This window comes from Solanum lycopersicum, chromosome 11 (assembly GCF_036512215.1).
Source record: "Solanum lycopersicum chromosome 11, SLM_r2.1".
Classification (NCBI taxonomy): domain Eukaryota; kingdom Viridiplantae; phylum Streptophyta; class Magnoliopsida; order Solanales; family Solanaceae; genus Solanum; species Solanum lycopersicum.
The window spans coordinates 10,697,934-10,770,022 of NC_090810.1; the positions used below are offsets into that span (position 1 = coordinate 10,697,934).

The following is a 72,089-nucleotide window of genomic DNA, read 5'->3' on the forward strand; positions in this document are numbered from 1 at the left end:
ACTACAAATTTGTAATGCCCATACCTCGTTCGAAAAGCAGTCTTTGGCACATCCGTTGCCCGTATTTTCAATTGATGATAACCGGATCTCAAGTCAATCTTAGAGAAGACACAAGCACCTTGTAACTGATCGAACAAGTCATCAATGCGGGGAAGAGGATACTTGTTCTTTATGGTTACCTTGTTTAGTTGTCTGTAGTCTATACACATTCGAAAACTCCCATCCTTCTTCCTTACAAACAAAACCGGAGCACCACAAGGAGATGCACTTGGTCTAATAAAGCCTTTGTTTAACAACTCTTGAAGTTGGGCTTTTAACTCTCTTAACTCCGCGGGAGCCATTCTATAAGGGGGTATCGAAATGGGGCGAGTACCCGGTTCAAGGTCAATACAAAAATCAATATCCCTATCTGGTGGCATACCAGGAAGATCTGCAGGGAACACATCCAGAAACTCACAAACCACCGAAACCGACTCAATCGAGGGTACTTGGGTAGTGTCATCCTTGAGATGTGCCAAGAAAGCTAAACACCCTTTACTAACCATTTTCTTAGCACGAAGAAAGGAGATGATACGCATCGGATCGGAAGTGTAGTCACCCTCCCACACTAACGGATCTGTCCCAGGCTTGGCTAACGTCACCGTTTTAGCATTACAATCCAAGATCGCAATTGCGGAGAAAGCCAAGTCATACCCAGAATTACATCAAAATCATCCATTTCTAAGATAACCAAATCTACATAAGTGTTGCTCCCCACAAAGTTCACCAAACAAGACCTATACACCTTTTCAACTACCACAGACTCACCCACCGGAGTAGAAACACGAATAGGCATATCAAGTAATTCACAATGTAAATTTAGACCATTAGCAAATGAGGAAGATACATAAGAAAATATGGATCCGGGATCAAACAATACATAGGCCATGCAATCACAAACCAGAAGATTACCTGTGATGACAACATCAGATGCCTCCACTTCAGACCGCCCAGGGAAAGCGTAACAATGGGCCCTTTCGTTTGTTTGTCCGTTGCCCCTACCATGTTGTGATGTAGTGGCTCCAGTTTGCCCATCACCCCGACCGTTTTGGTGACCACCATTACTTCGACCACCGCGTCCTCCAGAATGACGACCTCTTCCATAACCACCTCTACCTCTAACAGTTGGAGGTCTGTAACTCTGTTTTGGACAATACCTCTTAATGTGTCCGATCTCCCCACATCCATAACACTCTCTGGTTTCAAGCATAGGTCTCTCAGAGAAGTGTTGACCGGTCGGAGGTGGACCCCCAACTACAGTCTGTAGTGAAGACTGAATTGGTCGGACTGAGTAACTTCCCGAACCCTGTCCTCTAGTGTAAGCACCATTAAACTCACCTCCCTTTCGAAACCTTTTTGATGTCGATGTCGGGGTGAAGTCGTCTGGCTTCACTCCTTCCACTTCTATCACAAAGTCTACCACCTCTTGGAAGGATTTTGCCGTTGCCGCTATCTGTAAGGCCGAAATCCGCAATTCTGACCTCAACCCCTTCACAAACCGGCGAATTCGCTCTTGTGGACTGAAACACAGTTGGGTGGCATACCGGGATAATGCACGAAACTTAAACCTCATATGCATTGACCGACATCCTACCTTGCTCTAGGCTCAAGAACTCGTCCCTTTTCCTATCCCTCAAAGTTCGGGGGATATACTTATCCATAAACAAGCTAGAGAATGAGGCCCAAGTCATAGGTGGTGCCTCTGTTGGTTGACACTCAATATGTGACCGCAACCACATTTTGGCGTTCCCTTGAAACTGATAACTCACGAACTCAACACCAAACCGTTCTACTATACCCATCTTGTGTAGTAGCTCATGACAGTCAACCAGAAAATCGTAAGCATCCTCAGATTCCGCACCCTTGAAAACTGGAGGTTTCAATTTCAAGAACTTACTGAAAAGTTCATGCTGATCATTTGTCATTATAGGCCCAGTAGTCAGACGTGGAAACGTGCCTATTTCCAATGGAACATCCATGCGGGGAGCCATAGTAGCCACATGTTGTACCTCCGGAGCCTGAGGTGCTGGTGCAGAAAACACTGGGGGTGTCTGGCCCTGATCAGATAACCCGCTAAGATAAGCCAGAACCTGATTGATCATCTCTGGGGTAGGTTGGGGTGGCAATCCCTCATTCTGCACTTGTTCAGTTTCCCCATCCTCCCCTTCTCTTATTACTTCCTCAGTCGGTGGAGGAGTCACTGCCCTAGTATCAGATGGGCTAGGCGCTCGTCCTCTTCCCCTAGAGGACGTCCTCCCACGACCTCTACCACGGCCCCTTGCCGCTGTTCTTCCTCGAGCCACAGCCCCAGTGGCTAGCTCAGTTGTTTCTTGTCTGGCCGGTGTTGGTGTTGGCGTAGTCGTTGCTCTAGTTCTAACCATCTGCGAAAGAGAGTGAAGATGGTCAGATACCAATTCGTATCGCCTAGATACCAATTGGACTCAAGTAGTAGCACGAAAGAAAGAATGAGAGAGTGAAATTTTCCAGAAGTCTTATAGCCTCTCAAGGAAAAGTAAAGGCGTCCCCCTACCGTTCCTTAAGACTCTACTAGACTCGTTCTTGTGTGATGAGACCAACGAACCTAATGCTCTGATACCAAGTTTGTCACGACCCAAATCCGGGCCGCGACTGGCACCCACACTTACCCTCCTATGTGAGCGAACTAACCAATCTAAACCTTAACATTTCAAGGTAATATCAACATAAAGTAATGCGGAAGACTTAAACTCATTAATAAAATCAATAACTATTATTATTCCCAAAATCTGGAAGTCATCATCACAAGAACATCTATGATCAAACGACTAAACTAAGAGTATTCTAAAAGCTAAAAACATATAAGAAGCTAGTCCATGCCGGAAGTTCAAGGCATCAATACTTGAGGAAGAAGATCCAGTCCAAGCTAGAAGCATTAGCTCATCCTGAATTTCCGATGTAGTAAGACTGGCTTGAGTTACTGTTGAGTCGAAGATGACGGCACGTTTGCTGCACTCCACAAATAAACAAGAAGAAAAGAATAAAAGTAGGGGTCAGTACAAAACACGGGTACTGAGTAGATATCATCGGCCAACTCAAAATAAAAAACAGTATGTATTAAGCAATATCATAAAATCAACTAATATCCTTAGCACGCAGCATTTACAGTTACCATAACCCTTGGTTACAACACCAAGCACATCAATGAAGACTCACACCTCCTCATCATACTCATTTGGGAATTTAGTTCATTAGATTGGATATATTAACATATTTCAAGATTCATTATCTTTATTCCCCTCGTGTCGGTACGTGACACTCCGCTCCTCAATATACTATCCTGGTGTCGAAACGTGACACTCCGATCCTCATTCTATCTTGGTACCGGAACGTGGCACCCGATCCATATTCTATCCTGGTGTCGGAACGTGACACTCCGATCCTCATATACTATCCTGGTACCGGAACGTGGCACCCGATCCATATTCTATCCTGGTGTCGGAACGTGACACCCGATCCATATTCTATCCTGGTACCGGAACGTGGCACCCGATCCATATTCTATCCTGGTGTCGGAGCGTGACACTCGATCCATATTCTATCTTGGTACCAGAACGTGGCACCCGATCCTTATTCTATCCTGGTGTCGGAACGTGACACCCGATCCATATTCTATCCTGGTACCGGAACGTGGCACCCGATCCCCTAATCTCACCACTTTCGTTCATCAAGCCTTCTTTTATATCAAGGCATCATCATTAACAAAGTATATTAGGGTTTCTTTTCAAGATTTGAGATTCAATAGCTTCATCATGCATATTTATTCACAATTACATAATCACATCATTCATGCAAGCATACAATTAAGCATATAGAAGGTTTACAATACTAATAACACATATCATTCGCTATTAAGAGTTTACTACGAATAGTATGAAAACCATAACCTACCTCCACCGGAGAATTGAAATCAAGCAAGTTAATCCTCAAAGCTTGGTGCTTTCCTCTTCTCTCGATCGGTTCTCTCTCTTTGTTCTTTCTATTTTTCTTATTCAAACCCTCTTTCTTTTACCCTAATTAGTATATAATTAAGAATAAAAGATGGCAATAATACCCCACTAATTAACTTAAGGTTACCTCTTTTAACCCCCAAGAATTTGAGTTATTAATATAAACCCCCGAAATATATAATTATAGCAGGAATAGTCCAAACGCCCCTTTAAAACTTAACCAGAAATCCGACTCCAACTGGGATTACGCCAGTTGTGACGGGCCGTCGCGCCTGCGACGGTCCGTCCTGCTGTCCGTCGCATAGTTCAGAAACTTGATTTTTTGGGTGAATGGCCTGTGACGGTCCGTCCTGCCACTCCGTCACGAAGTTCAGAGAGTCGATTTTCAGTACCCAATTTCAGATTTTCTAAGTGTTTGGAAATGAGACCCTGCGACGGTCCGTCGTGCCCATGACGGTCCGTCGTTGGGTTCGTCGCCTCAGCCTGTTTTTCCAGAAATAAAATCTGCTGCTCAAAACGACTAAACAGGTCGTTACAGTTTACAATGAGATATTATTAATAAATATAGTCTAATAACCCCTAAAATGTGAGGATAAATTGATCAAATGTTGAGATGTACCATAACTGATTATATTACTCAATTATAACTTGACTATGCATACGTAATCGCATTCAATTAACTTGTATTTATGCGGGAGCATAACTCATATTTATTCTATATTCTTTACATTTATTTTCATCATAATGATTCGACTTATAATAATGAAAAAAATTCAGTATTTGTGAAAACAATCCAAATATAAACTTTTACAATCTTACTTACAAAAAAATATATAAATTTATAAATTATTTAAATCCTAAAAGTTTCAAAGAGTCTTTTTTAAAAAAAATACCTAAAATTGAAACTTAGCCTAGATTCAAATTCGTGACCTATATATTATTCGTTTAAGCTTTAACCATTCCCGCTGCAATAGCATTCATTCATAATTACGATGGAAATGTATTTAGTCTCTTTCATATCAGTTATTTAATGAATATCACGAAAAAATTTAAAATGAGACGTTATAAATAATAAATATAGTCCAATACCCCTAAGATGTGATAATAGATTGATCAAATGTTACATGTACCATAACTAATTGTATTACACAATTATCACTTGATCATGCATATAATCACCACATTCAATTGACTTATATTTGTGAAGGAGCATATCCTTTCCATTAATTTTCATTATAATGATTCGACTTGTACTAATGAAGAATCATCAATTCTTGTAAAAAGGTTTCAAATAAAAACTTTTGAAATTTTCTTTACAAAAACATAAAAAAGTTAAATTATCTAAAACGTCAAAACTACAAAGTTATTTTAAAACAAAGAACTAAATTGGGGTACTAATAGCCTAGCCTCGAACTCGTCACATATGGACCATTTGTTTAAGCTTTACCTTTTCGCACTGCAATAACATTCGTTTATAATCACGAACAACATATTATTTATTTATTTTTAATTATTTTAAAGGGCAACTTTCACATATAGCAAACAAAAATTTCATATTTGTATGCTATAGCAAAGTTTGCATAATTGCGCTTCATAGCAAACATAAAACTGTATAATTCGCTGGCCTAAATTGTATAATTCGCTATCCTATTTCACTGCAATTGTATAATGCACAATTGTATAATTCACTGCCTATTTCGCTGCAATATTTTTATAAAAATTGTTTTGTATACAATTGAATCGAATTAAAATGTATGTATATTGCATAATTATAAGTGTATATCAAGAAGATATTTGTTTTTCTCTTGCTTTATACAAAAACAGAAACACAATATATACACTTCTGTTGTATAAAGCTAGAGAAAATTGTATTTCACTACAATTGTATAATTCGCAATTGTATAATTCGTTGGCCTTTTTCTCTGCAATATTTGTATAAAATTTGCATTTGTCTACAATTGAATTGAATTAAAATGTTTGTAAATTGTATAATTAAGTGTATAACACGAAGATAAATATACAATTTTCTCTCACTTTATACAAAACAGAAACAAAATTATACACTTCTGTGTATAAAGCGAGAGAGGCGAGCAGAGGGAGAGTGGCGAGCGAGAATGGGAGAGTGGTGAGCGAGATTTCTGGGAGATAGACGCCTGACAAATTTTGGCTAACATTTGCTATGGAGCACAATTAAATCAAACCCTAGCTACTCCATTTATTTTAGGTTATTAGTTTGCTATTATATACAATTTTCCTTATTTTAAATTAATAGTAGGAAAAATTAGTAAACTAGTCAAAATAAATAACATATTTAGTAAAAATATCCTTACTTTATAAATATTAGCAATAATATCAAAAATGTCATTATTTTAAAAAAATTATGTTTCCCAATTTTCTTCCTATTTTATCTCTCTTTTTCAATTAATTCTATAAATCTTTTTTTAAAAAAAAAAATCACTCTCTCATGTTTATCTTTTCAAATTGTTAATTCTCTCTCCCATTTAATTATTTTTCTCTCTCATGGTTATGTTTTCTGATTTTCCTCCAACATTCAAGTTGCAAATATTTTTTTGCCATATATTTTGGTTGTTTTTTAATCCAAAATTGAATCAACAAGAATCCCTTTGATTAAGATATCTCTAATTTTTATCCTATTTTCAGATTTCTTTTCTAATTTTATTTTTGTTTAAATCTTAAAAAAATGTTGTTTGTATTTTTCAATTTCCGTTATGATTTACTCTCCAATGGCTGAATCCAAGAGGCTTACTAGAGGTATTCATCTTAATCAACCAATTTCTGGTGATTTTTCATCCTTTAATTTATTTATTACTTAACAAATAGTGTATAATGTATGATCCGCTGCTAAAATGAGGGAAGAAAGAGGGTAAGAACATTTACAAGACTCATTGGTGTGCAAAACTTTCCTCAAATTCAGAACGCAAATGTAGAATCTTTGTCTACTAGTGATGATCTTGTAAAAGACGACGAAGATCGGATAGTTGTCGAACAATTTTCTATTAGTTTCTTTTGTATTTATAGTTCTTTTTTAGAATTTTGTATGCTTTCTTAATTTGTATTCAAATCACTATGTATACTATCAATATTTGTATTTATTAAAAATTTCATGTTGCATGGTTTATGAATCTTGTATTTATCCCTAATTTGTATTCATCCAAATGTTTGTCAACTAGTTATGTATTTTAATTATAAGAAGAACAACTTTCTATTAGTTTATTTGTATTCGAATACAAATACAAATGATAGACATATTGGAATGAATACGACTTAGAAAAGGAAACAAGATTTTGAAAAGAAAAATAAATACGTAGTGAAAAATATATATGAATACAAATGTATTTCTTAAATAGCTACATTTTATTTGACATACATATTGGAACGAATACAAACTAATAAAGGTATGTCAACTGAATTTGACATTTTTTTCTAATTTGTATTTATTCTAAAGGTATGTCAACTAGTTATGTATTTTATTTGAGAATGAGTACACCAAATATTCAATTATTTCTTTTCAATTTTATATTTCATTCACTTTTTCATCATACTAATTTTTTTATTTTATATATTATTATACAAAATTCTAAATAAAAAATAGAATAAATAGAAATACAAATAAAATACATATTGAAATGAATACATACAGGATTTTTGAAGAAAAATATAACTATGTAGGGAAAAAATATATGAAAATACAAATATATTTCTTAAATGACTATATAGATAAATTCGGCATATCTATTGAATGAATACAAACTAATAAAAAACTATAATAAATATAAATAGAATATATTGTGGAATGAATATAATTTTAAAAAGGTAAAAATTCTGGAGAAAAAAAAACAAAATTTAAATTTTATTTGAAAATGTAACTGATGAGAAAATTAAGGATGCTTGCCTTTTTTTGAAATATTCCCCCCTTAATTTTCTCTTTTTTGTTATTAAATAATTATATTCTTTAAATAAAAATAAATAATAAAAACATAAATAAGATACATAACAAACTAAAATGACATTTTTACTAAATATTGAAATTATTGTTAATGAGTCCTCTTAAATGCTAAAATATTGACATTTTGAAAAATTTTCCCTTAATAGTATTAATTAGGTTGACAGGCCCAATACACAATATAGAGACGGATCGAAAAAAGGCCCAAACCAAAGGACCTACACAAAAAACAGCTCAATGCCAATATACATAAAATCCTAAATGAAATTAACATCACAAAATCATCTTAGCAAATTAATCCGTCGTTGTTTTTCCAAAAACAAAACCCATAAAAAACATTGTTAACATAATTATATATTGTTCGTTAGATAACAATTTCCTCTCATCCACATGCACTTAATAATAAACTACCGCTACGTCTATTAGTCAAATTTGTACATTCTTGCCAATTTGAATACACAGAAGATTGAAAATTTTGAATTTGATACATACACGTACTTGACAATAGAAATAAAGGGTTGTTGTGAATGATGAAAAAATTGATAAGGACCAAAAGTAATGTCCAAATATAGTTTACTCAATTTAGATTTGTTGTTGATTTATTATTCCAAATGACAATTACGAACGAAAAAAAAAAGCTTTTACAAATAAAGAACGTATAAAGACCACAAAATTGATACAAATAGAAAGAGTAAACTATAGAAATATAAAACATTAAATCACAATAGATTATAACTGTATAACATTAGATATAAATTTCTTGGGTAGTGTGAACTGAAAAGAATGAGTATAGGTTGAATATTCAGAAGTGGTTTCAATTTCAAAAAGTAGTGATTTTAATAGTATTCATAGTGGTTTTACTTTGGAGGGTACTTTGGGTAAAGGAAATAAATGAATTTACATAATCACCCTTAACTTTACAGCGAAATTAGAACTTTACCTGAAATTAACTGTTCATTCCAATTCGTGCCAAAAAGTTATCTTGCCAAATATATTTTCTGTTTAAAATAACAGATAGAAAATGCATTTATTTTCATATAGAAAAATTAGAAATAAAGCATCAAAATACAAATAAAAATCAAAGGTTTTGAAAAAAATGTACGAAAAAGCAGAAAGAATCGTAAGACCACATAATTGGAAGAGACTGGACCAGGTTGATAATAAACTCTTGCTTGAACTCGAATAACTTTACCAAATTTCTTGGTCACGTTGTATCATCCTTCTCACTTTCCATCTATTCTCCTCATGATTATTGTTACGATCCAAACTCACTGGCTCATGCAGACACTTTTTCTAACACCTAGATAGGTGAATCTTTATCACCCAATTTTAAATTGAAAATGTGGAAATAAACAACTTTGCAATATATTAACTCATTTAGTTATGAAAATCATTTGCCAAGCTTGATGAAATACACAATTTTGGAAAAGTACATGAATTCCTCCTTAGGAACTAGGTACAAGAGCTTCTAAAAAGTACAATTTATGAAAGAATAAGACACATCTCCCACCATAAGGAAAGAGAAGTAGAAACTGTCAGATATCATTATCGTCGTCACCTATGAAACGTCATTGCATTCTATAACCAGACTAAATCAAGTGACATAGCAAAAGTAGTATCAATACAAACAACATGTACTAGTTAATATCACTGGTCGACCTGAGCCAAACACATAATATCATGAAAAATTGCAAATAGTCAAAGAAACATGCAACTTGAATATAAAATTAGGGCCCTGATCCACCAATTTGCCACTCTCGCTACAGATATTGTTACCTTGAAACTCATATACTCTATGTCAAGTCACCTCACCTCCTTTCGCTGTCAACTCCACCATCTAGGTCATTTCAGCCTCATATCATATCATAACTTAATCCTTCTATCATATAGAGATTTCCTTAATATAATACCGCTACTAGCTCAACCAACCTACTATTCTCCCTCAAGTTCTCATGCATCACCTTGGCCATTGACCAATTTTAGTAGTTCACTTGCAAGCTTCTTATTAAACCATCTGAAGTCAAATCCCCCTTATGAGATATGTTTTAAATAGTGAACAGCCATAACCAGTCCCAATATTTAAGCTATGCACCATACCCCCGATCATCAACTTTACCGAGTAACTATAAATTATAATCACAAGTATAATATAGCCCGAACTTCAAGTCCTCATCCTAAATTGATATGCATAATAAACATGAGCAACCTCGATATAACAAGTCATACATGATCCATCATATCTTTCAAATAATATTAACCATAAAATACTCGACCATTAAAGACTTTGATCAAATTATGATCTTCAAATATTCTCAAGTTCCCAAAGACTCGAAAAACTTATGATAGAATATATGCCTTCACTTATCAGTCAATGTACCAGGTCCCTTGACACACTAACAAGTATGAACAGAAAGTAAATGCAGTTTAAGCAACACAACGATTTTACGTAGAAACCTCCTTGCTTAAGGGAGTAAAACCACGACCCGTCTCACAGGATTTTCAACCGTTTTCACTAATCTTCACAAGCAAAAGTGAAACCCGATTACAACATATGTGAGAAGAAGTTTTTAATGTCACGTTCAAGCAATAATTTCTATTGCTTGACAAGCCTAAGTAGAAGTAAGTCTACCCACTAAACTATCCCACCTAGACAACTTAGAATTCCAATACCACCCACTGATTCCTTTATAGATTCAGGAATAGTTTACAATGTAAGACCAAGAGAATATATTCTTAAACAACTACGCTAAATGCTCCAGAGATTTCAGTTGTTGTTTGAATAATTCTGCTGTTTGATTTTCGATAGCTTTTGCATGTGTTCTTGAAAATACTTTATCAAGTTGCAAAAACTAAGGAATAATTTTTAGGAAAGTGACTTTTATATGGACAAGTGACTTTCCTTAAACTCTCTGCCATTGGTTGGAGAGGTCTGACTTTCTGACGCCATTGGGAAATGTGCACCCACTTTCTGTACCTTCTCCAGCTGGCAGTCAACTGGCTAGTCACATTGGGAACCTGGTACCTTTACTAGGTCCCTGAATTTGCTTCATCTTCAAAACTCAAGTAAGAAACCTGGTACCTTTACAAGGTCCCTGAGTTTGTCAAATCATCAAAACTGCAAATAACAACTTATAATCAGATTCTGCTCAACTTTAGGCCCAAAAGCATTTTCAAAAGTTAAGATTCCACCAACTAAGCTAGTGTTTGGAGTAGATTTTTTTTTAAAAATTATCTTTAAATATTTATTTGATCATGAAATTTGCTCAGATTATTATCTTCAAATATTTTCAAGTTCCCAATGACTCAATCAATTTTTCAGTTTCTGGGACTTCCACTCACAAACTTCAGTTCTTTCCCAAGTAAAATACAAGTTCAAATATAACATTAAATTCAAAATTCATAACTTCTGAAAACATAAATTTTCAAATTTCAACTTGAAAATCTATGATTAAACAAGAGCTTAAAACAATTGTTTGCAAGAACCTCAATAATTTGGGGAATTGATGACTTTTTGTTTCTGATGAAGCAGCAAAGCACTCACCCTCCTTTTCGATCTCTCTCAACCGATTCCATCATTCAGAAACACACTTTACAATGGAATTTTTTTTTGGGTTTCCCACCCAGTGTTTGGAGTCTGTATTGGAGCTCCAACTAAATCTGGATCGTGCACTACAACACCCATTAGAGAGTGACTTTTTCTATTACCGAAACTCGAATCTGAGACCTCTGATTATGAGTGGAGCAACCCCACCACAATGGTATCTTCTTTGTGAATAGGTGTTGTGCAGCCTTTACTATAACCCCTCCCCGACCATGTCTTCTTGAAGTTGGAAGATTTTATGAAAGAATCAAATGTTTCTCTTGGATCATAGTTCATGGAGAATGCTTCACCAATATGTAGATCGATTATCATCAACAAATATTGTTGCTATGCAATAAGAAAAGGGGATAAGCTATAGTAATATTATCAAAATGATTTTTTTTTTTTTATAAATGCATAAAACTTCCAAAAAGTACAAACACTACAATATATGTCAACATAAAAGTTTCACACTACTTTTGTTCACCATATTTTCTCAAGTGCCCTACTAAATTTTCATCAGTTCTACACATCTATATACATCTGCCTTCCAATGGTTTCTGCCTTTGCGTTGGATTTTAACAAAATGTGAATGAAAAAAAGAGAAGAGAATGAAAAAGTGGGGAACCAATTTTGGAGGGAAAATAAAAAGTTATTTGCAAAATGCAAACGAAAAGTCATTTTTCCCATATTGATAGAAAAAGGAAATGTTGTTCTTATATTCGGGAACACTTCATTTACTTCTTAAAGGGTTAAAAAGAAGGTGTCCCCTCGTGGCATCGTTGTAGTTCATAATATTTTTGGACAAAATTTATTTCATGAATCTCATTAATTAAATTCTTTTTTACTAATGTAAGTTCTATTATAAATTAATTCAGCATGTTAGTTAATTAACATAATTAATTTAATTTAGCGAGATTTATTCAAATTCGCGTGTAACGGTAACGTTTTTCCTGAAGGGACATGTTCCTTCCAGAAAATCGTTATTTTACCCAAAAAGATACAACGGTCTTAAACGACATGTTTGAACAGACGCGTTTACACCATTATCGAATAGACGTGTCCTTTGCTGCAAGTGACTATGAATAAGAGATTATTTTCGTTTTTCAAAACACTGAAATTTTTTCCTCTATCCATATATTTTCTCTCATAAACAAAATTATCGATCGACTGAGTATGTGTGCTCTTTTTACTATTCTTACGTTCACTGAAGTTATTGAAGTTTGAGGTACCGCTACTTCTTTAACTGGTTAATTCGTTTTATCTTGGGAGAAATTAATCTGCAACCTCGGATACAGTGAGGGGATTAAATTTCTTAAAAAAACACAACAATTTCTATGGACTCGGATTAAAAGTTTTGTATCTATTTCATCTTATTTCTTTTTCTGTATTTTTTAACTAACCTCAATACAGTTGAAATAACCTTGTCATAAAGATATCAAGAATTTCCTTATCCTAACAGTAACTACTTGGCTAGATTTGATATCATTACTTTAATATTGAACAACTCCAAAAATGTCCCAAAGCTCCAAAGCCACCTTACTCCAAAAATAGGTGGTTGTTTCCTTTCATATCTTCTCCACACATGTACTCCAGTGCATAAGTTGAGGCCTCTTTTTCTCTTTTTGTAAAAAAAATCATAACAATGTGAAACAGGCCACAAGTATCTACAATGTTTAGGAATGTGCATCAACAAAAGTTGTTTATGAAAAGAATTCTTCAATGATTTTTGTACACAATTAACAGAAGAGCTTAAAAAAATTGAGTTAATAACGGAATTAAGTACCAGCAATGGTGCAAAGAAGCCAAGATGGACTGAAGCTTCTCCATTTGGTTTGATTTGAAGAAGCCACTGAAACAAGACTTCGGGGCTCATCACCTTTTTCCGCTGTCTTCACTTTTACTTTCATACCATCAGGCAAAATAGGGCCTACATAATCGAAAAAGAACTTCACATCAGAAAATTATTTGCATTTTAATCAATTAATGATGAGCACATACTATTGCGTTAAAAACTGAGGCTATGTTGCGATACAAATGTACAGTAAAATTAATGATCAACTTAAGGCATCTTATGAAAAAAGAACAGATCAGAAAAGAATAGAAGCAACACAAATAAAAGTATAGAAGCTCAGGAATATGTACGACTCAGGTCTCTCTATAAGAAGCAAAAGAAATGTATTGGGTCTTTCAAGATATGGGATACACCTTACCTGAACTTCGCATCTCAGATAAATTCTTTAGCCTGTTTTGAGTCTTGGCAGCCAGGTCCTACAACAGAAACAAACAACAAAATCATTCCTAGTTCTAATGTATAAGAAAATCTCCTTTTTATGAAAGCTCACTTTGAGAGCGTTAATAAGGTATGGTCTGTCCTCGGCAGTATAAAAAATACTTTTTATTTTAGAACCTATTATATGAAACACACAATGAGAAACAACTCTCATACAAATTTTCTGTTGTAAAACATTCAGAGGTAAGCACATGAAGGGTTAATTGGTTGAGGTTTATGACCCTTTAAGTACAACAGCTGAAGTATACAGTTTTACCTTACTGAGATAGCTGATAATGAAGTTGTCTCTGGTTATGCTCACCTTGGATTGCTGAAGAAGAAATCATATACAGACAGAAGCAAATCAAAAAATCTCCCCAAAAATAGAGACGAAGAATAAGGGAAAGAATAGTGAGAAAGGAGTCGGCAACAATACTTCAAGTAAAGAACACTGGCAATAGTTTACCTGCGAGCAAAGCAAGGTCAAAGGGTAAACAACAAAAGAGGAAAGGAAGGCGAAGAAAGGAGTAAAACAATTTTTATTGGTTGCTTAGCTTTGGGAGGTACAGAAACTCCATAAATCAAGTAGTTAAAAAAAAAAAAGAAAATAAGGAAAACAAACAGATAGAAATCACTAAAAGCTAGATCCAAAGAGCATAAATTCCCATCATCAACTACTAGACAGCTAATTCATAAAATTCAAATCTGAAGTGGATCAAAAATCCGACAATAAGGGGAAAATGGAAAGACTTAGCCGAAGAAGAGCAATTCAGATCAGACTAAGACAGCTTAAAAACATTATTTTTTGCCTGAACTGGAAGAGTAGCTAACCTGAATACCATATAAGGTATGAAGAAGCTAAACTAAAGGGGAAGTTAGTTATCAACATATCCAATCTAGCAAGAAGTTGATCTAAATGAAAATGAGCATTGATAATAGAGCTCATACATAGATGCATAAGAAAGACTTTATTTATCTTGTACAGGTAAAATATCACTAGTTTTGTATTCCTTTTAGGGTTATTGACACAAACTGACAGCTACTATTTTCAATGTCAGTGTCCCATCTAGGCATAATATTCACAAGACAAATGAATCCTCAATATCATATATAAAGAATGTGGTGCAAAGCTAAAAGTATATGAGTACAAAAAATTTATTCAAAAAATGTATAAAGATAATTCTGGTAATGATAGGATATAGTCAAGTAATGCATATGGATACACTTGCTTTCATTTGATTTTGAAACAACATTTAATGTGAAAGTGACCTTGGTGAAGTGATATTTCTATCTCTGAGAAAAGTATGCCAAAACCAAGTTGTTCAGCCAAAAATAATATTCAAGTTGATGTGCGAGCTTTAGTGCAGCTTCTGACTTAAGAAAATTTGTAATTTATAGATATATAAAATAGCTTTAGTGCAGCTTCTGGTAATCTATGTTTTTTCTAACAAAATAGAGAACCTCATAACCTGATTTAGTGCCAACAACAATTTTAAGTCTAAAGCATTCTAAATACTGTGTCCACTTCAGAGATATCTTAAAAGGTATTTTGTTTTCACATTTGCTCAGATTCATTCATGGGACCTGAAAATCTAAATTAATGAAAAAAATGAATGATGTGTCAGTTGTCACAGAGAGAACGCGTTGACAACAGAGAAAGGAATAAATGATGTATCATGGAGATAACTTGGTGATAAAACTGACATAAACTATCATATACACTGTCTTATAGGATTCTCAAAGAACATGAGCATACTATCTGACAGAATCTGAAAGTCTCCATCCAGCCTTTAGACACTAACATAAGATAAATGAACTTCCTCGCTAAAGGTAAACAATCCTTACCATCACATTTAGGTGACACCACAGAGTCTGTTGCTGCAAGAGTTCCAGCTGAATACTTCTTACAGAACAGAAGTCCATCAATAATACTCATTGAGACATATAAAGGGCACTCCACAGGTGATTCTCTGAAATGATGCCATTAAGGGAGTATTCACACTCAAAGCTCATCTTTCGATTGCACAAGTTGATTCCCCCTCTTCTTGATATTTAAATGGCCGTCTTCTTTGATTTAGTTGGATTAACTAATATAAGGACCAGATCATAAGCAAAGATTGGGTAGAACTTCCTCAACTTTATGAAGAACCTCCCCGCAAATTTAGAAGAGAAATACGAATCTCAAAGTTACAGCCAATCACCTCTCAGCTTCTAGCTACAACAGTACTACTTTAAGGACCTCTATCTAATGTTATTGGTATATTAAGAGCATATCCAAACTACTTCCGCGTGTTTTTAAGAAGCCCAAACAGTCAATCCAATCACCTCTCAGATTATGACTTCAACATTCTTGAAAGACCTTTACCTACTTTGCTTCATGTTCTAAGCACATACCAGAATCCGAGCCTATATCAGAGTAATATCTAGTTCCACAGGTCTCACCAACAAAACTACTTGTCAATGATTTCTCTTCCTCTGGACCTTGGTTAGTGTCTTTATATAACCCTCTACTACGATTTAGAAAACCTTGTTTCATCATGTTCGCGAATTTCTCCCTTATCTGAACAAGGGGATGCTTCTCAATCAGTTGATTGCGCTCATAAGCCTCTCTAAGGACGATTGTCTGTGTGTCACCCTTCATAGAAAGGTAAAAAATCCCCGGATGCCGCTCAAAGACCTTTGTGAACTTCTGAGGCAATTCCAGTGGCTTACGAAGATTGCTCACATTGTTCCTCTCTGTTTTCTTTTGTAAGATGAGGTGCAGAAGCTCATGAAACACCCCAACTATCCTCTTCTCTGACACATCTGTCCTTGGGTCCAAATGAGAAGCATCTACATAAGGAGAAGTATAAGGCAGCTTTTGCCATTCCTCCAACCATTTCATACATTTTCTCTTTAACCCAAAACCCCTGGTGAATCCAATAGGAAATGTCAAGGTCCCATTTTCCTTTGCAGAATTTGCCTCCAAATGGGAAACAGCTAATTTGTGATCCCATGCTAAAAGCTTCAAACCGACACGACCATCAGGAAGGTCCACCAAACTAAACAGCTCAGGATATTTAATAATCAATGAACTAGCACAATCATGCGGCAAGCCTAAATCCCATTTTAACTGATCAATTGTCTGAAGAGGAAGCATCCTCTTATTGGTCATCATCAAAAGCTTTCTCAACCTATTAACAATATCTGCACTGCACTGGCGGAAAACGTCAACTTGCTCATGATGAAACTCTAAAGTCTCAGGAGTCAATTTGAACCACGGAACAGGAGTACCAGCACTATCACAACAAAAGAACTCCTGAAAAATATTCGGGTATCGCCTAAGGAAAGTGGAGACTTTCAAATCATGAGGGAGTCCAAGCTGCCTATGCTTTCTTTGGAGATGGTAAATAGGAATACCAGAAGTGGATTGTGAGGCAATGATAGAAACTAGTGTAGTTCCGGCCTTAAGTTGTGTACCTCCAACTACTACAGAATCCAAGACACTATCTTTAACCCATTTAAGCTTTACATTGACAAGAGTACGCTTCTGATGGAAATTCAATATGGAAATAGTGGAACCCTCTTTTATTAAAATCCTCAGCATTTCGGTGTGAGGCTATAAGTAGAATATGAATATCGAATCCGGATTTAATGGGACTCCAAAGTAAACCCCGGATGAAAAACCAAAAAATATATATATGTAAAATACTAGATTAAAATTTCTTATGAATGAATGAATGAATGAAAGGGAGTACCGATTTGGCTCTGGGCGCTGGAAATTGTAGTAGGCGGATTTCAGGTAGCAGAGCGGCGGAGTTGCAGCAGTTGGGGAAGGTTCAATGAAGACGACTCATATGTACTCTATTATATGATACTAGATAACTGAAGGTCCAATATAATTAATTATTTGTCAATTTTAAGTTAAAAAAATTGTCCAAATTAATGTTTTATTTTATTATAGTTTTTAAATTTTTTTTACTATTTAAAAAAAAATTAAAAAAATCCTTCTCGGATACATTCCTATCGTGACACATTAATATCATATATTCCTATCCTCTCTTTAATACATTTTTGTTCCATCTTGAATACATCTCTCCCCTCTCGTATATATCCATATTCTCTCTCAAATACACCTCTCCTCTCGAATCCATCCGTGAGCTATGTGTCTGCAAGTTTTCTCAATAGCAATGTATCACGATCGATGTATCCGCATGTGTGCTGATTTATCTGAAATTATTTAATTCTAAGAAAATTTTGTAATTTGTAAAAAGTAGGGATATAATGTAATTAACTCTTTACACTATGAAAATTTTACTTTAAAATAATTTATTTGACATATTTTTCTTTGTAGTCAGTTTCAAAAGAATGAAGTATAATATATTTAAATAACATTTTGACTTTAAAATATTCATTTTATTCTTAGTAAGATGATTTATAGTCATATGAACATCTATGATTTGTTTTAGACCACGAGTTTTAAAAGTGTTTTTTTTCTTTTAAAAAAATCTTCATGTTAAGTTAAATTAAAATTATATAAATCGAAAGGGAGTGAGTACAAACTTTAGATCAATTTTATATTTATAAAATTTATGTTTTTGTAACTATTTTGTCTTTTAACAAAATTTAAAATGAAAATAATTCACAATTATTTTTATAGTTTTTTTAATCAATAATCTATCGATATTATTCAAAAATTTTAATTTAGATAAGGTAATAAAGTATTTTAATTTTGAAATACAAGTATTAATATCAATTAAGAAAACATTTATTTTTATTTTGTAAAGAATTCATAATTTAATATTTAATGTGTTTCTTACTCTCGACGAATGGCACTAATTTATGATAATTTAAGATTGCAAGAAGTATAAATCAAGACTAAAAAGTGCAACTCACTATTATATAAAGGTCAATATGTAGTTTATCGATTGTGGAAGTTTATATGTATATGATATATAATTTTATGCCAAATTAATTTTTGTTTCCATATATTTATACTATTTCAAAATTTATCATGTTAATTGGTTATGTATTTTATTAAACTACAACTATGCACTCAGTATTTTGTCATTTTTATTCTTACATTATCAACTCTATTTTTTATCTCTTAAAATTGTGATATTTTTGTTTTCTTATTTAAGTGAAAATTTTTAAGATAAAACAAAATTTATTTTGGAGATTAAATAAATATTATTTTGGAGATAAAATAAGAAAAACGATTTACTAACCTACGACTACGAAGATCCACTTTTAAACCTAGTGACAAAGAAAAATTTGAAACTCTTAGCCGCGAAATGAGGGAGAAGGAGTAAAATCATTTTTGAAAAATAATGAAATGAAGGAAAAAAAGAGTAATAAATATTTAAGGATTTAGTATGTGTAGCAGTGGAACCCTATTGGCGTGCAATTAGGAATTCACATGGCATTTAACAACTTTAATTTATAAGAAGGACACTTTTGACCCAATAATTTGACGGAAAGGGTAGTTTTGAGACGAAATATTGATTAAGGGTATATATGAACTATTTCAGATAGTTTAATGGTATTTTTTTTATCATTTTCCTTTTAGTCTATGTGGCAGTGGAACCCTATTGGCGTGTAATGTGACATTCATATGACATTTAACAACTTTCACAAATAAGAATTGCACTTTTGAGGTTGGGATCGTTCCCACGAGGAAAATAGTTTAGACTTAACTTCAATCTATTATTACTATTGTTCAGTCAATTACTTCATTGGAAAGCAAATGATAAAAGGGGGATTTTCTATTTCTAAATAAATGAAAATAACTAGCGAAATTGAAAGAGACACTTAATAACTTAAATGTTGGAGTTTAATCAATTAATGAAAGTAACTAGGGTTTACGTGTTCCCCACATGTTCATAATTTGATAAGTCTAACTATAACAATTCTTTCCTAGTATCTTACATGCAAAGTGATAAGTTATGTATTTCTAAATCCTTGGTCCGACATCTAGAAAATTTCACTCCGCACCTTGGTCCGGCTACGTGTGTTGCTATCCTAACCCTTATCTTTACCTCATATTAAGTATCATATTCGATATTTGACTAAGTTATTACCTCGTACCAATCAATACTACCCTATTAGATAGTATACACTAAATCTATGTTGATAATTCTTTTCCTATTATCTACCTCCTTGGTCCGGCAAGTAGCATTAAGGCGAGTTCTAACGTTGACCATCCGTTAAAAAGACTTCTAAGCGAAAGAATTATCAATACATGCAAGACACTATTCTAGAATTGTTATTTTAGTTAGGTTTTACCTCATTGTTTGCCTATAGTTCCCACAACCTTAGTTATAGAGTTTAGTTACCCATAGTCATAATCACAATATTCAAATATATGGTATAAGAATTCATGCACTTACTTCAATGAGAAAGAGTAAAATCCGAAAGTTCGCTTGATTAATCAACAAAAATCACCAACAATCAATTATTGAAATTAATTGAAGAACAAAGAGTCTAACAAAGAGTCTAAAAATAATCAAGGGTCTAATCAAATAATCAAGAGTCTAACCTCAAAGACGAGGTTTTTCGAACTATTTATAGAAAATAAAAACCTAATTAAACAAGGACTCTATTTGCTGGAAATCTGTTAAAAACGTGGCTGGTTCGACGGACCTCGCGACGGATCGTCGTGGTCACGACGGGCCGTCATAGATTCCGTCGTCCCATACTTGTGCAATTTCTTCTGCTGCTCTCTTCATTACCCTCGACGGCAGGTATGACGGATCGTCACAAGCACAACGGTCCGTCGAGGGTCTCCGTTCCAAAACACTTGAACTGTTGGAATATGGGTACTGGGACTACTTCTTTGATCTTCATGACGAACCTACAGGACGGACCATCATGGATACGACGGTCCGTCACGCTTTCTGTAACCCCACACTTGTTCAGACTTCCCAATCTTCCTTCAGCAGCTGCACTACGCTACCACCTACGGACCGTCACGATCATGACGGACCGTCACAAGCTTTGTAGGTGGTCTCTTCTGCATTTCTTCGCTCAAAAACCTCCGTATTCATCTTTGGACAAATTTCCTGCAAATAAGGAGAAACTTATATAAAAATTAGCACAAAAAAGGATTTTGGACACACTAAACTTAAGGAAAAAGTATTAATAATACCGTGAAACCACATTTTATCAACACCCTCAACTTAAATTCGTTATTTGTCCTCAAGCGAAACACTATGACTCAATACAAAATCTTTAAACAATAGTATCCATGTTTTATCCTTTGCAATCATTTGGCTACAAATCTCGATTAATATCATCATATTTATGCATGCTATCACTATTAGGCTTGAATTATGTGGAATCAGACCATGACACAGACTCACCATGCACTAACACCTATCCTTTTCAATTTCTCACCGAGGAGCTAATATTTCCGATACTGCAACTAGTGTTTTCACTTCAAAACAAAATCCTCATTTTTCACACAACGATTTTAGTTTGAGTGTAAGGATTACTTTTCAACACTCACCCTCAGAACAAATTCACACATTCATAACTATTGCCATAAGCTTGCCCTTATTTTCACTGCTTTAAGTTCGCTATACAACCCTTAGGATCACGATAGGACTTTCTTAGCTTGTAACACAAGCTCAGGGTAAGGTAGGGTATATTTAGGTATACTTTAGTGACTTTTTGCCCTCCTTGACATATCGGCTAAACATACCATTTTCTATCATTTTATTTTGCCCAGTTTCCCATATTCTTTCACCTTGCTATTTTCCCTTTTTTTCTTCATTTGTGTAAGTGACTCTCTTTTTTCTTGCTTGTATTTCTTGTAATTTTTTTTATTTTTTAATTACTTTTCTTTCAACTAATCTTGAGTCACTTTACTTTTGTTCTTTCTTTCTCTTTGTTCTTCAACCCCACTTTCCAGAGCATTCCTCATAATAGCCACCCTCAACTCATGGCTTTGCCATGAGTCAAAGTACACAATACCCAAAGTTGGGTCAGGTCCCTAAAAAGGTTGTTTACAGCATTAGCCACCCTCAACTTATGTTTTTGACATAAGCTGAGGTGCACATGTCCAAGGAGGGACCAGGACCAACACATTATTCCCAGAAAAGATCAGTTGGGGTGAAAAAGAAAGGTCTAACTTAAGCTCAAATCATTTGGATCAAAAAAAGGATAAATTTCATTTTGTTTTCTTTTATTTAGTCTAATATTGGGCTATATTGAATAAGAGCTTATGATCCTTTCCTAATTGTCTATTACAGCTTACTTTTAGCAGGACTAACCAGGCAAGATCTAGCTCAGTACAAATAGTGGACTATCCAAATCTTCCTCACACTCACTTGACATCTCATCACTCTATCAGATTATCAGACACCTAGTTCGAATTTTAGACTTAGGGTCATAAAGTGGTTTACCTCTATGTCATGCTTAGAGCCAGACATTTATCAATTACTATGCCTAGTCATGCATCATTTTCCATTTTATCAGGATATCATTTTAGCCATCATGCTCTAGAATTAAACTATGTACACAAGATATAGACATGCCGGTTCAACAGAAAAAGTAATCAGTTTCTTGGGGAAAAAGAACACAGGCAAGAAAACCCCCAAAAGAGGATAGTGAATTGGGCTACTCAGACTTCACCCTAGCACTCACTTTCCATTTACCCCACCCCAACAAAAAGACATGCAATTGTCCCAATGCATAAAAAATTGAAATACTAGAGTGGTAGGTGAAGCGAACCTGGGACGCAAAGCACCGATGATCACCAAGCTGGTGAGTCCGGTTCCCCGGAACCCACTACCTCTGTAATCTGGACACCCTCAGTGGTGTCCTAAGAATCAACAACACTATCAGTAGTGCCTCCCGCTATCTCCTCAGTTTTGGAGCTAGACGCCCCAGCAGCTAAATCTACTGCTCTCATATGACGCGCCTCCTCCTCAGCAAGCGAGGCTCTCCTCGCAGCCTCCATCTCACGACGCTCCTTCTTCCGTGCTCGCGCCTCATCCTCCTCTCGAACCCTACGCCTCTTGGCATGCTCTCGAGGGGGAGGTGGTGGAAGTTATGAAGTGGCGAATAGGGCCGCCATCACTGTGTCTTCAGCAGGCTCTGCAGAAGGGGCCTCAGACTCAGGCCCCCTAGCCCTCAAGATCATATCAATATCTGCGCGAAGACTGTCGGCCGCAGCCTGAAGGGTCGACACATCCACTGGAGGGGCTGGACGGGCTAGCACCCGCAACTCAAAAGCTTCCAAGCACTGATGAACCTCACCAATCTTCCGCTCTGTGTGCCGGACCATTCTCCGCTCCAAGAGCTCTTCTGCCTCGGCAATAGACCTCTGCATCCAACGCTGGATATGATGCAGAAGTGTAGCCATTTGCGCCTCTAACTTCTGGACCCTAACAAGCGGGACCAGAGCAGGTAAAGGGCTGAGCGAGAGGATCTCGGGGAAGTGCTACTACCCGGGAAAGACTCGACCGGGGTAGTGTCAGTGGAAGACGCCTGCGTAGCCATGCGGGCTTGTGCTACCATATCAGCCAGATTGTCAACAAGTGGAGGCAACTCTGTACGGGTCCCTCTGTGTGGAGCCTACTAATTGGCCTCATCCCTGATGAGGCCGATATCAACAGTTCCCAGAGGGGTCTTGAGCTGATCAACGTGCCATATTAGGCACAGCTGCGGATCTGCATAGAGAAAATATCATGCACAGGAAAGGGTAAGTAGTTGTGACCTTAAAAGCCCTCTCGTGCATGACCGCCTGTAGAAGCCACGAAAAACCCACCTCAAACCCGGCTATCATCACCGCCATCAGTACTGCTCGATCCCACGTGACGATATTATCAAAGGCTGTAGGGGAAAGGCAGTGGCGGACAATCAACCACAAAAACTTCGCCGTGAAAGTCAGGTTGGCCTTCTTGATGGCCCCCTTCGGCTCAGTCACCCAGTCGGCACCCTCTCCATCAAAGGACAAGTGTAGGGCCATCCACCTCTTGATGGTCTCTCTCAGCTACGGCTCACGCAGAAATTGTCCATCTTTAACAATCTGCCATTGGTAGTCAAACTCGGCAGTGAGAGGGGTCCGATTAGCATCAACATCCTCGCCGTATAGAAACCGGCGGATGACAGACAGAGAGATATCAACCTGAATGCTACGTACTCGGACCTGCTTTAGTGGGGCTTGTTTGGCGGGGGCAGCCCACCTATCAATCTGTGATAGGAGAGTCACTACTTAGGATGCATAGAACTCTCGGACCAGCTCTTCACTATAATGTCCCAACGGACGTGCTGTCCACTCCAGTCGATGTCTGGTGAAGAGATTGTGGATCTCAGGCATCATCGGGAGACTTCTCGTAAGGACCCGCCGCTCCAATGTAAGTGTCCGAGTCATAACTCCTTTGTCATTTAAGAAGTTTGCATCGGAATAGACTTGAAACTTCCCGTCGACACACCACCGGTTGGGCTGGTCGGTAACTGGGATGAGAGCACGAGCTGGTGAACCGAGTGTGGATTCCAAACTGTCAGCCTCATCAGAAGAGGCCGACGCTACAACAGTGGCGGGTGCGGGAACCTCAGCAGATCCAGAGGCTTCCCCCGACCACGAAACTCCTAAGGAGCCAGACGCTCCTTCTTCATTAGTAGCTGACCCAGAAGGTGTGCCGGTCAGTGTGTGCTCCTCATCGGACTGGGAGGCAGTGACTACGCCGGAAGCCACCTTTTTGGGTGTGGCTTTGGCAGCACGTGATGGGGTGGAAGTGCCTGGGGAACGTACTCGGGGTCACGCTCATTATTAGAGCCAATGACCATGCGGGCAGGCGGGGCGACAGACTTCGATCGCCCGCGTGCATAGACTCGATCTTGTTTTGGTGTCATAGTAGATAGTACCTGTAAAGGATCAATATTAGTACTAGAAAGAGCAAACAAGACAAGTAAAACCACACAAAATAAATAAAAAAATTAAAATAAAATGACATTGCTCTAGTAACAGTGAAACACAACGGACCAAGTGATGGCTCGTCGTGAGTACGACGAACCGTCATGGGGTCCGTCGTGTATTACTTGGACTATGTTTATATGGAGAACCCTGAAGGAGAGTCTCTGACAAGTATGAAGGTATGTGCAGGACGGACCGTCACAGGTACGACGGTCCGTCGTAGGTGTCTATTAGAGGACACTTGAAAAAATATATGGAGACCCTTAGGAGAGGGGTCTCTGACCATCATAACAATCATGCAAGACGGACCGTCCTGGGTATGACGGTCCGTCGTACTTGTCCGTTTGTGGACACTTAGAAAAATAGAGAGAGACCCTTAGGATTAGGGTCTATGACAACCAAAATGGTTGTGCAGGACAAACCGTCGTAGGGATGACGGCCCGTCACATGTGTCCGTTGGAGGACACTTAGAAAAAGTGAGAGACCCTTAGTAATAGGGTCTCTGACAACCAGAACGGTTGTGCTTGACGGACCGTCATGGGAACGACGGTTCATTGCATGTGGCCGTTGGTGGACACTTATAGAAAATTGGACAGTGGGGTGTTAGGGCGGTTGGAACGGACCCAATGACGGTCTGTCGTGGGTACGACAGTCCGTTATCGAGGTCTCGTTCTTTAACTCAGTGACAGAACTGGAGATGCCCCATTCATTCCCTATGACCCAAATCGAATTGGTAGTGTTTTGACCTACATTTGTCTAACCCAAATACCTAGTAAAATAGCAATGCTAAAGCACATATTTCTAGGGTTTTAACACGGCAATTTCGAGGATTTTTTAACCTAGTTGATAAAGAATGAACATATGAAGAAGAACTAGGATACTAATAATTGATAAACAAAAATGCAATATAAATGAGTAGAATTTAGAGACATATACCATAGAATTTGAGAAAAACAAGAGGGAAAGGTACTTGGTGATCAAGTAGACACTCACAGCAGCAGCTTCGACTAGTAGATGATGAATTTTAAGGAATTTGGAGAATTTGGGGAAAATGATCGATTGTAAGAGAGCTATGAAAGTTCAAAAGGGAGGGAAATGGGAGAAAGAGTGAAAGAATGGGGTGAAATGAAGGGGTAGGGGTTTTAAATGATGATTTTTTTTAAAAAACCCAGCCGGGTCGGGTCGGGTTTGCTTCATTAAAGACGCGACGAATCCTCAACGACGGTCCATCTCGGTTGTGACGGTTCGTCGTTGGTTCCATCGCGTGTGCCCTAGTTTGAAATAACAGAAAGACGTACCTAGCACGACGGATTAATGCGACGGTCCGTCGCAGTATCCGTTAGTGACTGCTGCAGAGTAATTTTCTGCAGAATTTCCTGGTGATGTGCCTGCAACTTTAAAACCCATTAGTAGAAAATGCTACCATTACTAGAAAGAAAAAACTATAAGTATTGGGTTGCCTCCCAACAAGCGCCCGATTTAACGTCGTGGCACGACTGAGGACACTTGATTACTGAGCCTTCATCAAGATGGTATGCCTCTATCTTCATTCACCGATGCAGTATGGCCAAAATAGAGTTTTATTCGTTATCTATTCACCTTAAACCACACTCCCTCCTTGGAATTGAGCTTGCCCGGAAGCTTATGCAACCTTGAATTGTCTAAAAGCACCAAATCCCCAACCATAAACTCTTGTTTTTCACTTTTTTGTTCATTCTCCTTATTCATCTTTTCTTTGTGGGATATGGCGGATATCGATTGGAGCTCACCACTCTGCCTCATGGACCTACAATTGTTGAAGGTCGCTTCTTCATTGTTCAACCAAAATTTCATCTTCCCCTTTTCCATATCAACTAAGGCTCTACGTGTAGCAAGGAATGGCCTCCCAAGAATAATAGGCACTTCAAAATCGACTTCACAATTAAGAATAACAAAATCTGCCGGAAATATCAATGACACCACATTTACTAGCACATCATGGAGTATCCCGATAGGCCTTTTCACTGTTCGATCAGCCATCAGTAGAGAGGGGCATGAGATTTATGCTTTCCCCTAGATCACATAATGCTTTCGCAAAATGTAATGACCCGACTGCACAAGGAATAGTGAACGCACCCGGATCTTCTTTCTTTTGTACGAGAGATCTTGTAAGAATAGCACTACAATGCTGCAGTCTATCATCATTCTCAAAAGTGACAGATCTTTTCTTTGTAACCAGATCTTTCATAAACTTGGCATAACCGGGCATTTTTCTAGAGCTTCTACCAAAGGGACATTGATAGAAAGTTGCTTCAGCATTGTTATAAAATGCCGATATTTACCATCTTCGATATTTTCCACTAATCTCTGAGGGAAGGGTGGTGGTGGTCTAGGCATGAGAATTACTTTAATAGGGACTTCTGCATCTTTTCCAGTGCTCTCTTCTGCTTCACCACTACCCTTTACCACCTTATCATCATCCTTTCTCACCTTTTCCTCATTAGACGACATAGGTGGGTCAATGGTTTGCTTACCACCCTGAGTAGTGATTGCCATACAGTGTGCATCATTTTTTGGATTTTGTATAGTGTTGCTAGGAAGAGTGCCCGGTTGCCGTGTGTTCACAGTCGCAGATAATTGGGTCATTTGCAACTCGATCTGCTTAATCGATATTGCATGCTGCTAAATCACACCTTAACTCTTTAATGTTCTTATCACTAGCATCGAACCTCCTTATCATTTTGTGCAACATATCCTCAACTCGCGCCATACTATCTCCTCCATCCCTAAGAGTAACTTCACGATTTTGAGGAGGGACGTACGACCCATTCCTATCATTTCTGTTACCGTAGTTACCCTTGTTGAAGTTGGTGTCGCGATTGTAGTTTCCATCTCGGACATAATGACCCTCACGGTTATAGTTACCATTGATCCGACCTTGGTTCCCTTGACATCTGCGCCAATTATCCTGATTTGAGCCTTGGGCACTCGGTCAGAAACCTCCCGTCTACTCATTTACTGCATAGGAGTCCTCCGTATAATAGCATTCATCATTAGGAGGTGGTGGTTTAGGCAAGTAGTTAACTGCATTTATCATTTCTGCACCCCATTGATATGTTTTAGTACCAACCCAAGCTCAGTTCTCATCTGAGCCATTTCTTCACGAATCTCATCTGTGGCTGGGTTATGAGTGGACTGCACTGCGAAGGTATTTCTCCCGGTATCTGACTTCCTAGTACTCCAAGATTTATTATTCTGGGAGATTTCCTCTAATTTTTCAGCAATCTCAGCATAAGGACACTCCCCATAAGATCCACCTTCTAGTGTCCAACACCGCTTTATTATTATCATCATGTCCCTGATAGAAGTATTCCTTCAGTGACTCATCATCTATACGGTGATTTGGGACACTTCTCAAGAACGAGGTGAATCTATCCTCTCAGTTTATTTGGCATACAAGGAGTGTGGTTCTGCACGAATCAAAAACAATAAAACAAAGTAAAATCAAGAAAATATCAACTAAACTATAGTAATAAGTTTAAGTTAATCTAAAAGCTACTTTCCTCGGCAGCGGCGCCAAAATTTGATAAGCTCAAACTTACTTCTCAAATAAGAAGTAAAGAGGTCGTGTCAAGTAAAATAACCCAACTAGTGAGGTTGGGATCGTTCCCGCGAGGAAAATAGTTTAGACTTAACTTCAATCTATTATTACTATTGTTCAGTCAATTACTTGGAATGCAAAAATGATAAAAGGGGGGTTTTCTATTTCTAAATAAATGAAAATAACTAGCGAAATTGAAAGAGACACTTAACAACTTCAAATGTTGGAGTTTAATCAATTAATGAAAGTAACTAGGGTTTATGTGCTTCCCACATGTTCATAACTTGATAAGTCTAACTATAACAATTCTTTCCTAATATGTTGCATGCAAAGTGATAAGTTATGTATATTTAAATCTTTAGTCCGGCATCTAGAAAATTTCACTCCATATTTTGGTCCCGCTATGTGTGTTGCTATCCTAACCTTTATCTTTACCTCATATTAAGCATCGTATTCGATATTTAACAAAGTTATTACCTCGTACCAATCAATACTAGCCTATTAGATAGTATACACTAAATCTATGTTGATAATGCTTTTCCTATTGTCTACCTCCTTGGTCCGGCAAGTAGCATTAAGGCGAGTTCTAACGTTGGCCATCCCTTAAAAAGACTTCTAAGCAAAATAATTATCAATACATGCAAGACACTATTCTAGAACTGTTACTTTAGTTAGGTTTTACCTCATTATTTGACTATGGTTCCCACAACCCTAGTTATGGAGTTTAGTTATACATAGTCATAATCACAATATTCAAATATATGGTAAAAGAATTCATGCACTTAATTCAATGAGAAAGAGTAAAATCCGAAAGTTCGCTTGATTAATCAACAAAAATCACCAACAATCAATTACTGAAATTAATTGAAGAACAAAGAGTCTAACAAAGAGTCTAAAAATAATCAAGGGTCTAACCAAATAATCCAGAGTCTAACCTAAAAAATGAGGTTTTTCAAACTATTTATAGAAAATAAAAATCTGATTAAACAAGGACTCTATTTGCTGGAAATCTGTCAAAACGCGGCTGGGTCGACAGACCTCGCGACGGATCGTCGTGGTCACGACAGGCCATCATGGATTCCGTCATCCCATACTTGTGCAATTTCTTCTGCTGCTCTCTTCATTACCCTCGATGGCAGGTATGACGGATCGTCATAGGCACAGCGGTCCGTCGATGGTCTCTGTTCCAAAACATTTGAACTCTTGGAATATAGGTACTGGACTACTTCTCTGATCTTCATGACGAACTTGCAGGACGGACCGTCATGGATACGACGGTCCGTCACACTTTCCGTAACCCCATACTTGGTCAGACTTCCCCATCTTCCTTTAGCAGCTGCACTACGCTGCCACCTACGGACCGTCACGATCATGCCGGACCGTCACAAGCTCCGTAGGTGGTCTCTTCTGCATTTCTTCGCTCAAAAACCTCTGCATTCATCTTTGGACAAATTTCTAGCAAATAAGGAGAAAGTTATATAAAAATTAGCACAAAAAGGATTTTGGACACACTAAACTTAAGGAAAAAGTATTAATAATACCGTGAAACCACGGTATATCAATGACATTTAACAACTTTCACAAATAAGAATTGCACTTTTGACCCAATAGTTTGACGGGAAGGAGAGTTTTGAGCCGAAATATAATTTAAGAATAAACATAATTTATTTCGGATAGTTTAAGGATATTTTTGACCCCTTTCTTTTAAGACGGCATGAATAGGTTATGTTTAAAAAAACATTGTATATAATTTAAAAGGAAATTACATCATGGAAGATGGGAGGTTATACTGAATATGTTCTAGTACCAATAAAAATATATGAACTATTGAAATTGTATAAATATATTTTACATTATTATAATCATCAAATACAAATTAATTTTTAAAAATAAAATGAAATGATTATGTGGAGTCACGCATGAAACAAAACCTTTTGTGACTCTTGAAAAAGATTATTGGATTTTTCTAGAAATTTATTTTGATCATTAATTATACAATTATAAAGTTATAGCTTTGCCCTTAAAAAATATTTAAAATTACAATAGTGTTATTGGTCGTCCTAATCATGGCTAATCTATATTATAGAGATACATGAGAAAATTAAATGAAAGGTGTCAAAAAGTCTTTGTTTAGTTTTTGGTGACAGATTGACTAACATCTCTTCAAAATGTAATTAAGTAAATTTGATATCGAATTAATATTTCAAAAATTTTCTTAATCTTTTATAAAATACAAAAAAAATCACTTTCAACTTTTGTAATCTAATCCAAAATCATTTTAAAAAAAATTCATCTTCTATCAGTGTTCTCTCTCTTCTCTTTCTTTTGTTCTACTTCTTTTTCCTTTTTCAATCTGAAAATCCGACTAGACTATATCCATTACCTTCCTCTTCCTCTTCGACTATCTCCATTATTTTCCTCCTCATCTTCAGTCGTGACTTTCTCTTCTTTCTGAACTAATATTATGACCGATTTAAAATGAGTAAGTCATTTTCAATTTTTTTTCTTGAATTAATGAACAATAAATTGTTCTGTAAATGTAAAAATTGAATATGATGTATCCTATTATTTATTGTTTTTGAAAGACAATCAACCAATCTAAAAAAATCCTAATTTTGAGGAAATGTATATGTATCGTTAACATTCAGTGAAAAGTCGTTTTTGTTGTTCTTTTTATGGTAATTTTGTTGATATGATTTTAGAAATATAGTCTTGTTAAGTTGTCCAACATATATTTCATTTGTTGAATTATGTATCGTATGTTGCCACATTCTAGTGATATGTTGGTTCATATTCCAACATTCATAATATGTTGTAACATTTCACTTGTGCGCTAGGGCAGCAGAATGGTCATCTGTGGCTACATAAGATACATTTGTGGCAACTTAGGATTCGTCTGTGGCAACAAAAAATTTATTTGTGGCAAAAATAGGTACATTTGTGTCAACATATGATTCATTTGTGGCAACATCAAATTTATATGTGGCAATAGAAATTTCATGTGTGTCAACAGTAGACACATATGTGGCAACATTATGTTAACTTATGAAAAAAGACTATCCATATGTGACAACATAATGTTAATATTATTTTATAATAAATTGTAAACTCTCAATATTTTTTTATTTACCTTGTAGATGAAATGATACAAGAAGATGGAGTTTCATCCATGACAACAATTCAATCTTTTATTGGTCTTGCTTCTTTTTCTAACATGAAATGCTCTTTTTTGTCTATGAGAAGAATGTGAGTAGCAACATGATCATTTTATTAGTCTTGTTAAAAAACTCATTGATATTTCTAAGGAAATGTCTCATAATATCGATGTCCCATGATTCAAGAAGAACTCACAGCCTTGAAGTGTAGGAGGTTGAAAAAATCTATTTCGCAGACACCTTCTATAATTACTGAGAAGAAAGAGAAGGAGAAGAAGGCAAAGGAGGAGAAGGAGATAGAGAAGAAGGAAAATGAAGAGAAGGATAAGAAGAAGGAGAAGGAGAAGCAGAAGGAGAAGGAGAAGAAGAAAGGGGAGCAGAAAGAAAAAGCGAAAGCGAAAACAAAAGAGAAGAAAGTCGAAGTCGTCATTTACAATATGAAGCGACAATATCCATTTGAAGGTTTTAACATTGACGGCGAGGGTCCAACTGAACTAATGTCATCCTTCTCGCAATGGATAAACGAAGGTCTTTACAAGCATCATGCAAAAGAGTAAGGTCGTTCAACTATTATTAGTATTTCTTCTTGTTGTCCACTAAATAATTATTTATAATGATTACACAATTTCATAAGAGACAAGGAAGATCACTACTTAGTCAATTGCTTGAAACTTGATTTTGTAATTGCATTTTAAAAGAATAAGGACTGGTTCTAGGTAATGTCTCAACCCAATAATTGTTGGACTGATGAAGTAATCCATGCCCACTTTTATGTTTTCATTAATACATGAGTATATACAAATAAATTAATATAGAGATACACTTGTTGATGCATCTCTGCAGTATGTGGATGTCATTTTTTACTATTTGCGTAAGAAGTCGAAGCAACAGAGTCTTTCTAAATGTCGATATACCACTACTAGTTATTTTTACAAAACATACATTGACAATGCTAGTGTTGTTCTTGAACATAAGGATAAAATTGTTGGCACTATGAAATGGTTTGGTATAGCTTGTGGACTGCCTTGGCACTTGGTAGATGATGTTTATGTCCCTGTAAATAGTAATGAGGACTTCCATTGGGTTTTGACAGTCGTTACATTGAAGGAATGGTGCATATAAGTATTTGATTCGATGTCCTCATTTATGTTTAACAGAAAATTATCCTCTGAGATTCAAAAGTTGTCTATAGTGTTGCCAAAGTACCTTGAGTTAAGCGGATTTTTTGAGCAAAAAGAGCGAACCAACTAGTTAGTTCTTGAATGTTACCAAGGAAAGAACAAATATCACCATCGAAGTCAGACATGTTACTGGTATTGCCCAACAAGAAAAAGTAGTTTGTAAGTATCACATTATTTTTTTTCTTACGACTATCGAAATTTGATGTTATTATATTTTCTAATTGATGATTTACCATGCAAAGATTGTGAACTTTTTGTTGCTGCATACGCTGAGTTTTTGAGTGATGGACTAGAAGTACCATCTTATGGACTTAGTGCTGAAACCCTTTGCACGAGATATGTTTCACTCCTATGGAATTATGGGATTTTAAAGGCTCGGAATGGTTATGTTAGTAACAATGAAGACCCATAGAGTCCTATACTTAAAAAGTCAAAGATCGATGAAAATGTTGTGGTTTCCACTATTAATTAGATATGTGTTTATGTTATCATTGTGAATTACCTTTTTGTTGATAAGTTGTATAAAACGATTGGTGAAGTTTTGCTGATAATATTAATATAAATGGCTTTCAATTATGATGGAAATAATAAAATATGGTGTATGTGGCAACATATATAACTTCTAGTAAAAAATACCACATAATTATTTGATATGTACCAACAAAAGGGATACATGTGGCAACATAGTACACAGAAAGAAGATATGTGGTAAGATATGTCACATAAATGAGATATGTGAAAACATCATATTATATAACATATTTCACACAGAAAGGTGGTATGTGCCCCAACAGAAAGTATATTATGTGGCAACATGTGTCACAATTTAAATTGTCAAAATTCAAAAAAAAAACTAAAACATTTTTAGTACAATTGTCCCTTCATTTTTCCTCTCTCCTCTCTTATATAAAAGTCGTTTCATATTCCAAATTTATTTTTTTATACAGAAAGGAGATAGTGGTAAGGTATGTCACAAAAAGAAGATATGTGGCAACATTATACTATATAGCATATGTCACACAGAAAGGTGGTATGTGCCCCAACAGAACGTATATATGTGGAAACATATGTTACACTTTGAATTGTCAAATTCAGAAATAGATTAAAACAACTTTAGTTCAATTGTCCCTTCATTTTCCCTCTCTCCGTTCTTGTATAAAAGTCGTTTCATATTCCAAATTAATTTTTTTTTACTAATTTCAGTTTTCTTTTCTCTTGTTTCCTTTTTTCTCCTCCTTTCCTTCCATTATTCCTTCCTTTACAAATCATTTTTCTTGTGATATTTTCTAAATTATCAGTGGTAATCTGTTGTGGTCCTTTTCTACATCAAGGCATTTTTGTCCTCATCATTTCTAGTTTATCGTTGATATCATCTCAGATAATATTTAATTAGGATTTGAAATGATGCCTACTTGTTTGCCCTGTTTTTAGTGGTTCATTCACTTTTTTGGTTGTGTAGTTATTCTTTATTGAAATATTTATAGATTTCAAAAAATCATTGCTTGTGGGTTCATGTGTGGCATTGAATCATAATTGTTATTTGTAATGTTGTGTATTGTGTTGTATATTTCAAAAAGCTTCATTTGTAGCATTCAACTATTTTATTTTTGTGATTATAGATTCTAGGGGTACAAATATAATGGCTCATATCAAAAGAAAACTTGATACATTTGACACAACAAAGATCTAGAAGAAGGCTAGGTCTAAAATTCCTAGGAAGAGGAACGAAAATATCACTCTTTTAAAAGAATTTGCATCTGAAGCAGTTTGTTCTTCTCAAGTAGAACTAGAATTTTCTCAAAAAGAATATGACGAAAGAGAAAAAGAAAAAAAATAAGGTTGTTGACGAAGAAGAACAATAAAAACAAAAAGAAGTTGAGGAAGAACAAGGAAAAAATGTAGAAGTAGTTAAGGAAGAAGAGGAAAAACAAAAAGAAGTTGAGGAAGAACAAGGAAAAAATATAGTAGTTGAGGAAGAAGAGGAAAAACAAAAACAAGTTGAGGAAGAAGAAGGAAAAAATACAGAAGTAGTTGAGCAAGAAGAAGAAAAAATAAATGAAGTTGATCAAAAAATACAAGAACTTCATGAAGTTTGGAATGCTATTGATGATGATGTGATTAAAATTATCAATTCATACACTTTCCCTGTGCATCCTCGTCCTAATGCTTATGGTGATAGCATTATTAGGTTAGTCTTGGGAAAACCTTTCAACAACTTCAGGGCTATCCTCAAGGGAAATCATTTGGAATATTTTTTTAGATATTGTTATTTCAGTCATTTTTTTGAATTCCGTAATGATACAACTCCACGTTTTCAAATGATCATTGTGTATGAACTTCTGAAATGAAGGTTCATTTTTCAAAATCCCGAAAAGAAGGATAAAATTGTAATTAATGATTGTGGAATGCCAGTCTTCTATGGCAAAAGAGAGTTTGCCATAGTTACAGGGTTAAAACGTCAATTTCCTCTTGAGCGTCAAAAAATAACCAAGAAGAAGAAAGAAAGGAGTAAAAGAAGAAGCAGAAACAGAAGCAGGTTAACAACCACTGTCAACTGAGGAATGTCCTTTGTTGGCAAAAGATTCAAAAATGCTAACTTAATAAATTTGTTGGAACACGAGAATACACCAAGAATCACAAGGAGTCATTGTGTTTACTTTCGTTTACACTATTTGGAGAAAGATATCAACAACACCATACTGTTTAAATGGGTGAATTTCTATCAGGATATTGAGGCTTTCAACAACTACCCTTGGAGTCATGAGAGCTTTGAATTAAATCTCAAATACTTATTGAAACCTTTAGGAGAAAAGACCAGTAACTTGTTTGACTTTCCATGGGATTTCATGGTAAAACTAATTTTTCTTAATATTTTTATGGTATATTGAATAATTCAACATTTGATTTGTGACATGTTTTCCTTTTTTATAGGCTTGGGCATTTGAAGTCATTCCTTATTTGACTCATTAAGTAATTGTAGAAGAACAGATCTCATCTCCAAGGATATTGAGATGGTTGATATCAAAAACAAAAAACTATCAAAGATGGGCATATTCCAGATCTTTTTAACCCTCCTCGTTATGCAGTAAGTTATTATTAGTATATTACACTCTTATGTTGCTACAAATGATTCATTTTTTGCAATATTGACACAAATATTACTACATGTGATTCATTTGTTGCAACATATGACACTAATAGCTACAGATTCCCATACGTGTCAACCTATCACACATCTGTAGCAACATATGATAGATGTGACAACATATGGCCCATCTATAGTGACATATGGCATAAATGTTGCTACAGATGTTCATATATGTCAACCTATCACACATCTGTATGAACATATGACACATATGTGGCAACGTATCACCCATCTGTAGAGACATATGAAACATCTGTGGCAATATATTACCTATTTGTAGCAAGAAATAACATATCTGTGGCAACATATGACCAAAATATTCTTACGGATGACTCATTTTTATAATTTAAGGTTGTGTATCTATGGATTGACCAAACAAAACAAGAATTGCAAATGCCATATCTAATTACTCTAGGATTGGTTGAAACCATTTTTGATCCTGTTGTGGATAGAGTTAAAATGGAGTTTGCTGGAGCAACAACCATCAAAAGAGACAGAGTTTTTAATGAATTAGTTATTTTTATGGGATTGATAGTGTTGGTGTTGGTGTTGGTGCTGGTGCTAATGTTGGTGTTGGATAAGACAAAGGGGATACCTCTTGTAGAATATGTGTGGCTTTCTTTGTGGGAAATGCAAGAAACAAGATGAAGATTCTATCATGTATCTTCAAACATTGAGTCAAGCTGTTAATGACTTTAAAAACAAGAGAGGGGTCAAGGGCATTCTATCAAAGAATGTTCGGCATCCATATACTCCAGAGGCCAAGAGAAGGACAGAATCATTTGCCAAGGCAATACAAAAATCTGAGGAAGAAGATGTTTCGAGAATTTCCAAGGGCCATAATAGAGGGAGTGAAGGAGTATAAAAAGTTGAATATTTATAAGTGTGAGACAGTAGCGGAAAAAACCAAAATTTTGAGTCTGACGAGTGCAAAGGATATTCGAATAGAATACGACATGCATACTTTCACAGGACAAGATTTCAGGAACATGACAAGCATGAAAGTTTGGTGGATAGACTGGGTAATCCTTCAATTTATAATGCGCGTTTGTATCTTTTCAATGACTTCTCTTCTTTACTCTTTAATATTTTTTTTCCAGTATATTGATGAAATCCTTAACCTCATGCGTTAGAGGCATGAGACGTACTCGAATTGCTATGATCCCACTTATGGAATCCTGGATCTCAACTTCTATACCAACTTCCTAAAAAGATATAAAGAACTGAGTGATGAGGCAACAACTGTTGGTGGCAGAAGCATTAAACAGTTAGTAGATGAGTTTGAATGGGATGAAGATATGATTGACTATGTTAGGGGCATTAAGCCATATCCTGGAGACATGGATTGAATTGGTGCAAAAAGGATTTTGCAGTGATGAACATAAACAATACCCATTTTGTGACTCTTGAGAATCTCTTGCACAAGGGTCGCACGAATTCTTATGACTGCCAGGTGATCGGTATGGAACATGCCAAGTTTTTGACATACATAAAACCTGTCTTCGAGTTGCTACTTAAATTGTTGAAGTAGAGTGGAATAATGAATCATTTGCCAGAAAAGTTTCTCAATGAACCATGGGAATTTAAAGGTGGATTGGATCCCATGGTAAAACATGAAATTGGAGCAGTGTGCGGGTCATATTCCCTTGCATTCATTGAGCATTTGGTTTAGCAGACCTAAAATTCAACCTTCCAAAATCCTGTTTTGTGATAATCAAGTTGAACGAATGCAATGGGTTTGGGCTTATAGGATAATGTCTTGGAGCTTAAAGCCTTGAAAATGTGTTTGTATTAAAGACAATATTTTATTTAATCACTTATGTTATTTTATTTATCTTATATTGAGAGAAAATACATAGTATGTGATGTGGATAGTTCTCAACATATGCCTCAAATGGTTAAACATTGATACATACGAGTCATCTGTAGCAACATGTGAGGCATATGTAGCAACAAATGAATAATATGTAGCAACATATGCTTTAAATGGTCAAACATTCCTACATAAGGGTTATCTTTAGCGATGCATGTGACATATGTAGCAACATATGCCTCAAATGGTCAAACATTGCTACATAAGTTTCATCTGTAGCAACATTTGAGGCATCTCTAGCAACATATGGATCATTTATAGCAACATATGCTTCAAATATTCAAACATTCCTACATAAGAGTCATCTGTAGCGACATATGTGATATATATAGCAACATATGCCTCAAATGGTCAAACATTGCTACATAAGGGTCATCTGTAGCTATATATGTGATATATGTAGCAACATATAGATCATATGTAGAAACATATGTCTCAAATGGTCAATCATTACTACATACGGGTCATCTGTAGCAATATTTGAGGCATCTATAACAACACATGTCTCATATGTAACAACATATACCTCAAATGGTCAAATATTACTACATAATGGTCATCTGTAGCTACATATGTGATATATGTTGCAACATATGGATCTTGTGTAGCAACATATGCCTCAAATGATCAAACATTGCTACATACGGGTCATCTGTAGCAACATTTGAGACATCTGTAGCAACATATGCCTTAAATGGTCAAACATTGCTACATTAGGATCATTTATAGCAACATTTGAGGCATATTTATCAATATATGGATCATATGTAGCAACATATGCTTTAAATGGTCAAACATTGGACCAGGAATGCAAAAGTACGTTTATTTATTTTCACAACTATGTTAATTTTAATGGTTGTACACAACTACAAAAGAATTTTCTATCATCTACAATATTTTTCTTGGTAATGCTTAATAATACAAGAAAAAAACAAACAACACCATGATTAGCTTCCACATGCTACAACATTTGGTCTTCTTCTTCTCCTTCATCCCCCATTCGGTTCTTCTTTTAATATAACTTTCCTCATCCGTTTCCAACTCCTTAATTTTGTTCGCCAATCTAAGAATAACAAACTTGAATCGTGTATAAACATCTTCATGATCCCTCTATCTAAAGGAATTGCATGCATTCTCCTAAGCATGAGCTCAAGTATAATTTTGGGATTATTATTGAGCATCGATCTGTGGGTGAAAGTTTATATTAACTCAAGTCTCCATGAAAACCATGTATCCATCATGTGTATTAACAGGTCATACTTTTTAGATGATCACGTAAGTTAAGCTAGTGGATTCACTACATTAAGTAAGGTCCTCTATCGATTGAAAGGTATAGTATGGTCCTTAGAAACGTAAGGTAAAATATTGTACATCACTTAGACTCACAGTGATGGTTGTCAATTAGAGAATACTTCAAATGAGTAAAGTTAAGTTCGTTATTGTTTTATTTTAATGAACTAAGATTGTTTTAGTTGCTTTAAAGTTTTATATATAATTATATCGCATGTGTTTTATAGCCTTATATATATTGAGTTGAGTATCCATGAGTTGAGCAGAGTCAAGGTTAGTGTACCTCCTTCTTCCTTTCAAGCTTATGTATTGTTAGCATTCCAAGTCGCATACTCGTACATTCAATGCTGATGCCAGTTGGCTTGCATCGTATCATGACGCAGACGCAGGTAACCAGGATCAACATCCAGCGCCTCGTTGATTCAGTTTGAGCACTCAGAGTTAGTGGTGAGCCTACTTGCATTCCGAAGGACTCATTGATTGCTTTCTAGTCTTTTCATTTACAGAATGTTGTGGGGTTTTCCTCAAAATTCATCTTGGTATTTAAAGGCTTTATAGAACAGACAGTCAGTCAAATTATTCAGTTTTAAGTCTCTCTTTATCTTGCATTTCAAATATTATATTTTGAGACTTAAATGTCGTTTTGGCCAAGACATTTATTTAAGTTATTTAATGTGAATGCTTCTCACTTTATGATTATGTTAAGTCTTCCATTGAGTCAACTAAGCCAGGTCAAGGGTCCGCTCAAGGTTAATAATGGTCGTTGGGTGCCGGCTACGTTCAAGTTGTCATGACATGCTTGAGACATAAATTAAAGCCCTGCCATTTTGCCTAGAGTATTGTTGCACTCATAAGGTATTGCATATTGTTTTAAAAATAAATTCTTCAGCCTATAAAATAGTACTTGATGGAGTGTGGGAAACCCCATGGGTTGTTTCAGTCATTGCAAACTACATTAAGAAGATGTTAGTAGAAAATTGGGTCGTAAATGAATATGCTTACAAAGAAGGCAATCAAGTTGCAGACTTATTTACGAACATAATTTTTAGTTTTGCAGGTGACGTGGTGATTCAATTCAATATTTTGGCAGATATACCAAATAAATGAAAAACATTGATAGAACTCAAAAAATTTGGCATACCAAATACGAGAATAAAGAAATGTCAAAATAATATGGGAACATACTACAAGAATCAACAAAACTCGTATAACAACAACGAATATCCAATAACTTAAAGCGAAGATCAAGTCTGCAACTATCTATGATAGAGGGAGTGTTACCTTAAATCGACACTTCAACTTTGAAATGGTAAAATTTCAGATCGGATATCTTTGACAGCGGTATTAGTTTCTCTAGAGCTCAAATTGTTAAGAATGAAGAAATGGAACCTACCCATGGTCGTACTGTACATTTAAGAATGTCTTGAGACTCAGCGAGACCTTTGATGTTGTCCATTGTTTGAAAGGAAACCCCCGATTTAGCGGTAGAAGAAATCTTTCATTGAGTGCGAATTTATAGTGTTCGTGACACCTATGCCCAAGGTGAATCTCAACTCAACTGCAGAATTGTGTTTTCATACTTCCATTTCCAGTTTGAAGCTATCGCCTATGACGTTTCATCAAGATTCCAAAGCTTCCTCAAGCTTTGCTCTCTTTGCTTTCCTTTGTTGCTTTGTAATTTTTACCTGTTTTTAGCATTCAACAATGGGAAACTTAGCAATTATGTCATAATACATAACATAATTTGTTAAAACAACAATACTTTAAAATATTTATTTAAAATATCAGAATGACAATATTTTATTTTCACATTTTATTATTTAAATTTTCTTTTATTTTTCAGAATACTCATACATTAGATCAAATTCTAAAACCAATAAACTTTCAAAAAGAAAAAAAAATTAAATCACTACCCATTAACCTTCTTTCTCCATATTTCAGATTCTCTTCCCCCACCTTTCATGTTTTCTAACTCCTCTTTCTTGAATGTTCTTCCAAATTGTTTAACAAAATATCTAGTATAACTCAAGAGATTTTTTAATTGGCAACAATAATTTTGTTTGTTTACTAAAATTTATTTTTATTTTCTTTTTAATATTGTCGATTATGGTGTAGATCCGGCTGTGAGGAAGCAAAATCTTAATTTCAACATGGTCCTACCCACCCGACTAATGAAATCAACAGTTCAAAAAAAATAATAATATGGGTGCCGAAGAAGTTGATGAATTATTGATGATCAAAGTGATGAAGAATAACTTTATGGCATGTTCCGTTTTGTATTTAAATTATCTTATTGTATTTTTTTTATTGTTTTTATGGTCTATTGCATTTTGTATTCATTATTAAACTCATGTGGTATCTTATTAAAATTTTAATTTTAAAAGTATACCTGATATCTATTTTACAGGTGGTATTTATTTCGAATTATTTATATGTTTAATTTTGTATTATATTATAGGATAATAGATAAATAGTTTTACTGAATTTTGTATACTATTCTAAATTAGGCTTCATACAATTTTGTAGTTTTTTAAAGTTTTGTATTCATTCTAACTATTTGTCAAAAGAGTTTGTATTTTTTTGTGTTCACTTTGTATTTTAATATCATTTTGTACTTCAATCTCACTTTGTATTTCATTCTCACTTTCTATGCCAACAAGTTTTCTATTTTTTTTTGTGCTCACTTTGTATTTCAATATCATTTTATATTTCAATCTTATTTTGTATTTTCTTTCTCACTTTTTATGCCAAGACGTTTTAGATTTTTGTTGTCACATTGTATTTCAACCTCACTTTGTTTTCCAACAACTTTTGTATTTCTTTCTTCTTTCATTTTAAAATCTTCTTCTTTGCCCTAAAAAATCTTAAATGAATAGACTTCAATTTTACATTGATTCAGTATTTTCAGTGAAGTGTTAAAAATTAATATGGTAAATTTGAGGAATAAGGAAGAAAAAAGTCACGTCGATTATGGAACCAAACACGTATAATAGGAAATAATATTTTCAAATTTTAATCCCAAAAACAAAAGTTGAAAAAGCTTAAGAGTAATGGAAAAAAATATGTCTACTTAAAGTTATACTAAAATTATGATTAGTAATTATGGTAACGTAACTTTGTTGGTTTAAACTAAAAAATTATCTTATTTGAAATATTATTTTTGTCACCCCTCGAGCCTACACCTTAGCCATAGTCGGGGCCCCCAATGACCATTGCTGGCCTTGAGAGAACCCTTGGCCTGACTCACTCAACTCAGTGTAGGACTTAAGTTATCTAATATAAACAGTAAAGAACATTATCAAGGGAAATACTTAAACTGTAATAGTTTGGCCAAATTGGCACTTAAGTCTCATCGTTTAAATTGAAATGAAAAGACCCAGATTTAACACTATCTGTCTATAAACCCTCTAAAAGTAATAAGATGAATGTTGGAATGCTGAAACAACACTTAAGCTGGAAAATGAGTAAGAAGGAGCGCTTACCTTGGCTATGCTCAACTCATCAACAACTACTCATTTCAATATAATGCAATTTAAAAGTAATGTGCGATATATAATGGAAAACATGATGAAAATTGTGAATGTACACAAGGATACAAATAATCTTTGAGAGTTATGTAAAAAATACAATTATTTGATGTATATGGAAATACAATAACTTCTGTGGTAGCTTCTCTAACCGACAACCATTATGTAAGAGCTATAGTGATGACACAACGTTACTCAGCCCACACTGCCCGACCATCCTAACCTTGCCAGAGTATAGGACCTGAATTGCCTAATGGATCCACTAGTATAATGTGAAAAGGGTTCATCTAAAAAGTATGACACTCCTTTCTTTCACGGAGACTTGAATTGATATGAACTCACATCCCCACATCGGTGCTCTATACTACTCCTAAAAATATAATAGATTTTATTTTTTAAAAAATATACTGATTCTGTGGTTTGAGATTAGTGCTCAAAACTTAGCTTTAAAAGCTCTCTTGGAAATCATAGTTTTAGTGATTGCTTCATTTTAAAAAGATATTACTTCTGTCAGAAAACTAGCCCGAAGGCTCTTTACTTGTTTAAATGTGAAAACAATTGTAAGTCTTAGGAATTACTTAGTCCCCTTATAACTTTTGAAAATGAACTCAACTCTTTACTCTTTCTTAATTTGCAACTTGATCCTTAAAACAAAGTTAAAAATGTTTGTTAAAGACTCTCAGAAACTTTAGGAACTCAATTTGACTTGCTTCTTAACTTTTAGACTTGACTCTTAACTTCTTTGACTTTGATCTTAACTTTCCTTGAATTGGATTATGGATTAAGGGTCATGATATCATGTTTATGGATGATATCATGATGTTTAGATGTACATTAGAGTTTTGAAATCAACTAAGGAACGTGCATATATCACTTATGAACTAGTACGAAAAGATTGGGAAAAAATAAGGTCTCCAGATGGCCTTGGCGCTCTGAGAGGCACGGAGTGCCAACGCCTGAAGGACACACTCTAGTCTGAGGCGCTCTCGCTTGTGCGGTGCGCCAGGGCCTGTCAGATAGAGCCTTCTCTGAGGGGCTCTGGCAGGCGCGATGCCCCAGGGTCTATATGACGGAACTCCGATTTTTCTTCTCTGTTTTTCATCTCTAAACCTTCTAAACTTCCATGTATCTCAATCCGATCACTTAGGATTACTAATAACCTCAATAATCAATAGATTCAACTAAAAGAAATATCCCGAAGACATGAATCTAATCAACTAAAGGCATGCTACAATTCAACCAACAAGAATTTAACAATTATTCATCAAGAACTTTAATATTCATCATTCAATCTATTAAAAACTCGTTGAATTGAATATGTTGGTGTGCGGGTGAATGAACCCTACACAGAAAGATCTCATAGACATTGATAGGGATCACCCACGACGAATTCCACTCGCGAAACCTTAGCGTTCTTGATGGATTCTTGTCCTTTTCTCCTTTCTCCTTCTTCTCTTCTCTTTTCTCCCAAGCCGTAAGCGTGAATAATATTTTCTAAAATTGACTTCAGACTTATTTTTGCCCCTAATAAATTCTTAAAATGAATCAGGAAATAATTAGGTGAAATGACAAGTTTACCCTTACTAAAATCCGGATTGGAACTTTCCTCACCCCATTAGCCAAATTTTCGATAGGCTTATCTCCCTCAACGATATTGAAAATGTGCAAAACTCGGCGGCATTGGAAAGATCTATCCAAGGTCTTCCAAATATATAAATTACTAACTCTAAGTCATACTGCTCTAGAAGGTATGATTATTTGAAAATGACCAAAACTCACATCCTTAACTTAGGAAATTTTCCAGATTCTTCCTATTCTTTCCAAAAGTGATTATTTTTAGTTTCTTAGCCTATTCCTAGTTATTTCGAGTTACGAGATGTTATAATGTCTATCCCTTGGGAAAATTCTTCCTCGAATGAGATCTCTTTCATTGTTTTAAGAATGGTAACATCAAGTTTAACACTCAATTAGTCAAAGCAAGTAACAACATGCTTACTCATAATTTATAAAATACTAAGAAGAGGATTAATACATTGATCTTTATTTTTTCCGGATTCAAAAAGATATCGATATCTCTTCTTCATGTCCTCTTCCAAAGTTGCATCTTTAACGAATTGATTCCTTCAAAGGACTTTGACTGATGCAATTTCCTTTGTTCTCTACTTGCAAACTTGACGATCCAAAATTTGGACCGGAATCTCTTCATAGGATAAGATAACTTTAATCACAACATTCTCAGTTGGTAAAATTAGTGAAGGATCACCTGAACACTTCTTCAACATAGAAATATGGAATACCTGGTGAGCCGCTGCTAATTTTGGTGGTAGCTCCAACTCATAAGCTATATTCCTAACTCTCTTGGGTATCTATAAGGTCCAATATACTAGGGGCTAAGTTTCCCTTCTTACCAAACATCATAACACCATTCATGGGTGAAAACTTAAGATATACCCAATCATCCACCTAAACTCCAACGGCCTTCTCCTAACATATGTGTAGGACTTTTGGCGACTCTGAGCTGTCTTCAACCTCTGTAGAATCACTTTCACCTTCTCATGGCTTGGTGAACTAGACATGGTCCTATCAGCCCTGCTTCACCTACTTTGAACCACCCAATAGGAGATTTGTTTCTTCTCCCATGCAGACCCATTTAGATGCTCGAATGGTAGCTATTATTGTAAACAAACTCAATGAGAGGTATGTGAGCATCCCAATTACCTTTGAAATCAATCACACAAGTCCTCAACATATATTCAAAGGTCTAAATATACGATATGCTTCTCCATCCGTCTGAGGATGAAAAGTAGTGCTTAAGTTCACCTTCGAACCTAAAACTTCTTGAAAGACTTCTAGAACCGAGTAGTAAATTGTACACCTCTATATGAAATAATGGAAAATGAGAATCCATGAAGTCTTACCACTTCTTAAATGTACAACTTAGTATGATACTCGGCCGAATAGGTAGTATTTACGGGCAAAAATGGGATAATTTTGTGATTTTACTGATAATTACCCAAATAGAATCATGTTGTCTGCGAGATCATGGCAAGAATGTGATGAAGTCCATATTAATCATCTCGCATTTCCAATCAGGAAGTTTTATAGTCTGAGCCAAACCTCCATGCCTTTGGTGTTTAACTTTAACTTGCTGGAAATTCTGTTACTTGGAACCAAACTCAGCAATGCCCTTCTTCATACCTTCCCACCAATAAACCTCTCTCAAATTACTGTACATCTTTGTAGAACCCGGATGAGTTGAATACCTGAAGATATGATCTTCCTCTATGATCCTCTCTTGGAGTCCATTTACCCTAGGTACACATAACCTACCATGATACTTTAGTACACCATCTCCCCCTTGTTTAAAAGCTCATACCCTTTGCTTATGAAAATTTGCCTTCAAGTCAAGAAAAACGGGATCTTGGTCTTGATTCTCTTTCACCTCTGACATTAATGATGACTAAGACCCATTGTTCACCACTATTCCTCCTTCTGTGGAATCCATAAGTCTGACTCCCATGCGTGCAAGTTTGTGCACATCTTTAGCTAACTCCATTTTTTCTTCTTCAACATGGGCGGTACTCCCCATGGACAACCTTCTTAGAGTATCATCAACCATATTAGTCTTACCTAGGTGGTAAAGAATATTCATGTCATAATCCTTGAGTAATTCTAACCACCTTCTCTTTATGAGATTTAACTCCTTTTGAGTGAACACATATTGGAGGTTCTTGTGATTAGTGAATATGTCAACATGAACATCATATAAGTACTGACGCCATATCTTAAAAAAAACTACTACAGCCAATTATAAGTCATGAGTTGGATAATTTTTCTCAAGAACGTTCAACTGTCTAGAGGAATAAGCTATAACCTTGACATTATACATCAACACATAGCCCAAACCAACTCTTGATGCATCATTGTACACCACAAATCCTTGAGTACCCTATGGTAAGGTAAAAAATGGAGGGTTAGTCAATCTATTTTCAACTTCTAAAAGATATTGTCACAGGCTTTAGACCATTGAAACTTCATTGTCTTCTGAGTTAGGTTGGTCAATGGAGACGAGATAGATGAAACCCTTCAACAAATCTCCTATAATAGCCAGCCAAACATAAAAAACTCCTTATATCTGTTGGAGATGTGGATCTAGGCCATCTCTGAATTGCTTCCATCTTTTGGATATCAACTCTAATCCCATCACCAGAAATAATGCGACCCAAGAATGCCACAGACTTGAGCCAAAACTCACACATGGGGAACTTGTGATGACACACCGTTACTCGAACCATACTGCTCGACCATCCTAACCTTTCCAGATTATAGGACCTGCACTGCCAAATGGATCCACTAGTAAGGGTTTATCTAAAAATTATGACCCTCTTCTACCCATGATGGTTACATGATTTTCATGGAGACTTGAGTTAATATGAACTCGCATCTCCTAAAATATACTGCTCTTTTGTATTTAAAGCATACTGACTCTGTGGTTTGATATTATTGCTCAAAACATAGCTATAAAAGCTCTCTTGCAAATCATAGTTTCCCTGCTTGCTTCATTTTATAAAGCTATTATTTCTGTCAGAAAACTAGCCTGAAAGCTCTTTAGTTGTTTAAATATGAAAACATTTGTAACTCTTAGGGATTACTTAGTCCCCTTATAACTTTTGAGAATGAACTAAACTCTTTACTCTTGCTTAAATTGTAACTTGAGCCTTAAATAAAGTTTAAAATGTTTGTTAAAGACTCTCAGAAACTTTAAGAACTCACTATGACTTGCTTCTTAACTTAAAGACTTGACTTTTAACTCATTTGACTTTTATATTAAATTTTATTGAATTGGAATATGGATTCAAGGGTCATGATCTCATGTTTATGGATTATTTCATGATGCTTATATGTACCTTAGAGTGTTGGAATCAACTAAGGAACGTGCGTACATCACTTAGGAACTAGTAAAAAAAGATAGGGAATGAATGGGGTGTCCAGGTTACCTTGGCGCACTGAGAGGCGCGGAGCGTCATACCTTGACGGATAGACTCTGGTCTGAGGTGCTCTGGCTGGTGCGTCCGCACCAGATCCTATCCGACAGAGCCTTACGTGAGAGACTCTAGCAGGCGCGTGCCCCAGGGTCTTTCAGATGGGAATTCCAACTTTTCTTCTCTATTTTTCATCTCTTAACCTTCTAAACTTTCATGGATCTCACCCCAATCAATTAGGATTACTAATAAACTCAATACTCAATAGATTCGAATCGAAAAAAATGTTCGGAAACATGAATCAAATCAACTAAAGGCATGCTAAAACTCAACCAACAAGAATTTTACAATTGTTCATCAAGAAATTCAATATTAATTATTCAATCTATTAAAAACTCACCGAATTAAACATGTTTGTGTGTGGATGAATGAATACAACACAGAAAGATCTCATATACCTCGATAGGGATCACCCCGACGAATTCCACTCGCGAAGCCTTAACGTTCTTAATGGATTCTTGGCCTTTTCTCCTTTCCCTTCTTCTCTTCTGTTTTATCCTAAGCGCTAAGCGTGAATAATATTTTGTAAAATTGACTTAAGGCTTTGTTCCCTAATAAACCCTTCAAATGAATTAGGAAATAGTTGGGTGAAATGACAAGTTTACCCTTACTAAAATCCGGATTGGGACTTTCCTCACCACAACAGTCCAACTTGATGGGCATATACCCTCATACGATATAAAAAATACGCAAACTAGGCGTCGGTGGAAATATCTCTAATGACTTTCCAACCATATAAAGAACTGACTCTAACTCATCCTGAGCTAGAACTTATGGCCGTTTGAAAATGACCAAAACTCACTACCTTAACTTAGGAAATTTTTGAGATTTTCCTATTCTTTCCAAAAGTGATTATTTTTAGTTTCTTAGCCTATTCCTAGCTATTTCAATTTTCGAGATGTTACAATTTTCCTTGAATTTTCTCCATTTTGTTATTAATAAATTGTATTATATAAAATTAATTTTTTTAAAGCTTTTTTAATCTTTTTATTCCATGATTTTCTTTGTTATGTTATTAATTAATTATTTATATTCTTTTCAAAATAATAATTCACATAACTAATCCCTTAACAAACTAAAAAAATTACATTTTTGATAAATAATGAAACTGTTGCTAAAGAGTCCCACTAAAAACTAAAATATTGCTATTTTGAAAATCTCCCCATGGGAAAATTACCAATTTAGTCATAATATCTAACTTATTTAGTAAAAATAACACCACTTTAAAATATTTATTTAAATTGTTAGAATGACAACTTTTAGAAAATAATATGTATTCAGATTTTCGTCAATTTTTCTTATTTTTATGCAAGTTTGTTTACATATTATCTTATATTTATGTATCTAAGATTTTTCGTCGATTAAACAATTTTTTTCGATTTTTTCTGATTTCATTTTTATAATTTAGATTTATTAGAATGAAAAAAGTCCATTCATATGTTATTTTGTTTGATTTTTACTACATTTATATTTCCTTTTAGTGTTTTAGATTAGGGAAAAGCATCGGTCTTTCTACCTTGTCTGAATCCACAGTTTCTTTGTGTATTCTATCTAAATATCAATTTTTTAAAAATATTTTTTGTATTTACATTGTATTTCAATCTCAATTAGTATACCAATATATTTGTATTTCCTTCTTAGTTTGTATTCTTCCTAACTGTATGCTAATATTTTTATATTTTATTGGGTATTCCTTATGTATTTCAATCTCAATTTATATGCGAACAAGTTTGTATTTGTCTTTCATAACCTATTGTATACCAACAAGTTTTGTATTTTATGTGTCTACTTTACCTTTTTAAAGTCACTTTGTATTTCAAATGAACAAAGTATTTCTTTTCTATTCACAACTTTATATTAAATCTCACTTTTGTATTCATATATTGTTGTATTTAACATATAGTTCATGTTCGATTAGTTACATTAAATTAATGAGATACAAATTATTTTACGCATTCTGTCACGACCCAAAAATGAGCGTGATGGCACTCGTCTTATCCCACCAAGACAAGTCAGCCTAAAACTCAACCATTACAATAAAATGCGGAAATAAAATATAAGTAACTTAATAAAAACCCCAAAACCTGGTAGTCACGTGTACAAGCCTCTAAAGTGTTACAATTGATTCAAAAGAAAAACTCAAGTCTCAAATGAACTTGTTTCTAGAATAGAACAAGATCATAATTAAGGAGAAGAAAGTGTGCTGCGATGGAAACAGCTACCTGACAAATCTCCAAGAAACCTCAGACAAGGAGAAGGGAAATATTACAAAGTCCGGGCTAGTAACCTACAAAAAATTTTGTAGTAGCAAGGGTTGAGTACCAAACCACACGGTACCCAGCAAGTAAAACGTCTAAACACAAGCTTAGGGGATAAAATACGGGTACTCCTACCACCCCCAACCAAACCTCCACAACTACAACCTACATTAAAATAAACCCAACCTAACAGCTCACAGTTTACATAGCACGTAGCTCAACAACAACACTTAGACAAATTACAAATCCTCAACAACAACACTTCAACAATTTACATATCCTCAACAACAATACTTCAACAAATTACATATCCGCAATAACAAGCTCAATATTGATCAATCACAAGTTCCGCAGAAAGGCAATCAGAAGATCAGCAAAATACGGTATCAAGTTCACTAATGGTAAGTATGTGCAATGCAATGGAATGCAATGTCAAGTATAATGATGCATGTCTGACCTAGTGATACACACCCGCTGTCTCTCGGTCCGGGACCCATGGGGAACATATCTGTCCATGCATCTGTCGCGGCACACGACACGACCCTGGATAATAGTAACCATCGCGACGCGCGATACGTCCCTCGAAATATAGTATCCATCACGGCGCACGATACGTCCCTCGAAATGGTACATCCTCTTAAGTACCTATTATTTCTCAATGCACATTACACTTGCCACAATCAATGCCTCATAATAATGCAGATGACAAGTTCAAACATATAATGAGGAGATGACCATTTTCATAACATCGCACAGTTCACAACTACACAAACATGAAGTTACATCAACAATGATTCAACAAGCCTTCAACCCTTTCTCAACACAACACACACAAACAATTAATCACATTGCCTTTTGTTATCCCCATTCTTTTCAGCATTAGAATTAATCAATGTGGACAAGTCAACCATCACCAATCCCGTTACTCCCAACATATACCACAAGGACATACACGCATTTCATACACTTAACAAGAGTTTAGAAATCTACTTGCCTCAATTTATCGAACAATCAATTCAGGACTTTAGCCTTCCTCCTAAGTTGTACTTTCAAATCAATACAATCTATTCAAATCAATAACCACAATAAGAGTTCAAATCTTACAATACTCATATTACTATTTGTTTAACTTTGACCCAACAATTTATCCAAATTTATAATAAAGTTTCTCAATCTTGATTCTAACTAATAAGTCAAATCTCATATTTCTTAAATTTCAAGTCAAGAGTTAAGTCATAATTTCTCCAAACACTACAACCCTAATAGTTTCCATATAATATAATTGTTCAATTATTATCCCAAAATGGCTATTGACGGCATATCAATATTCCATTGAAAATCTTGACATACTTTCAAAGAGAACACCATCAATAATTTCTAAAAATCCCAATTACATATCTATAACTAGTTATGACACTATCACTTTGACAAATTTCATAATAATTATAAAAAGATTTAAAGAAAATTAAACCCCAACAAATTTTCAGAATCTATATGTCACACATTAAATTCCTATATATTTAGTACCCACCCATTACCATTAACTTTCAGAACAAACTCACAAATCCTTTTTTCTTTACAAACCTACAGTAACCCACTTCAATTTCCTATATAACTCTTAACGTATTAAAAGTATTAATCAACATAAAACTTATCTTTTATACATGTATTGTTTCATCCACCAACAATAATAATTCATTTAATACCCTCTAGTCCATAATTATATGTAAATAACATGTGCACATGTACACGAAATCAAAAACTAGTTTCACATATTAGTGTAAATTATACACGTTTTAACTTAAATATCTACTCCTAATTACATTAAAAACTTAATAGAAAGGATGAAAATAATTACCTTGACGCCTTGAGATGAAAATATTGATTTTGCTCCGCCTTTTTTTTCTTTTCTTTTCTCCCTTTCTTTTCTTTTCTTCTTTGCGTATTTCTTTCTGTTTTTTTTTTCATATAAGCCGTCACAGGCTATTAAAAGGTTAGGGCACTTTGCCCCTTTTCTTTTTATTTTATTTTATTTATTTATTTAATCAATTTCCTTTTTCCTTTTTTTTCTTTTTTTTCCCATTATTATTAGCAACAAAATAATCTTTTATTAAATCTAAAATTCATGTCACTCATTCTTATAAGTCATATAAATTAATTATAAAATCGACTAAAAAGGTTAATATAAAAATAATGGTTGAAATTTCTAAAACGACTAAGAGGGTCGTTACATTATCCACTACTAAAAATCATGTTTGTCCTCGAACATAAAATAGGAGAAGGAAGAATTATTAACGTTATAAAAATCTAATGTATAATCTTCCAGAGTTGTTGTTAATCTCTCCATGAAAGCTTATTTTTAACACCATTCTATCAAGATCAACTACCAAGAACTGAACTATAGAGAATTTGACAAATCTACATATCAGAAGTGATTGTCAAGCCACATACTAACCCATGAACCTAATCTAAATTTAAACCCCTTGGACTATAACACAACAATCATGTCAAATATTTTCTCACATAGCAAAGATAACATTCTATTTATACTAGCTACAATCAGAGTGAACTTGAAACCAATCATCACATACTCATAGTGCACAAACCATCACACCTCTTATCAAGATTCCCTTTTCACAACACAATCTTTTTACAAGCTTAAGTTATAAAAATCTGATCTTTAGAAATCGGATACTCTCCAAGAGAGAATCAGACTTATCTAACCCAATGAAGGAAATGATCATGTAAACACCCAACAAACAATACACTTCAAAATGTAGAACATCTAACAATACTTTTAGTAACTCTTCATAGCTCTTATATAAGTTCTCATAAGCAAGGTTGTGCGTGTAGAACTACTTATATACTCCAACTTCCAAACAAAACCAAACCTATCATAGCTGATATGATCAATTCTGCCCAAGGATGTCATCATATCAAGGGACATAAGAGGATCGTTTCATCCGATCCACCACTAAGAATTCACCAATAGATGTGGAAACACTCGTAATATAAGTAGGGAATCATACTTTAATAGTGCTCAACACGAAGAAGGTGATTACATAAGAATACACAGAAGCAAGGTCAAATAAAACAAGCTATTCCTTCCATATGACCCATATATATAGAATTCCATTCATCTTTCTCCATCTCTCGATGTTTAACCACCTACAATCAACCAGTCTGATCCCCCATCACTTTATAACAAATACTCGATTCATCAAACTCCACGTACTTCTCTCAATACTCCATTGAGGCTAAACTTTTAATACAAAAAAAAAACATCATAACTACACCAACAATTTACCTCACTCAAACTGTCACTAGAATCAAAGTCTTTTTAACAAACACGTTGTATACTTTAAAAAATTTCAAAATATGCCCCCCTTTTTTTCCTTCTATATAAGCATTACATGACAAGATATGAGTCACAACTAAGATTGATAGCACTAATTTCAAATCTAAGTACTTTTCCATCGAGGTACAATAACTTAATCACACCAATGTCAACGTCACACAAACTTTTACATGTCATTTTTCAACCATCATGCACCTCATGCCAAAACTCAAAGAAATATTCTTGATCACTCGAATAATTTAGATACTATAAGCTATCTCATCTTCTCTACTCACTATCAATTGCCTATGTAACACATCATACCAATCTAATATTGTCCCATCAATAAATTAGTTTTATTCCCCTCAAAATCCTCATTAACCTTGTATAATCGTTGGTTCATACTATTGTGTATCCATAGTCACCTACCATACTCTGAATAAATTAGCCCCATATAACAACACAAAATCTTACACATTACACTTTTTTTTTCACTCAAAACAAAACTCTACATTCTTAAAAATTGCTGACGAAAACCTGGTACGTCTATACCAAACAAATTCACATCCATAGTCATATTAGATAATATACATGAAAATTCATACGTCCTTCAACTTCAAACCAAAATTCTATATGAAAGGTCTTATTCTTTCGTTTCGCTTAAATTCTTCTTATGGCACAAAATTTTGAGTATCTTGAACTCTTCGATACATCAACTCTTGTTTCTTTGGTTGACTCATTTACCAATATTATCCTTTGACCAACAACCTATGGTATTTTTATCTTATCCTTGAAATAAAAACATTACATGAAATCCCATTTAGGTATAACAATCAAAACTAACCAAATTTACTACTCAAATTATTTTTAAGTCTTTCAAATGCTTCATACTCAATGTGATCAATCATTTCTTACCCCTTACCAATTCATACCTTGACAAAACACACTACCACAAATCTAAAATCACAATGAAAAACTTGAATTTTGAATTTAATTATGTAACTCAATACTTTTATCTATTGAAATTAGCTCATACATAGAAAATATTTACAAATTTGGACATCTTAGTTTATTATTGATCACCTATCCATCGACCTTGTCATACCCTTTTCTTAAAAATTCAATGGTACCCGTTACCAAATTCGAAACTATAAAAGAACTTATCACCACACTCGAGTCGAACTGTGTAGGATTCTTTCTCAATTCTTACCCAATATCTATATTATTATTATTATTATTATTATTATTATTATTATTATTATTTTTCAATCTAATGAACGTGTGACACTATTACCACAATCAAAATGAAACAGATGAAATCACGTATCCTTGAACTAAATTCTCAACTCTCTAAAGATATATCTTTGTCCTTTATAACTATAGTAAATATCCTTTTTCTCGATTGTCTCTTTCCAATGACTAAAATACTTCCCACTAATTCTTTTCCATTTATGATTCTAGCTTCTTTCAATTCTATTCAAGCAAAATTTTCAACACATCATACCACTTTTCATACAACCACATTGTTCATCAAATAGTGAAAAACCACAAGCTTAGATGCTCGCAAGTCGTTATTACCATAAAAACCCGTTTAACCCTCAATTCTTATTTTATGATTTAGTCTCAATCGCAATCTATCACAAACTCTTATTACCATCATGCTTAGTTAGCTTTTGTTATAACCACGAAGTCAACTATTTCATCAATATGAATCCTTAAACCCAGTTATACCAATCCAATCCAAAGAACTAACCCACTTTTATCCGCACTTCCTTACTAAAACTCTTAATTGTCTTCACATAAGTATACTCTTTAGGACTTCCTTTACCCATATGCTTGTCATTCAATATTGATCCAATTTCTTGGACATTACGATGAAATCACCACTCATTTAAAAATTCATAAAATACATTTCACAATATGAACATATCAATATCATACCAAAGATCCACTACTAAAAGCTTCTTTATAAATAATGTTTAACACATCCACCCGTACCAACAAGCTAGTTGGGTTCTCAAATATGAGTTCAACACCAAATCATATCATATGAGCATGTATACCATAGATAACTCCTTAAGTAGTTAGTATTTGCACTTAACAATCAACATGTCCGTTTTCATGTACCACTAGTAACACGTCGTGAAAATTCATTACATCCACCACTAGAACATATCATATTTATTGAGAAGATCATTTCCAAATAGGTCACACACTTTATCCATCAAATAGCTGGAAAATATTACCAGATTAGTTTTGTATCTAACCCAAATTATGTGTATTCTTTCGTAAGCAAGGTCAATATCAAAAGTAACATACTCCATAATTCTAACCAAGTACCCATCAGTACCATTGTAATAGTCGTATCATGACCTTCTTTGGTATACTCTCAATCTGTGAAACCACAGAAGAGATTCTAACCTCAATTGGTGCAACATCATTTGCTGAGCAACCCATTAATGGTATGACAACTATATCAATTGTATTACACTATGTATTATCTAGTCAATTCTTCAAACATTTAACTTCTAATTGTCGAACCACTCCATATTTTGCTTATACCAGATAAGTACTGTATTTATTATTATTATTATTTTACAATGATAACTAACCTTACTCAACTCTTTCAAATATGATCACACATTCGTTTCATAAGTATAATCATTTCTACCTAAATACCAGATCTAACATCAAACCAATACACGACATGCCAATGATTAACAAAAGGAACTATGCACGAGTCATCACATAAATGAGAGCGAATGGAGTGAAGCGATAAGAATCAAAATGGGACAAAGTACTCACAATAGAGATCCAAGAAGTGAAGATATTTCCTAAGAGTCAATACAGCCTCTCGAAGATAGGTACAGACGTCTCTGTACTGATCATCGAGACTCTATTTAGACTCGACTTGTACACACGTGAGACCTAGGAACCTGGGGCTCTGATACCATTTTGTCACGACCCAAAAATGGGCGTGATGACACTCGTCTTATCCCACCAAGACAAGTCAGCCTAAAACTCAACCATTACAATAAAATGCGGAAATAAAATATAAGTAACTTAATAAAAACCCCAAAACCTGATAGTCACGTGTACAAGCCTCTAAAGTATTACAATTGATTCAAAAGAAAAACTCAAGCCTCAAATGAACTTGTTTCTAGAATAGAACAAGATCATAATTAAGGAGAACAAAGTGTGCTGCGATGGAAATAGTTACCTGACAAATCTCCAACAAACCTCAGACAAGGAGAAGGGAAATATTACAAAGTTCGGGCTAGTAACCTACAAAAAAAATTTTGTAGTAGCAAGGGTTGAGTACCAAACCACACGGTACCCAGCAAGTAAAACGTCTAAACACAAGCTTAGGGGATAAAATACGGGTACTCCTACCACCCCCAACCAAACCTCCACAACTACAACCTGCATTAAAATCAACCCAACCTAACATCTCACAGTTTACATAGCACGCAGCTCAACAACAACACTTAGACAAATTACATATCCTCAACAACAACACTTCAACAAATTACATATCCTCAACAACAATACTTCAACAAATTACATATCTGCAATAACAAGCTCAATATTGATCAATCACAAGTTCCGCAAAAAGGCAATCAGAAGATCAGCAAAATACGATATCAAGTTCACTAATGGTAAGTATGTGCAATGCAATGGAATGCAATGTCAAGTATAATGATGCATGTCTGACCTAGTGATACACACCCGCTGTTTCTCAGGCCGGGACCCATGGGGGACATATCTGTCCATGCATCTGTCGCGGCGCACGACACGACCCTCGATAATAGTAACCATCACGGAGCGCGATAAGTCCCTCGAAATATAGTATCCATCGCGACGCGCGATACGTCCCTCGAAATGGTACATCCTCTTAAGTACCCATTATTTCTCAATGCACATTACACTTTCCACAACCAATGCCTCAGAATAATGCAGATGACAAGTTCACACATATAATGAGGAGATGACCATTTTCATAACATCACACAGTTTACAACCACACAAACATGAAGTTACATCAACAATGATTTAACAAGCCTTCAACCATTTCTCAACACAACACACATAAACAATTAATCACATTGTCTTTTGTTATCCCCATTCTTTTCATCATTAGAATTAATCAATGTGGACAAGTCAACCCATCACCAATCCCGTTACTCCCAACATATACCACAAGGACATACACGCATTTCATACACTTAACAAGAGTTTAGAAATCTACTTGCCTCAATTTATCGAACAATCAATTCGGGACTTTAGCCTTCCTCCTTTGTTGTACTTTCAAATCAATACAATCTATTCAAATCAATAACCACAATAAGAGTTCAAATCTTACAACACTCATATTACTATTTGTTTAACTTTGACCCAACAATTTATCCAAATTTATAATAAAGTTTCTCAATCTTGATTCTAACTAATAAGTCAAATCTCATATTTCTTAAATTTCAAGTCAAGAGTTAAGTCATAATTTCTCCAAACACTACAACCCTAATAGTTTCCATATAATATATTGTCCAATTATTATCCCAAAATGGCTATTGACGGCATATCAATATTCCATTGAAAATCTTGACATACTTTCAAAGAGAACACCATCAATAATTTCTAAAAAATCCAATTACATATCTATAACTAGTTATGACACTATCACTTTGACAAATTTCATAATAATTATAAAAAGATTTAAAGAAAATTAAACCCCAACAAATTTTCAGAATCTATATGTCACACATTAAATTCCTATATATTTAGTAGTCACCCATTACCATTAACTTTCAAAACAAACTCACAAATCCTTTTTTCTTTACAAACCTACAGTAACCCACTTCAATTTCCTATCTAACTCTTAACGAATTAAAAGTATTAATCAACATAAAACTTATCTTTTATACATGTATTGTTTCATCCACCAACAATAATAATTCATTTAATACCCTCTAGTCCATAATTATATGTAAATAACATGTGCACATGTACACGAAATCAAAAACTAGTTTCACATATTAGTGTAAATTATACACGTTTTAACTTAAAAATCTACTCCTAATTACATTAAAAACTTAATAGAAAGGATGAAATTAATTACCTTGACGCCTTGAGATGAAAATATTGATTTTGCTCCTCCTTTTTTTTCTTTTCTTTTCTCCCTTTCTTTTCTTTTCTTCTCTACGTATTTCTTTGTGTTTTTTTTCATATAAGCCATCACAGGCAATTAAAAGGTTAGGGCACTTTGCCCCTTTTCTTTTTATTTTATTTTATTTATTTATTTAATTAATTTCTTTTTTCCTTTTTTTTTCTTTTTTTTCCCCATTATTATTAGCAACAAAATAATCTTTATTAAATCTAAAAATCATGTCACTCATTCTTATAAGTCATATAAATTAATTATAAAATCGACTAAAAAGGTTAATATAAAAATAATGATTGAAATTTCTAAAACGACTAAGAGGGTCGTTACACATTCAAATAGAAAAAACAGCTACTAAACTAAGTTATACATCATAATTTGGATACAAAATATCCAAAAAAAAAAACATAAATCCCAATGTATCGAAAAATTTCATTGATCAATCAAGAAAAAACAACACTCTTGTACTCGATATACAAATATCTCATTCAAATAAATTAAAAAAGTCAAAAAAATACCAGATTGTTTTTTGATTATTCACTAGATGTGACGAATTTATAGTCGTCAATTTTGAAAAATTCCATTTCAAAAATATTCCGTATTCAACTTGAAGAAGCTTTGAAAGTTATCAGTTGAATGATTTGCAAGACAAACTAAATTATTTATTTTTTTTGGGAAAAAGCTCAAATATGTCATCGAACTTTTAGAAAAGGCTTATTTATGCCAATCGTTAAAAAATTGACTCATCTATGTCATTACCGTTTAAGAAAAGAATCATTCATGCCATTATTTTTTAACGTTGATTTTACAAAATATTTTTTACACGTGTTCAATTATAATTGAGTCATGTCATTATTATTTTTATAATAAAAAATCAAAATTTTGAACAAACATTAAATTAAAATAATTATAAATATGTTTCAAATTTGGGTGGGTCTTTACTTGTGTAGGTAATTTAGTTTAATGTTTATTCAAAACTTTGTTTTTATATTATAAAAATAATAATGACGTGATCTAATTATAATTGGTCATGTGTAAAAAATGATTTTGCAAAGCGATCGTTCAAAAATAATGACATGAATGAACATTTTCTTAAACGGTAATGGCGTTGATAATCCAAACTTTTAAGTGACGAAATAAATAAGCCTTTTTCTGAAAGTTCAACGACATATTTGAGCATTTTCCCAATTTTTTTGATGTCCTTAAGAAGAAAGCAAAAAAATAAAAAATAAAAAAACGCTAGACAGATTGATGACTATTTATGCTCATTTCAAAACATAACTAATTTGTATTTAATTTTTTTTTACCTTTTTTGATTATTTTTTTTGCTGTATGATTTTCTCGGTTCTATTATTAGTTATTTGTTTTTTTTAATATTAATCATAATAACATAAATACATAATTAATCCCTTAACAAAATAAAATAATGACATTTTTAATAAACAATAAAATTGTTGCTAAGAAGTCCCACTAAAAGCTTAAATATTGTTGTTTTGAAAAAAATTTCCCCAAGGAAGGTTAATGGGTGTAGGAAACTGATTGGTTTTGAATTTTGTCCAATATAGGACTATTTTCATAAATAAAATTAATTTTGAATACTAAAATTTGAATACATATTATTTTATAAAATATTGTCATTCTGACATTCTAAATAAATAAGTATTGTTATTTTTGTTAAATATATTAGGTATTATGATTAAATTGCTAATTTTTCCTAAAATTTATTGTAGATAATGTTTGGGATAATTTCATTTTAAAACTGAATATTGTGGATTGTCTTTGGAAGTAGCTTATTTAGGGAAAATTAAATAAATTGTCCATTAGGTTAAATTTCTTATACAAAAATATCATACTAAAAGAATAAGTCATTTATTATAATAAATGGTCATTCGATATTTTGTTTTTTACAATTGAAAAAGTTATGCATAATTACAAACATCTAGAATAGATTATGTAATATAGCTACAATTTTGATTATTTTTAATCCGTAGCTATAGTTTGACAAATTTTTTTAAGTCAGTTATTTGATTATATAAATTCAAAATTTGTATTTGGTCCCTACTTGTATAAATTTAGAATTTATATAATTTGATTCATGATTGTGTAAATCCAAATTTTTATATTCACCCTAGCTATTTTTATACAAATTATAAAAAAATCACAGTAAATTACCCTGTTTGAATATTGACAAAAGAAATATACAAACAGAGTTCTAAAAAAATTTAAATGTATAAATATAAAATTTATATATTCTTACATTATTTGTATATTCTAAGAGAAATACGCAAATGGGCAAGCGAAATATACAAAATGCAACCTTCATTGGTATATATTTACCCTATTTATATATTTGCAAGCGAAATATACAAATCACAATCTCCATAGAAAAAATTATAACAATGTAGCGCAATAACCGAAACTATAGCTATAGTGCTTTATCATATTATTATCTTTAATATTTCTAAAATTTTAGTTCTTATATTGTTCATTTTTTTTCCGATTAAGGTTATATAAATCATGTTAACGAGCTAACATATGAACTTCGAAAGTTTTGAAATTGAAGTTCCACCAATAACTAATACTGCTCTTATGCTTATCCTTAGTAACAAGTAAATATATGTGCAAAATTAACTAAATATATTTTGATTTAATAGTAACATATGAAGTTCTCAAATACACAATTTTTTTAATAGAAAAGGAAGAATATATGCAATAATTTTTGCAAAATTAATTTAAATATTTAATAAGTCAATAAAATATTAGATTTCGTCTGATATAAGAATATGTAAATAATATTTTATCTAAAAAGATTGTTTCTAGATCAATTTCAAAGTTGGTCATGATTCAATGTGGATTATATGATAAGGAGACAATTATCTTATGATACTTTTTAGTTATAATAATAATAATAATAATAATAATAATAATAATAATATAATATTATAATAATAATAATAATAATAATATATTATTATTATTATTATTATTATTATTAATTATTATTATTATTATTATTATTATTATTATTATTATTATGTAAGCATTGGCTGAAATAATTGAGATAAACTACGGGAGATAATAATATGTAAGTATTCACTGGAACAATTGAGATAAAGTAAGACCATGATTGTAATACCTTTTAACTGAAAATAAGTATTCATTCATATCCCATAAGTGACAAACATCTTCTTATAATCCAAATAGATTCTTAAAATTGAAAATATATTTTATAAAGAAAACATTGCGCTTCATATTAAACTCGTAGAAGGAAAAACAAAACAGAAGAAGATAAAAGTATACCTTTTTGTTGACTCAATAAAGGAAAAAATTAAATAGGAAAAATAAAATTATTGTATGGTCAACGCTAGACATGCTCATTAGCCAATAGGTGTACTGTATAAGTACCTATCAATTAAAGAGTTAAGAATTGCACTTCAATACCAAAATCGTAAAAGGAAAAAAGAAAAAGAGAAAAATATGTTTTTATCTTGACTCAAGAAAGGAAAGAAATCAAATATGTCAAATAAAATTATTTGTAAGGTCAACGTTAGACATGCTCATAGTCATTAGAGGTACTATATAAGCACCTATCAGAATAGTTAAGGATTTTTACATTTTGCTTTTTTACATAATAAATTAATTTCTTATATCTCATCGTTATGTCCAAATACAAAAATTCTCAAATCATCGAAGGAACATATAACCTGATGGAAGCTTCCTATCATGGTATGATAGAAGAAGTGTGCGTAATGCTGATAGATGATGACACAGAGTTTGTTACCAAGTTGACTGATTTGTTAAAGGCGCATAACTATAAAGGTAATATTCCTCTCTCTATGTATATATAGCAAATGTATAACTTAGTCTTTGATAAACAAGATTTTCTATAATTTACTTTTTGTAAGAGATTTAATTGATATGATGCTTGTTATCTCATTTGTGATTTTAACACCGATCTCTTTTTAAATTTTATTTTAATATCTTGTAAATCTTGAACTTCTCTTTTTCTCGTTGTTGTAACACTATTTCTGTGTTTGTATATGTTATTTTTTTAGCCCATTAAATGTATTTGTGCAGCTATAAAAAGTCAAATCAGCTTCTCTATTTTTGGTTCTTGCTTTAAGCATATGAGAGACTCGATTAGCTTTCCCTCATAGATGTATATGATTTTTCGAAGAGGCAGATGTTCTTCGAGGGATACAATTTTATGTTAATTTTAATTATTTAATCAACTTACATTTAAGTTTTATACTTGATCTTTTGTAGAAAGAGGGGGTGGAGTGAGGGAGGGGGCGACTTTCTGTGTCAATTGGTTTGGAGTGATATAGAGTAGGAGAAAAATAAATCATTTTCTCAAAAATCATTTTTAAGGTGTATATCTTTATTTTTTTTAACAATCTATCGTTTTAATAATTATAATTTGCTAGGGTGACGGCAGCTAAACATTAGGGTAATAGGAGGAAAAAGCAAGAGTAATAAAAAAGGATTAGATAAGAACTGATCTGGCTATTATTATTTTTTATCTTGAGAACTTCTTTTTCTTTATTTGGATATAGCTATGTAGACAAAAATAAAAAAATAAAAAAAATAGGGATCTGATATTAATAAAATAAAAATATTTTCCCCCCTTTTTTTGTTCAAAAGAAATTGTATCTTTTAAAAACAAAGTAGTAATATATTTTAATAAATATGCGCATGTTATTTCATCTTTATTCCTTTTGATCATGGCACACCTTGAAATTTTTGTATAATTTTATTTTTATTTTCCTTTTGAAAGGAAAACAATTTGAACTAGTTTAACCACTACATGTAATTTTTTTTTGTCTCAATCTTAATGTCATCTAATTAATTTCTCTACTTTAACTTGTGAATACAATAAAATTTTTTGCAAAGTGTTTTAAAGGACAAGTAAATTATATCTTATGTGTATCTTAAAATAAAATGGTGATTCTCTTAAATTATTTCACTCTACAAAAAGATATATAGCTGATAATTATGTATAGTTAGGTCTATTTAATTCTTTCCATCTTTTTTGGGTTGGATTTCTTTATTATTTTTTAGTATTCATTGTTTATTCCATCTCCTTTATGTGTTTAATTATTTGGGTTTGAATTTCTTTGTTATTTCGTTGGAGTAAATTTTTAATTAATATATTCTTATATGATTTTCTATAGTATTCTCTAATTCAATTATTTAATCTAAATGATACTGTATAAAATTTTATTATATAAGTCTGTCAACGATTTCTCACAATAATTATAATAGAAGTTGATCAATATTCACAATTTTATAAACTAAAGTATTGCAATATAAATAAAAATTTATAAATTAATTTTTCTATGAAAACTTAGTAACCTACATGATAATTTTGTACATAATTTTCTTCACTGACTTTTAAAGAAAACTGATACAGTTACAACGGCTGATATGACTTCAACAACAATGTTAATGCTCTCCAAAGAAAAGCAAAAAGTTGATGTAATGATACTCAATATTCATTCATCGAATATGCCTACTTTTGACCTCTTAGCTCAAGCTGTGCTTTGGATATAATTTCACTCAGTAAGTATATATTCTACTCTTCAATTTATTATGTCTACTATAGATAAGTCAGTTATTTAAGTTTATACACTACAAGAAAATAGGCTATAAAATTTATTGTCCATGGGCGGGCCATCATTGATCAAGGTGTGTCAAGCGACATCCTTTTGTCAGGAAATTACATTGTATATAGATGTTAGATTTGACTTTATAAATATATATACATGTATTGACACCTTTTAAAACGAGTTAAAGATTTAGTCTATTGGATAAGGGGTTGCAAATTTATTATGAAATTGTGTGTTCAATCCTTACTAGCCTTGTTATAATTTTTTTTACTACAACCATTAAGACCTTTAAGAAAAATCCCGATTCCCCACTAATTCTCTCAATTTATAGTTATTTAGTTCATAGCTAAAAAGGATGGTTTAGGATTAGCAACCACTATTACTTTCAATTTATTGATATGTAGTTCATAGCTAAATAGAATGGTTTTAGGATTAACTATGATTTATTGTTTAGTAACATAAATTATCATTTTCTAATTAATATTCTTTAGTATATGAGAAACAATTATTATATAATATTATTATTATATTGAATAAATTTCAATAAATAAGTGTTAAATTAACTACTCCACACAATATATAATTCAAATTAATTCTAATTGATGACTTCTAATTTTGCAGTTGTATATGATGATTACAATGAACTCGAAGCAAAGAAAACTTTGGACATGGGAGCATATCTTTACCTTAAGAAGCCATTTGATGAGAATCTTGTGAAATACTTGTGGTAATTTGTATGGAGGAAAAGAATACTAAAGGAGAAAGCGAAAGAAGGATCGATTGCTGATAATGACGTGGGTGGAGAAAATGAAGAACAATTCGAAAAGAAGAAAGATGTGTCTAAAACAGAGGTTGTTAGGCGAAAGGACTACACAAAATGGACTGACAATCTTCATGTCAAATTTATGAAAGCTGTAAAACAACTTGGGAAAGGACGTAAGTCTACTTTACTATCAATTAAATATCTTGACAATTCATTTATATGAAGTAATATGCATTGTGAAAATTCATACTTATAACTGACATCAACTTGTTTGGAACTAAAATTTAGTGATTGTAATGTTTATAAGTACCTCAACTTGAATTGAGAATATTATAATTATTGAATTAAACTAACATTCTTAAGGAACATGCAGGTTGTTATCCCAAGGATATTCTGCACGTGATGAATTTTCCTGGCCTTACTAGGATGCAAGTTGCTAGCCACCTTCAGGTACATCTTAAAAGAATTAAGGGGTAAATTATGTTTCATTTGTGCTTTGTAAGGATGAAGTTAGTTTGCATAAAAAATCAAATGAATTTATGACGTTATTTTCTCGTATTTGATTATAAGAAAATGATTTGCTTGGACAATTTTTTTCATCAAACACTTCTGTAAGAATTTTATTGTACAACTATCTTAATTTTACTTTTATATAAAAAATAAAAGAATCTAATTATATTTCCCTTTTGTTAATAAATATTTAAATATTATTATCAATCTTTAGTACTGGAAAGTCTTATAAAAAAACTCACTCATTAAAGAGAATTAGTGATATACTTTTGTTACTTGTAAGAAGTTAACTATTTATTATTAATTTCTACTATTTCATATTTTAATGGAATTATATTATTATGAATATTTAATTCATATTAGTTAAAAAAAATATCGTTCACCAACTACGAAACATCAAAAATATTTTTTTAATTATAATTTACTTTGATCATTTCAAACAGATCTAAATTACAATGAGTTTATTAGATGATAAATATAATCATGGTCTAGTATTTTTTCATTATATTCTTATAACACATCTCAGATATGCCGTCGCAACAATTGGATAACTCCAAAAGAGGGAAAAAATATTCATCGTCAATCAGGCCAAGGATCCTCAAGTGTTTCTCATGAACAAAAAAGTAGCTTTCAAAAATTTGAGAGAATGCCTAATCTTCAAGCAAATGTATCGAATCAACAACGTAACAAAGATCAAATCCAAAGAGGCTCAGAGTTTTCATTGCCAACTCTAAATATCAATAATATCTTTTCTCAAGGAGAGAGTTCAATTCAACAACTCTACCGTCCACAACTTCAGGTTCAACCCCATTACCTCGGCATTGGCAATCCATTTTATAACCCATTTTCATCTGCTCAAAAAAATATTGGTGGTGAGCTAAAACAACAACATAATCCAATTTTTGGAATGCTGGGTTCACAAGAACAAGAAAATCCAATTATGAAAAACACTCATTATGGGCCTAACTCAGTGCTTAACAGTGAAGATCATCATTCTGAAAAAGAACACAACTTTGTTCTCAATATGGCCAAAGGAGCAACAAATATGAATGCAAATTTCCAGCAGTATCAAGGAAGTAATTCATGTGTGATGGAAAATTGTGATGTATATTTCAGTCTCAATAATGTGGATTATGTTTTTCAGAGTCTTGGACCTTTGGGTGCTAACCTACCTAATGAACAAGATAGTGAATTTGATCAAGTTTACTCTGATGATCAGGTTAGTGTTTCTACCTAATTTGATATTACGTATATCTTGTGTTTGATTATTGTTATTAGCTATAATTTGTAGAGAAAAATTAAATTATTCTTTTTATAGTATATATCCATATCAGACACAAGATTAAATTTCATTTTCATATTTTTAATTTTGGACTATAATCTTGAATATACTTGCATGTATTAAAAAGGGAATGATGGATATATTTGAAGTAGTCATTTAACTCCATTGGTAAAAAAAGGTTTTCCATGATATCTTTTTAAAACTAAATACTGACTTATTTTTCTAAAATATATTTTTCATATGAAATATACAATAATGTGGATTATCTCTTTCAGAATCTTGGACCTCCTGATGCTAACCTACCTAATGAACAAGGTAGTGAGTTTGATCAAGTTTACTCTGATGATTAGGTTAGTAATTCTACCTAACTTGATATTACATCTATTTCGTGATTGAATATTGATATTAACTATAATTCTTAAAAAAATAAATTATTTTTTGTATTATATATCCATATTATATGCGAGACTAAATTTCATTTTTTCTATTTTTAGTTTGGACTATATTCTTTAATATACTTGCATTTTCTAAATTAAACGAGCACTTTGCAAATCAGATAGAGTTCTGAATGAATTTTTTTAATATTAAAAAAGTCTAATGTATATATTTTAAGTAATTATTTAACTCCTTGGTAAAAAATAAGTTTTCCACGATGATATCTTATTAAAACTTAACACTAACTTATTTTTCTAAAAAATATTTTTCATCATAGCCATAATCTCATCTAAATTTTCTTTAATTTACATATATAGGTGGCAGGGACATCGAGCATCCAGTTTCCAGGAATAGAGAATCATTTTGACGACTCATTAATTATATTAAGGCTATAAGTGACAACTTTCATTAGGGCTCTTTGTAGGGACAAAGTTATTCTCTCATGTGAAATTACTTTTGTTAGTTCTTAACTTGGGATTATTGTTCAATTTTGTGTGAAACTCATTTATCCTACCATTATCTAACCTTTTGGTTGACTGATGATATATCATATATGGGATAAATTATTTGTGGGACTAATTATATTGCATCTCAATTTGCATAATATTTTATGTTTCTTAACATATATGGGATACACTTTTCTTATTGTGCTCATTTTGGCTTTCAGGTAAGCTCCCTTAGGATTTTCGTCATATTTTTATTATTTTATTCCTGATCATGGCAAGGAGTTCGGTGAAAATTATTCTATATTTTCCCGTTAATACTTCTATCTAACTTTGCTATTGCAAGGCTAGTAACTCTATATTTATGTATATATGTTTGATATGATGAAAATTGTTTTTCAAATAGTATTTTCTAAAAACTTATTGAATGGCTTGCACAACAACATATATTCGTTAGATGCAATGGTATACAATACCAATTTAGAGTATTTTCATAGACCTTTTGTTTCAATCCTAAATAAGAGACGTCAAAAGTTTTTGCTTGAATATCTCTTTCGTTTTATTCGCTAAACCATCATTATTGTCCATAGCTTCTACAGTAGACAAATGATTGCGATTAAATGAAAATAATTTCTCTATTTTCTTACGTTGTCTTTGTCCTCTCAAACTTTTCTTCTACCTCCAAATCTTAATCATTTCACTTCATCTAAGCAGAACAATGTCTGTAGACAAACAAAGTCATCTAGAACAAAGGCTTTAGAGGGTAAAACCCCAATAAAATACAAATGATAGTTGTGTAACAATCTAATTTCGTCGTTATGAAAAATCAATGAAAAAAAATTGGGGTCAGAAAACTCCTTTGTAGTAACTTGGAATTACCCAATCTAGTCCAGATTTTGAAGAAATCAGATTCACGAAGGTGTAGGAAAAATCTAGTAATGAATAAGAGATCTAATTGTGAATTTTATTATATGAGTGGATATTTAAGACGATAATGAACCCATAGCATTTTATGGAATATAATTTGGAATAGAACTCCCCAAATTGATGTTTTCGTGAATGGGTATATTATGTCCACGTTGAGGACATTGTAGTGGGATTTAGGCCTCTGGTGCGGCACCACTGCAGTAGGATAGGTCCGCTGGAGCGGGCCAGATGCGTTTTAAAGTCACTTACAAACCCTAAGATGACCCTATTAGGGGATTGAAGCTTGGATTCGAGGTAGGTGATGATTGTGTGATATACACTTGCTTTGCTTCGCTGTGAAACTTGTATATGTAAGCATGTTGTGATATTGATCATAGATGTTGAAATAAGATATATAAATATCGATACCTTAAAATCATGACTTGAATGTGTGATCTTGATGTATTATTGTGATATGTGATTGGGATCGGATGCCACATTCTATCACACTAACTTGGATCAGATTGCCACGTTCCAGTATGCTGATTGGGAGCGGTTGCCACATTCCGACATACAAATGGGATTATATTACCAAGTTCCAGCATGCTAATAATTTGACTTTGGATTGCGTGAGAGGACCAACTATGTGATAAAGCATGTGAATTATGATGTTGACATTTATGATAGTATTGAATATATTGATATTTCTGCATGAGTTATGATGTTGTAATTGCTTGTTTATGCTACACTAGTGAGATAACCGCGTGATCCTACCAGTACACGGTGGTTGTGTACTGATTCTTCACTTGCTTGTATGTTTGTTGAGTACATGACATTTTCACGCGACTGTTGACAAATTCTAGGTTTATCTTTCGCATTGTTATTTTGTTGTTTGATCTTAGTAATGGAACTTTGTCTTTAGTTATTTAACTTGCTTTCGTAACTTAATTGACTTAGTTTTTAGATTTGTTACTTGGGTTGGTTTCTAATAGTGGTTGTCCTATTGAGTTGTAGTTTAGTGCTAATCACGACGGTCTGGGTTTTGAGAAAGTTGGTATTAAAGACTAGGTTTGTTGATCACATTATACTAAAATGAGTCTAGTAGAGTCTTGCGAAACAATACATTAACGTCTGTACTTTTTTTTCAAGAGGCTATAGGAATTTACGAAAGAATCACTTTTATTTCTAATCCTTCATGCTATGAGTAGAACCCATTTGGTACCCAGGTGATACAAATTGGTTCTTTCCTCCTTCAATGTATGGTCCTAACTAGAGTAACAAAAGTGGTAACACTGTCACTAACAATAGATGGGGTGTATAGACTATCAATAGTTTAATAGGATTTCCATTCATAACAAGTAGCCATTGCCTCAGATAGATGATATTTTGACCAATCCCAAAGTACATAGGTTTTCTCTAGGATTGAGTTAAGGTCTGGTTACTATCATCGAAAGAATGAGGCGGTTAATTATTGGGTTTGGACAAGTTATGTGATTCAAATTAGGAATTTTATAGGGCTCGTTGGTACTACTATTGCTTGTGATATGAGTTGAGTCCAATTAGTATCTCAACAAAGTGAAATTGTAACGACCTGTTTAGTCGTTTTGAGCAGCAAATTTTATTTTTGGAAAATTGGCTGAGACGACGGACCCCACGACGGACCGTCATGGTCACGACGAACCGTCGCAGGGTCTCGTTTCAAAACACTTAGAAAATCTGAAATTTGGTACTGAAAATCGACTCTCTGAACTTTGTAACGGAATGGCAGGACGGACTGTCACAGGTGTGACGGACCGTCACAGACTCTTTGGTAGAAATTGAGTCTCTGAACCTTGCGACGACCTGCAGGACGGACCGTCGCAGGCACGACGCGCCGTCGCAGGTTGCGTAATCCCAGTCTGGGTCGGATTTCTTTACACGTTTTAAGGGATGTTTTGGACTATTACTACTTTAATTATAACGTTAGAGGGTTAAGGTTAATAAGTCTAATTACTTGGGGGTTAAAAGAGGTAACGTTAAGTTAATTGGTGGGTTACTATTGCCATCTTTTATTCTTAATTATATGCTAATTAGGGTAAAAGAAAGAGGGTCTGAATAAGAAAAATAGAAAGAACAAAGAGAGAGAAAGAGAAACGATAGAGAGAGGATCGAACGAGAGGAAAAACACAAAGCTTGGGAAATTGCTTGCTTGATCACGAATCTTCGGTGGAGGTAAGTTATGGTTTAGTTTACGATATTCGTAGTAAACTCTTAATAGCGAATGATATGGTATTGATAGTATTGTAAACCCTGCTATATGCTTAATTGTATGCTTGCATGAATGTGATGATATAATTGTGATAAATTAAGCATGATGAAGCTATTGAATCCCAAATCTTGATAAAAACCTAATCTCTTGTTAATGATGATGCCTTGGTATAAAAGAAGGCTTGATGAACTAAAGTAATGAGATTGATGGTGCCTTGGTAAGAGAGAAGGCTTGATGAATTGATAGAAGGAGATTAGGGAATCGGAGTGTCACGTTCCGACACATAGAATTAAGGGATCGGGTGTCACAAACCAACACGTAGATTTAGGGGATCGGGTGTCACGAACCGACACGTAGATTTAGGGGATCGGGTGTCACGAACCGACACGTAGATTTAGGGGATCGGGTGTCACGAACCGACACGTAGAATTAGGGGATCGGAGTGTCACGTTCCGACACATAGTAGTAGGGGATCGGAGTGTCACGTACCGACACAAGAGGAATAGAGATTAATGAGGGAGCGGAGTGTCACGTACCGACACATGAGGAATATGGATAATGAATCTTGAAAGATGCTAATATACTCAATCTAATGAATCTAATTCCCAAATGAGTATGGTATTGAGGCTTGAGCCCTCATGTGTGAACTTGACGGTAATTGTTAATGATATAGTACTTGTTGTTGCTACATGTTGAGTATCATAGTTGATTTTATGATATTACTTGGTATATACTCTTTTCTATTTTGAGTTGGCTGATGATACCTACTCAGTACTTGTGTTTGTACTGACCCCCTACTTTTATGTTTTCCTTTTGTTATTTGTGGAGTGCAGCAAACGTGCCATTGTCTTCAACTCAACAGCAGCTCTAGCCAGTCTTCCTTACTCCGGATATCAGGGTGAGCTAATGCTTCTAGCTTGGACTGGATCTTCCTCTTCATGTCTTGATGCCTTGAAGTTCCGGCATGGACTAGCTTTTACTTGTTTTAGCTTCTTAGAATACTCTTAGTTTAGTAATTTGATCATAGATGTTCTTGTGGTGATGACTTCCAGATTTTGGGGATAATGATAAGTTTTGAGTTATAGAAGTTGATTATTGATTTTACTTATGAGTTTAAGTCTTCCGCATTATTTTCTGTTGATATACATTGAAATGTTAAGGGTTAGATTGTTTGGTTCGCTCACATAGGAGGGTAAATGTGGGTGCCAGTCGCGGCTCGGTTTTGGGTCGTGACAAACTTGGTATCAGAGCATTAGGTTCGTTGGTCTCATTACACAAGAACAAGGCTAGTAGAGTCTTAAGGAACGGTAGGGGGACGCCTTTACTTTTCTTTGAGAGGCTATAAGACTTTAGGAAAATTCCATTCTTTCTTTCTTTCTTTCGTGCTGTTACTTGGACCCAATTGGTATCTAGGTGATACAAATTGGTATCTGACCATCTTCACTCTATTTCGCAGATGGTTAGAACTAGAGCAACGACTGCGCCAACACCAACACCGGCAAGACAAGAAACGTCTGAGCCAGCCACTGGGGCTGTGGCTTGAGGAAGAGCAGCGGCAAGAGGCCGTGGTAGAGGTCGTGGGAGGACGTCCTCTAGAGGAAGA

At 33.9% G+C, this 72,089-nt stretch overlaps 2 protein-coding genes across 4 annotated transcripts; both read right to left on the reverse strand.

Annotated features, from left to right (window-relative positions):
- Positions 1-12,901: 12,901 nt before the first annotated feature.
- LOC104644308 (uncharacterized) lies at positions 12,902-15,827 on the reverse strand. Of its 3 annotated transcripts, XM_069291278.1 has the most exons (6): positions 15,687-15,822; positions 14,278-14,307; positions 14,119-14,172; positions 13,783-13,840; positions 13,356-13,499; positions 12,902-13,236 (listed from the first exon to the last, which is right to left on the reverse strand). In XM_069291278.1, the coding sequence occupies exons 1-6, from the start codon at positions 15,762-15,764 to the stop codon at positions 13,109-13,111; spliced, it is 492 nt and encodes a 163-aa protein (XP_069147379.1). In that variant the 5' UTR covers positions 15,765-15,822; the 3' UTR covers positions 12,902-13,108. The 3 variants fall into 3 exon arrangements, with proteins under 3 accessions (XP_069147379.1, XP_069147380.1, XP_069147381.1); XM_069291279.1 differs by lacking the exon at positions 14,278-14,307 and having other exon boundaries at positions 15,687-15,826; XM_069291280.1 differs by lacking the exons at positions 14,119-14,172; positions 14,278-14,307 and having other exon boundaries at positions 15,687-15,827.
- A 379-nt stretch (positions 15,828-16,206) lies between these two features.
- On the reverse strand, positions 16,207-17,427 carry LOC138337007 (protein WHAT'S THIS FACTOR 9, mitochondrial). Its single transcript, XM_069291277.1, has one exon. The coding sequence runs from the start codon at positions 17,425-17,427 to the stop codon at positions 16,207-16,209; it is 1,221 nt and encodes a 406-aa protein (XP_069147378.1).
- Positions 17,428-72,089: the final 54,662 nt, after the last annotated feature.

Excerpts from the sequence above, each read along its gene's own strand:
- LOC104644308 (XM_069291278.1), bottom strand. The coding sequence starts at position 15,764 with ATGGACTTCTGTTCTGTAAGAAGTATTCAGCTGGAACTCTTGCAGCAA. Across the intron at positions 14,308-15,686 it reads GGTGTCACCTAAATGTGATG|GTAAACTATTGCCAGTGTTC; the intron begins GTAAGGATTGTT and ends CTTTGCTCGCAG. Across the intron at positions 13,237-13,355 it reads GCTTCTTTGCACCATTGCTG|ATACTTGTGGCCTGTTTCAC; the intron begins GTACTTAATTCC and ends TAAACATTGTAG.
- LOC138337007 (XM_069291277.1), bottom strand. The coding sequence starts at position 17,427 with ATGCTGAGGATTTTAATAAAAGAGGGTTCCACTATTTCCATATTGAAT.